The sequence below is a fragment of the Kryptolebias marmoratus genome, linkage group LG6 (genome assembly GCF_001649575.2).
Source record: "Kryptolebias marmoratus isolate JLee-2015 linkage group LG6, ASM164957v2, whole genome shotgun sequence".
NCBI classification, from domain to species: domain Eukaryota; kingdom Metazoa; phylum Chordata; class Actinopteri; order Cyprinodontiformes; family Rivulidae; genus Kryptolebias; species Kryptolebias marmoratus.
The window spans coordinates 13,152,449-13,224,537 of NC_051435.1; the positions used below are offsets into that span (position 1 = coordinate 13,152,449).

General features: G+C 39.7%; 2 protein-coding genes across 2 annotated transcripts; both read right to left on the minus strand.

Moving 5' to 3' along the window:
* Positions 1–24,607: 24,607 nt before the first annotated feature.
* Positions 24,608–39,405, minus strand: LOC108239800 (protocadherin-17-like). Its single transcript, XM_017422748.3, has 4 exons — positions 35,566–39,405; positions 34,357–34,415; positions 34,076–34,245; positions 24,608–25,421 (listed from the first exon to the last, which is right to left on the minus strand). Exons 1-4 carry the CDS (start codon positions 38,032–38,034, stop codon positions 24,844–24,846), a joined length of 3,276 nt encoding a protein of 1,091 aa, XP_017278237.1. The 5' UTR covers positions 38,035–39,405; the 3' UTR covers positions 24,608–24,843.
* Positions 39,406–62,408: 23,003 nt separating this feature from the next.
* On the minus strand, positions 62,409–66,412 carry pcdh8 (protocadherin 8). Its single transcript, XM_017422640.3, has 4 exons — positions 63,983–66,412; positions 63,811–63,881; positions 63,495–63,628; positions 62,409–62,957 (listed from the first exon to the last, which is right to left on the minus strand). Exons 1-4 carry the CDS (start codon positions 66,347–66,349, stop codon positions 62,626–62,628), a joined length of 2,904 nt encoding a protein of 967 aa, XP_017278129.1. The 5' UTR covers positions 66,350–66,412; the 3' UTR covers positions 62,409–62,625.
* Positions 66,413–72,089: the final 5,677 nt, after the last annotated feature.

Below are 72,089 nucleotides of genomic sequence, written 5' to 3' on the forward strand. Positions count from 1 at the left end.
AAAAACAAAACGGTGAGCAACCCTTCTCTGTAGCTTTCTTTGTCAGTCATGATCACAGACATATGGAAACAATAAATGATAAACCTAATGATGGCTAAGTAATTATCAACAGGATTAAACCTGAACCTTGGACAAAGTCTGTGTGCTGTTACGTGAACGTCTTAAATCTTGATGCTCTGATTTGCACCTGTTGCTATAAAATATACCAGAAGCACCAATTTCCCCTTTTTGTGTGTCTGTCACACGATAGCGCCTCTCTGACTTAATTCCACCCAAAACAAGTCGTTTCATTTCGTTGTTCAGGAATCAAACGATAAATTAGCAGCTGGAAACAGTGTAACAGGAAGTATGGAATCATATGGTTGGGTTTTCCTGATAAGAAATATCCACAAAACGGCTTTGCAGGCGCAGGAAAAGGCTGCATTTGCAGGAAATCAAAAGGGCTGTGTGAGAGCACAGCTAGTTACTGTCTTGACAACTCCTGCTCGGGGCTGATGGGAGCAAGATAAAGTCTTGACATGCTCACAAAGGTCAATTGCTGTGTGGTGCCTGTATGTACCCAGATACAAGGAGGGCTTCCATCGCTCTTAATTAAATACAACATCCACCTTATCTTGGCTCCTTGTACTGACAAGAGTCTCATGTACACCAAGACAACTTTTCTTTTTTTTTTTTTTTTTGGATGACAGATCAAATGCTAATGAATAAACAAATAAGCCAAAATGTATTTTGCATGTTTGGAATAAACAACTCTGCCGCAGCTCACAGAGGACAGCAAAAAAAAAACCACAAGTTTGATCTGAGGCGGAGATCTCTGAGGGTTTTATCTTTGCGCTGATGACTCAAGAGTCGAAGGTAATTACCTTGGTCGGAGAGGTCACCGTGGCACAGAATGGAATAGTCAGAGGATTTGAACTTACTTACATTCATCCGAGCCAGCAGCAAGGACACCGGATGGAGAGATTGGGTTAAATCAATCACTAAAGGAGTGAGACAATACACAGAAGTGTTGCATTGTGCAATTACTGTCACCTCAAAGTGTGACAATCAAGATTTGACAGTTTTGCCCTTTTTTTTTTTCTTTTTTTTTTGCCTCGAGTAATTGTTTAAAAAAAAAATTAAATCCCGACTACCAGAGAGCTACTTTGATTGTCGAGTGTTGACACTTTGCCGGCTTTACCACCACAGAAAACAGGTTGTTGCCGAATTCCCCACAGAGAGGGAGACAAACGGCAGCTTGTAAAAGTGTGGCAGCGGGGGTACTTGAGCTTTATTTAGCTATGTGCCTTTAATTCACACGGGATTGGATGCGACATCGTTTGTTCCTAACCACAACATTAAAAAAGACGGAGGCCTCTATGATGTTGCCACGGTAACACACATTGTGCCTTTAATGACAGCCTCTGCTCACACATCTTTTGCATGATCATTTGCTGCCCTGATAGCATCCCACGTGCGCCACTGTGCGCTGATGCTGTGTGTTGATAAGTTACGGGGGGGCTGTGTGTGCTTTTAGTCGCTTTGCATCCATTTAGTCATTTGAAACATTATGTCGTTTATTTACACATAATAATTAGCTCTCTGTGTGTGTTTGCATGCGGGTTTTGTCTCAGTCTGACAATGAGTTGCTTTATGGGTAAGACCGAGTCTGCTTGTATCAACACGTGTTGCTGTTGCTCGGTATTACGCCCGCGTTCCGCACCAGTGAGGATAATTCAGCTGACCATCACCTCTCGTGCTCCCATGTGGATTTAGTTATAAAGCAGAAGGGAGGGGGGGAGAAGAGCCCTGGCTGAGACGACATAAACAGCATGAGTATTTCCATCAGGTTTATCAGACCATCCACCATCCAAATGGTTATGGAGTTGCTTTCATTTTCCAGCTCGTATTTGTATGGCCTCAGGCAACAACCCAGAGTAATACCTCATGGCAGGCAGGGCCCAGACAAATGTTCATCTCTGACGCATTTAATGTCTTTACTCAATTAAGGTGAGGCTGCATGTTTGCCTGATGTTATTCCAATTAACGGTCCAGATTTCTTGCTGTCATTCACAATCAATATTTCATCTAACATGAATAGGAACAGGAACATGCGCCGGCGTATTCATCATCTTTCCTGAATTATCTCTATAAGATGACAGTCTGTGCATGCTTAATTGCAAATTCAAAGGCTGAGAGGATAATAACTTGGGTCTGCGTGCACCAGCACATGTGTGAGGAGCTGCAGCCGGCAATACGAGTCTAGGTTTTCTGAAAATAGAGACAAATTTTCATTTTCAACTCATTATCACCCTATTAAGTCTTTTAGAAACTCTGCGCTGAGAACGCTTTTAAAAGCTCATTCTGTTAATCTCGGAGCTGAGCTCCGCAGACTTTATTTGTGGTTACCTTGAGGCGTCTGTATGCGTTTCTGTGGTTCCTTCAGAGTGGCGCTTTGAGGGTTCAATTGGGATACTTAGTTATGCGTTTGCAGGCAAAAAATTAAAAAAATTAAAGCATATTTTGGCCTCGAACACCTTTGCTCAAAGAAAAGATTTGCTTATTTGTTGAGCCCTTTAAAAAGGCTCACCCCATGCTTTTTTTTTTCTTCTTCTGTAAAACAATATTCTTTTGAGTTCATTTTAAAAAGGAGATTATTCCAGCTGTGGGCTACCTTGTAGGACCCTGAATACTTAAAAAGAGCATGTATTCACATGCTTGGGGATTGTTTGGGGGTCTAGTATTTTACAAAGACTTCAAAGGATAATGGGATAATTATTGCACTTACCACCAGGGGGAAGAAAAAGGGAGAGACATTCATATGGAGAGAGAGGGAAATTGAGAAAGGAGGGGGAGAAAGAGAGTAATGAGTGTTCAAAATAGACAATAAATCTAATAGCGTGCAAATTGAATGGAAATATGCTCTCACAGGAACATCAAATTTGTGATTATTATTATCAACTTTGATGCTGTGATCTTTTCTGGAGGTCTTTTATGGTTGATTTAATGAGAATTTAATATTATTAGACTTTGAAATTGCCATAAATCTTCCCCTTTTCTTTACAGTGCGGCGAGCTTCCGTCCAGGTTACACAAAAACAGCAGGTCTAAGTGTGGCTGATAGCAGCGCGCTCCCACTGATTAAATTGCAATCGATTCGCGCAAAATGTCAGGAAACGCAAGGGTCTAGTGCCATTTAATGTGTGTCAGATGAGAGCTGTAGGTAAGAGTTTGTGTTATCACTCATATGTCACACGATGCGGAGAATGACAGGCCGGTGCCAGGGGTTTAATTGGCGTTAACACTTATGGTGTAGAGGCGCGGGCTGAGTCTCCTAGGCAATGCCCGGCAGATGCGAGTCAAGAGAAGCAGTCAACAGGCTTTGAAGGGAAGCAGTTATATTTACTGACTGATTTTTTTTTTTCTTTTTCATTACAAAGCTTTACAACAGTCTGGAGAGTGATGGAGGGTATGAAGTTCAAGAGAAATAATAATAATAAAAAAAAAAAAGAAAAAAATAATAATTACTTGGGCACACACAAATCAAGATTAGCCAACACTGGAGCTATCCTAAGCAAAATAAAACCCTGAGCTGATAAAATCTGATTTTGTTGACTAATAAAACAGAGCCTATGATCAATACAGCTGCAAATAGCTTCTGCTGGGTAAGGCTTCACCAGAGCTGAATAAATATAATCATGCAAAACAGCCTCTCTAGTGGCTATTGGACATCTAGTACCTATTCATACACATGCCCATTGTTCTGCAAGAGCACAGAAAGGCTCTTGAGTTACATTAAAAATAACAACAAATGCATACACAAAAGCAAGAGCAAAGAGACAGAACAATTGACTTAAAATATCTTGGCTGACAAAAACAATAAATACTAATTAGGTCGGTAATTGACGAGGAGGAGACGGCCCGGCCCCTGGTCTGTGTGCTCAGTTTAAGGTTTCAAAGACAGAGGAGATTATTCTTTTGGATTACCTAAATGGCTTTGCCGGGAAAAAGCCATTAATCAAAGGCACCCTCTGGTCAGGAAATAGCTCCATAGAAAATATCTACAACCTTCTCATTTCGGCGCAGAGATTTCTGGCGAAGCTATAAAGCACGGTGTCATGAATGACTGGCCCCACTCCAACCCCATTAATGATGTGATGATTGAACTCTCATTCACAGAATAACCCGGGACACTCAAAATGTCAGATCGGGTTTGTCAACAAAGGTTGTCGGAGGGCCAAGGTCACCTGATGGAGACGTTTGTGATGTCGCTTGTTAACGTTTTGACTTTTAGCGGGGACAGAGCAGTCTATAACAGAGCCTATTTTTGGCAAATGGTTCACAGCACCAGCTGCACACTCAGCTGTACACTTTTAATTTTTTTTTTTTTTTTTGGGATAATGATTTTCAGAAAGCATAAAGTTGCCTAGGAAACAAAACCTGAGTGATCCTGCGTCAAACAGAATAACTTTGTGAAATGTACAGGCTGTGCTCAGGCACTTGATTTAAAACACGATATCGCCCACGCAGATGAAGAGTTCTTTCTCTTATATTTTTTATAGTCACATGAATAAGTTACCGCACCAGTCTGTCTTTCATTCATGTAAAACAGTTTCCTCTGGATGCTGTCCTCCTTTGAATTGACGGGGGGCAGGGGGGCTTCTCCAAGATTCCCCCATGAAGCGTGACAGATAAATACAGTGAAATTTAGTCGGCTAATTTATTCTGCTTTGTTTCCTTGTTTTTCTTCTTCTCCTCCACAGACTGGGACAAACTGCAAACATCCACAGTGAAGTGTGAGCTAATTCATCACGCACGGGGAAAAAAATAAAACAATAAAAAAAAACAGAAAGAGATGAGGGAACGTCTGATGGAAAAGACGCGTGAAGTAAACGCACAATGTGTGGGGAATGTTGCAGCTTTCGCTCAAACAGAAAGTTGCAAAGTTAAAATTCTTTGCACCTCGCGAAGCCGGAGTTTTAAAGCATGGCGGTGTGGGTGGATGAGAAGGTGAACTAAGTGTGGAGGGATTTTTTTTACTTTGTTATTTTGTTGTGCGTGTGTGTTTTGTTAGAAGCACAAAAAAGCGTGTGTGTCATCTTATTAGAAGAAAACCAATAATAAACACAAAATCACAAGGATTATAATTAGCTTTAAGCTATACCAGTTCCAGTTTTTAGACACTCAGTTTTGAATTAAGTGAGAATGAAATGTTTTTATGGCAGGTTATGACCACCAGAATAAACCATTAGCCCGTGCGTTATGCCGTTTCCTCAGTTTTTGCCTCAGAGGTTCGACTATAAAACTTTTACAGATCAGTGTTCTGTTGATGAGAGGAGTTGTTGCAAAATGCTGACAAAACACTTCCTGCTTTATTTAGTTTCTCTTTAAAATAATTACCTTGTTAAAAGGACGAGCTAATTAACGCGTAGTGGCAAACGAAGGACCAAATTTAGCTTAGAGATTCAGGCAGAAACAACAAACCCAGAGAGGCCACGAAAGAGCGGAGGAAAGTTTAAATGTTCTGAAGTGGGGTCCCGTGTGAAAGGTTGTAAACGATTAATATCTTACCTGTTTTAATGACCACAATTTGGAGACACTGAGTTGAATTCCCTTTTTTTTCTCCGAACTAATGCCGTTCAAAGCGCTAACAGGCAAAACAATAACTGTTCCTAACTTTCACACAGACCTGCACTTCAAACAGTTTGAACTTTTACTTTAAGACCAGCGGAAAAAAAGATTATTTATAAAAAAAAAAAANGGGGGAAATTCTGTGCTTCTTGCAAAATTGCCTGAAGATAAACTTCTTAAAGTGGCTGTCAGATGTTTTGAAGTCTGTTGTGAGACCTCGCATAGAAAATTCCTCCTGATGCTTCCTTTTTATTTTTTTTCTGCCTGTAAACCTACAATGTAACAACCAGAAACACCAGACAGCAAACAAAACGCGTAAAAAAAAACAAAAAATTAAACAGCGCTGTCTTTAAAGTTCACAACACAAGTAAATAATTTATTCCCTATAAGTTTTATCACATTTTAACCGCTTCTATTAGCATTCTGTCGGGTCTTTTTTTTCTTTTTTGCACAGTGTAATAAAAGTTGCTGACATGATTGAGCTGCCACAGACCTGGGGAACTGCATCTTTAGTGCAGGAAACAATAACAGAGGGACCAAGAGACAATTTATCAAAAAAAGCAAACAGACCAAGTACTGATGCTCTGGATGCAAACATCTCATCGATCTGGTGTCTTGAGTCCAGCAAATGAGACAAGGATGACAAGAAAACACTGGAACAAAAAATAAATAAATGAATAAAAATCATTGACTTGTCTCCAAATGAACCAAATCCATTTCCTTTCTGATCGAGTTTAGCAACTTTAAACATAATAGTCAAATTTATAAGAGCTAACGTTGACCCGACTGTGAACAGAACATGTCAAGTCTGCCATTTTCACAAAAACTGCGCTGGCTTCTCTGGTAGCTTGGAAGCTTCCCGTTCCGTCACTCACAGCACATTCAGATTAGCTCTAAAGCCCCAGCCTGCAAGGTGTTATGATTGTTTGTTTGTTTTCTCAAGCAGTTTGCCTTTGCCTTTTCTGAGACTGTAGGTGGGAACTCTGCAAATTTGAAAGAGAAATCATTTGCCGTAGAATTATGAGCAGATGTTGGAGATTTCGGAGCAGAAATATGGAAATGTCCATACAGCGAGTTGCTTTATGGGTAAGACCGAGCCTGCTTGTAGTGTAACAGTTTTACAGCGTTAATGGTGACACTGCATGGTTTTTGATGTGGACTAACATACTTATTTCACATTTCTTGAGTGATACTGTTGATGAGGAGTCTTACAAGTTGGCCGACATTATTTAGCACTTAAAAATTATAAACTATGGACGCAAACAGTGACATTACAACAATACAAAAGAAAAATGCTGCAAAAACCAAAACCACCATCGAGTAAGGAGAGCTGCAAACTTACGCCACAAAGCGGAAGAGCACCAGACCACTAGGGGGACTCAAGGTTGGACTCACCGGCGTCTTCCTGGCGTTTGATCCGGTGCTGGCAGATTTCTCCTCCTAAACACAGTGGTTCACTTCGGGACCATCAACAAATTACCGAACCAATGACACTTGAAAAATAAAAAAATAAATAACCTCCATGTCACATGAACTTCTGACCACGAGTTAATGTTGAAAAGTTTCACTAGACTGGACAAATAAGACACACCTAATTGTATTTAATTTTAAAGCATTGTATATATTTTTAATTAATATATAAAAAAGTAATGCTTTTTTACTCAATACCTTCCATGTCTTAAGACCAGTTGATGAAAATTTAATGTTGAATTGTCTCATTAGACTGGAGTAATACGAAAACTCCACCTAATGAAACAATTCAACATTAAGTTTTCATCATCTGGTCTAAAGACATGGAAGCTATTGGGAAAAAAGCATTATTTTTAAAATAAAAACATTAATTAAAAATATAAAATGCTTTGAAATCAGACAAAATTAGGTGTGTCTTATTTGCTCAGTCTATTGAAACTATTCAACATTAACTCTTGGCCAAAAGTTCACATGACATGGAGGTTATTTAATTTTTGTTTTTGAAGTGTCATTGGTTCGGTAATTTGTTTCCTTAAGCAAACCACAGCGTTCAAGAGGAGGGGGGCACACAGAGGTGGGCTGGCCAATATCTTACTTACAGCTCAGGTGCAGCTCGAGGCACATGGAACAAGAACATCATAATAATTCAACAGGAATAACTATAGAACATGAATTCTAGATGGTTTATAAAACAGAGTTTATAACTGCTGTGATATTTTGGAGATTGTTGTTTTAACAACAATCCACTTTGGTCTTGGCTCCACTCTGACTAGCTGTTAGCTCATCAATCTGGTCAGAGTCAAACTCTGTTTCTTCAAAATAAGGTTATCCAAAGAGCCATGTGCAACAGGTAAGACATCAAATGTTCTTACCTTTTCCACAGAATCCTACTTCAAAAGGATCTGAACAATCATTTTAAAGCAGCACTGCATTTCCTAATGTAGACATTTTGATGAATGCACATACTGCATGGAGTTGAAGCTTTGGTTGTTTAACTTGCAGGTAAAAATCCAACCCAGTGTACAAACCTGAGCTATAAACATAATGGAACAAGTATTAAGCGTGCCAACAAAGCTGGATAAAATTTCAGTTCAGGGTTTTCTTTCATCAAATACTTGCAACAATGGATTATTGTTTCCCTCATATGTCTTTTTCCCACTGTGACCCCTTATTGACACGCCTATAAAACGGCTGTCCCTCATACTGTATTCCCTTCAGGTTTTTTTTTTTATTTTATTATTTTTGAATGTGGGGTATTTTTGAACTGATTATCTGCAACCAACTCACACTTTCTCTGCTTCACATGTTCTTGACCTCATAAGTCTCTCCATCAAGGTCAAAGAAAAGTGGTTATGAAAGGGAGGGAGAGGGGGGGAGAGAAGCACTGTGCTTTATAGTATTTAGATCCTGCTGTAATCTCCTTTCTCAGGATGACGGAGGGAAAGGATCACACATGACGGAAGAGTCTTTAAAATGGATTGGAAAAAATATGACGAGAGCCCACGCAATCACTCCTCCCCGTGGTGCAAGAGCTAAATCCCCAAAAGGAAACTCCTCATAAACATTCAGGGTTTTTTTTTTTTTTTTTTTCCAGGGCACCTCAAACTGTGTTCGGATTCTCATTCATTGTACCTTCGGCGCATATCCTCTCGAGCGCCGTGGTAGCGTGTCGACCAATCGGCTAACCGGAAAACCAGCCTGCTGCCTTTTTTTTTGCCAACATGTAATTTCCATCCCTGTGATAGGCCTCCTAGTTTCATCGAATTTAGATGGGTTCTACACGAAATTAAATGTGTATTAATCTCATTCTGTTTCAGTTTAATCAGTAACATGACTTATTTGTTTGGAGCAGCAGGTGGGTTTACAGAATTGGTGGATTGTGGGATTTAAAAGTCATGCAGGCTGGTTGTGTTGCATATCCCTCTCTAAAGGGAGGAAAAAAAAAATAAGGAACTGAGGCAATGTAAATGCTCCCTCACCTCATCTAAGCCAGGATGAAACTCCATTTTAGCAGCCATTTTCATCCGTACATGCAGAGTTTTCAGGAAAGGCAGTGGTGAAAAGAACACATTTGCCTTCACGAATTGCATGAAATCCTGCCCAGGATTTGGTGTGATAAAGATTCGGGAGTTTGAGAAGCCGCACACATTTCGCACTGAAGCTTTGATAGATGCTTTTCATTAAAATCCCCCCCCCCCCTTTTTTATCAGCAGAAAAAGTGACCTTGAGGAGACGGTGGTTTAATTACCAAGGTTAAAATATCTGGAGCGATTAATATTATCGTCCCGTTTTTTTTTTTTTCCGGGTTAGTTGCAGTGTCCTTGTTGCAGACAGATCACAATGAGAATTAAAATGAGAGTGGATTGAAGAGGAGGAATTGCATCATAGTCTGCTGTGGAGTCTGAGCCAGTGAAAGCATGCTGGTGTAAAATGTGGATCTGACACTTTTTGTTGTTGTTGTTGTTGCGCTGTCTTTGGAATGTATTTATTTATTTATTTATTTTACTTTGTTAAGGCTTTAGGTAAACAATAGACAGACCTCACGAAATCTGACTTAAGATTTTTGACAGTGTCATTACACCACAAAAGAACTATTTACGAAACTTAATTGAGAGATGACTTATTTATTGACTCTGGTGGAAGATCGACCAGATGGAGGCGAAGAGGCAGAGCAGTTGGAATAGGAACTCGCTGCAGTCTCGGCTCTGGGGTCAATATTGCAAACAGTGTTTTGATTCGAATACAAACGGTTTTAATCCTGGAGCTCCCACTGAGCAAAACATTTACTTACTCAAATTTACTTCCAGTTATTGCCCGAAATGACAAAGTAGACCTTTTTTTTTCCCCCCACTCAGCTGGTAATAGAAGTTGTGAATGATTTATACCCCAGCATTTGGCATGCCTTGGCTGTCTGTCAGCTAGTTCTTTGATTGTGGTTTTATTGCTTTCGTTACGTCTTGCTGACACAAATTTAGCATTCAGGTCAATATTGAGACCAGCCTTAACTTTAATGAGCCTCGACACAGCACCGTACAGGCTCTGAGGTTTCTTTCTTTGATTAAGAGCCATTATCATAGTTGCACCATGAACACGAAGGTCACTGAATCTTTGTTAACGAACACTTGTTTTGTCCCCAGCTTTGGCTTGAAGTTAGCAACCCAGTATTGTGCAGCTTCTTTGCTCTTTAGAACCTTGCCACTCTGTGTTTTGCCGTGGACATTGCTCTGGATTTAAATTTAAAACGAGGCAGGTGATAATCTCATCGCCTTTGTCTGTGTTCATTTATACGTGTGTTAGCAAAATACCCCATGAACCACTGGACAAATTTTAATAAAGCTCACAGAAAGTCATCGGTGGATCTACATCTACAACGGATTCATTTTGGAGCCAACTTAGCAAACACAAAAGTGGCTATAAATCAATAAACTTTGCAGATATTGGAGGTAAAATTTGGTGCGATGGTAGCTGGGAGTCAGTCCCAGCACATACTTTGAGCATTAACAGATTGCAAAAGCTCTTAATACTTTAAACTTTAAAATCCAAGGCAATAAACAATATGCATTCATTTAGGGACAGCCAGTTTTAAATGTAACATTTTCTACGATGTTATAAGTTAATAGGTGAGCAAAGTGAGGGTTATAATAACTTTATTTCTTTCAGTAACCAGTGAGGTGCACAAGAATTGCACATCTCAATTTTCCAAATTCTCTAGACTTGTCGACAAAAACACACCGAAGACAGAAGAGTTTGATAGCCATAAAACAGGATTTTAGCACCAAGAAGAAAAGCTACAAGCTGAAAACTTGGCTCACAGCAGATGGATCAACTGAAGTGTAAAACACCTCTCTGGTCTTGGATCAGATCTTTTCTTCCACATTGGACTATTTTTCCAATTTCCTCAGGATATCCCTTTTAAGGACGTTCCTCCATTTGTCCATTCTTTTACAGATATATTACATACCATCCCAGTAGGTCTTAGATATGTATCTTCTTGGAATTCATCTTTTTGATGCAAAAAAAACCCCAACTATTTTATGCCTGACAAATTCTTCTGTTTTTAGCGGTTTCTCTGGATTCAACTAAAGAAAAAGGAACAAATTTGATGTCCTTGCAATAAGCTTCTAATTATAAAGTGCCAGTGATCTAATTAAAAATGGGCTTCTTGGTAAAATATTTGTTAGTTTTATGTGGACAGAAGTTCATTTGAAAAGACACAATCAAATAGCGTTAAATTTAAGGTGAAAATCCAAAACTGCACCTAAAAATTTTTACTTATCTACTATTTGGATTTTCCACTGATCAGTAATAACAGTAATACTGTTACAGACTTTAAGCCTGATTGTAGAACATGTTAAGACAGTTTTGGTACCATTAAGAGATGTAACTGCTCAGTTACTCAGTTACAGGCTGTATATGATAACATGATCTGCAAAAGTGCAGCACTGAACATCTTTTTAAGTTACAAGTAGTTCATTATTATACAAGCACAATGATAATAATAATAATAACAATAATAAGTTTTAGCAGCTTAAGAAACAAATAAAGAAAATCGGTTGAAATGGATAAAATGTTTAAATGCCCCCAAAATATACCTAAAACTAGAAGCACTCGGAGAACTCCATAACAATTAAAAAAATTGACCGGATTATTTTAATCAATTGTTTCTTGTGACAACCCCAACATTCCCTGAAAATTTCACCAAAATCTGTTCATTAGTTTTTAAGTAAACAGACAAACAAAGAACCTAATAAAACCATGCTACTGAACACACGACTTCCTTGGTAGAGGTAATAAAATAAGTCAAAATTAAAGATTAAAATGAGTTATTCTTATATTGTTCTTTGTCTAATGGTGCCTTCGACCTTTAAAAAGAAATATATCTGAGATAAAGTACCAGCTTTTGTATTCTTGTTGGCAGTTGTGTTCTTGTGGTAGACTAACACAGTAATCCTGTTTATTTCTGATTAACATATTCTAATTTCGTATTACTGCTCTGAAGATGATTCTCCTGTTGGCAGAATCAGAAGTCCGTGCACATTTACAGAATTTCAATTTATTTTAGCATTTTTAGAAAACATTAAAATGTTTTTTGCATTTTTTCTTGTATATTTGAATGAAGCTGACTTGTAAGTAGTTGTTGCTTGACCTCTATGTTGTTATAAATATATATATATATGTGGCAGAAACATTTTGTTACACATGTGCAGCAGAAACCATCAGATGTAATTTAAACTTGATTGGTTGGAATTAAATGTTTCTTACAGCTGCTTTACCGTCTGTTTGCTCTGTAATTCGTTTAACCTGCCTACGACCTTTACTTGAGCGAAACTAAACGTTTAATTCGAAGTTTGAGAATTTGTTTTAACGGTTCTTTTTTTTTTTACGGTCGGCTACACTTCCAACCAAAATTTCTCCAAAGATCCAAAAGCCTGCCAATAATCGGCTTTGACTAAAAAGTGGGCTGCTTTCTTACAGCAACTTCCCAAGCGTCTTTATTTATTTATTTGTTTGTTTTTTTTCCCCCTGCCTGCCCCTGGTTACAGTGCCACTTCACTGGCTGTGCTCACTGCTGTGTGTTACCAGTTGTCAGAATGTGAGCCGTTGATTGTGATTCTGGGAAAGTTTGTGCCATTATTTCACTGCAGCAAACACAGCAGTGCTTGTTTGACCAGAAGAAGATTCCTCTAGTTTTTTTTTTTTTTTTTTTTTTCACATTTTGTAATGATTTTTCTATAGTTTACAGTCTATCTGTTCAGCATCCTCCATAAAGGAGAGGGGCTGAAAATGTTTGCAATGCTCACATTGTTACATTTATTTTATTATTTGATTGGTTAAGTCATGGATACTAGATATGTTGCCTGTAAAGTGTTATCCTAATTAATCTTAATTAAACCCGCTTATTGCTAGAACCGACATTAAATTTAGTTTCTTATAATTGCTGTAAAGTTCAGTGAAGAACATTTGCTTTTAAACTTATACAAATATAAAAACAAGTAGATGTTTGTATTTTTAGTTTTATTGAAATAAAATAGCAAATACAAACACATTTTTATCCCCATCATATTTCATTACTAAAAAAAAAAAAATCTTTGCACCCTATTAATATGTAATTATTCAGTCTGCACTAGGAAATATAAATCACTTTCTAAATTTAATGTATATTCCCTATAAATGATATTTAAGTTCATATTTGACTCATATTTATGACTTTGTGAGGTTTTATATTTAATGATTTGGATAAATAGTTACAAAAATTAGTTATAAGTGGTTATAGTTAATATTTGAAAGTCAGCTTATAAGAAAATGGTAGAAATGTATGTAATCGGTTCAATATTAGCTCCTCACGCAGGCTTGCTACAGAAGACTGTCCTCGTCATGTTGGGACACAGACGAGGTAGTGATCAGGAAACAGGATTTAGACGGGAAATCTTACGGCGTTGCATGCAGTGAGATTCAAATCCATGCAAATGCTAAAAATGGATGATTTCCCAGAGGGCTGCACTAATCCACTCAAGTGCTGACACCTTGTCGTGTACTTCTTTAAACAAATCATATTTTTATCCTGGTCTAAGGTCACATTATTTACATGCGATTTTGCGGCTGCAGAATTATTTTTGTGAGACGTTACAGCCTGCTCGGGGCCACAGTTTGCCTTCGCCGTGCATTCGCCACGAAGCTATTGCACATCAATAAGTGCACGTGGAGCGGCAGCAGCATAGGACAACCATGTCACGTCTGTGGGCCGCCCGGTTTTGTATTGTTTTTTTTGATGAATGCCTTTTGTGAGCCTCCATTATCCAACAGCTGCCAGTGAAAATGAAAAGAACGACAACGTTCATCAATACATGCACACAAATTCAAGAGTCTGGTGCGTCACGAAATTACCCATAATCATGGACTCCACGAGGGTGTGAGCCCCTGCGATAACGCTGATCTTTGCTGTGTCTTTACCATGATAATAAACGTGGGCTACGTGTATTTCCACGGAGAATCTCAATGAAAGCGTGACAAATTTTGGCTATGTATGGAGCTGTGATGTGTGGCCGATGGAAAGGTTTGTATAGACGAATGCTGTCATTACCGTATTTAAAAGCTTAGCTGTCTGTGATATTTTACTTGACTTGTGCAGTGTTCTGGTTAACCTACTTTTCTCCTATTCAGAAGGGGGAGGGCGTTGCTGGCAGCTGCCTTTCATATGGTTTTATGCCAGAGAACTGAACTACCTCGAGGATAAACATCGTTAAGGTGGATATGGATAGTCTCTTACTTATAATGTCAATATTTTTGATTAGACAAACCAAAGCTACATGAAACAAATTCTAATAGGATGACTAACATTAAACAGGTTGGTGTGTTAAGACTAAATCTGCACCATCTAGCCCATGAGGAGCTGCAAGATCACATTGCTGATTGGTAACCAACAGGTAGCCCCCCAAAAATATCTTCCCTCTGGTCAAACAAGCCATGTTTATTGCTTTACATGCTGATGAAATGCAATAAGACTTACTTATTCGGAGCTTCAAAAGTAAACATCCTTCTTCAAAGAGACAGCTCGGGTTATTTTGAAGTGGGGTTCTGTAGAGTTGTTATAAGGAGTCAGTATCGAACCTGCAGCAAAATCTTCTCAGAGCCTTATGACTTTAGAGCAATGGTTCCCAAGGCTGGGGTCGGGACCCTGCTGAGTGTCACGAAACACCAAACGAGGGACCTCAAATAATCTCCAGTAAAACAAACTCAATGTAAAACTAACAACATATTTTCTGCTTTGCTTTTATTAGCTGTTGGAAAGACTCCTATGAGAAACTGTCTGCTTTATATTTCAAACTAATAAGGCTCTGAGCGATTTCTGTTGCTGATAACTCCACAAAGCACCCCTTTCTCTTCTCTTTAATCAATATAAACTAACAAAAAAAATTGTACAAAAAAGGCATTCTGCATGTGTAAGATAGCCAAAGGTAAACAAAATAGCAAATCCCTCAGGAAAGCAAAATTTTAATCAGGTGAAAAATTTAGATTTCAGTGCCTTTCTAAAGTAAAAAAATGTTTTGATAAGTACAATAAAAAAAAAGATTAATAATCTAATACCTGCAAGTCAGTTAACAAGTCATTCATTTTGCTTATCCTCATCAAAAGACATTGACTAACTTATCTGATTTACCACATAATTTACATACTTTTCTTATTAAAATTTCTTTAAAACATCTAATTGATTTGGGTGAAGTTTAACCAACGTCTAATGTGTAAATAAACGAGGTGTTCAGAAAAGCTTTTTGAAGTCTTTCAACAGGTATTTTTAGGTATGTTTGCTGCATTGCACCTCTAATGGGCAGAGCTTTGTCTGTAATTACACAAGGTCCCCAAACTCTGTGTACTAATAATCAGAGAGGTGTAAACTGACTGACTCCACAGATACAATAAAGCTAACTGGAGAGTGAGAAAGATGTCAGCTGAGCACTCATCTGCTTTATGTGCACCCACACAGTGCTCAGGCAAGGTTTAATCAGCTTCAAAAAGTGAAAACACCTGTGTGGGCTTATTATGGGTATCTAAGGGCTTTAATACTAATATAACTGATGCAAAATAGTAAACTTTTCAATGTAGCTTTGCACTATCCTCTTCACAAATTCCATTCCTTTGTTTTATGTGAGTTGACATCGAAAAAAAAAAACCCAAAAAACCAAGCACCACATAAAAAAGGAATACATTGGATGATAGTAAATGGACCTGGACCTGCTTTTATTTGTATCCAGGATTGGTTTTGTGAAGTATCCTGGTTATTTGTTGCATGTGTAAATATCGAACTCAAAGTCTGAAAGGTCACATGATGGTTTGAGAAACCTGGGTAATGAGAACACAGGACTGACACTCGGCTGCTGTGGCCCTGAGAGCATTTTATTCAGATGTCTTACTCTCAGATGAAGCAAAATTGCAGACAGAACCGTAAACACATGATCAGAAATAATCAAACGACCAAATACACAAGCGTGAGAAACCAGCGTGAAACAGCTGGACTAAGACTTAAAACCAGGACACTCTTGTAAGATTGCTCATTTTTGTGAAACACTTACAGCTTCACGGGCTTGAAAACAACTAACCAAAACAACTCATGGCCATTTATTTGCTTTATTCTCATGAGAGAAGGTTTTGATTTTAAATCTTTTTCGCTCTAACCTAGCTGGTTAAATGAAAGAAAAAAAAGGCACAAAAAACGCACAAAACCCAAATTGTTGACATGCAATTGAAACGTCTGCAATGAATACAGCCAGTGCCTTCTTTTTCCACACCTGAAAACCTTAGAAAATCGGAGCCCAGTACGAGATCAATGTCGTAGGTGTGAGGAAGGCTAAGGGACAGAACCGAGAGATTTATTGGACCAGTTATGCTGGAGATTTCACCCTTCCATCTGAAGCTTAGTTTCATTATTGTTGTTCTTTGTATTGATCAGGAAGAGTAAAATGAAACACACAACTGCATTTTTTAGAGACACGTGGTATTTACAGGTCATATGATTGGCACTACAATTGAAAAAATATTGATTCCAGTAATTGTGGTGGTGGTTTAAGGAAATGCCTCTGTGTTTACCTCTGGAAAAATATAAAACGAGTATAGAGAATAACAACAATTGTACTGGTGGCGGATGCAATTTTGTCAAAATGGGTGGATGAATGTAGAGCAGCATAAAGGTGACATGTTTTGTGTTATGTTTGTCTTGTAATGTTCACTTTTGAAGATATGGTTTATATAAAACAGAAAGGTGTTTTGGGGTAACACAAGTGCTTCTTTTGGTATTTTCCTCTTGATATACAGAATAAATGCAATAATCTGAATGCAATGCAGTTTTCTTTTTAGACATTAGTATCAACACACGTGATAATGGAGGGCAAACTTATAAAAACCTTAAAAAAAACCTCAAATTAACCCAAACTGAATCCACCTCCAGCCAAGGTGGCTGCATCATTAACTGCAGAGCTAACCTGCGTGGAATGTTAATGAGACTTCTGCTCTTTAACAGCTATAAAAGCAAACCGTGAAGCTTAACATTTCATGCGCTCCATCAAAGCTTTGTGGCGTGTACCTACCTTTACCGTTTCTTTAACAGCGTTAGGGAACTCAACGGTGTTCAGTGCCTGCTGTAGCTGAGACGCTCAAGGATGGTACACTTATGCCTGCATGACACTTAATCAGCCATCGTATTCAACATCTACTTTTTTTTTTGTCAGGCAGGCGGGTTTTTGCGCCACGCTAAACTGCGTATTGATTCAATAAACTGTCTATGGATTCTAAAAGGCTGGCCCTGTTTCCATATTCTGTCTGGCACTGTCTAGTACCTATTTTCTCTCTTTTTTCCATTCTATTTATGATGGCAGACAAAGCACTTAAAGGGTGAAGCTTTTTAGACTCAGGACTCTTGAGCATATGACAGAGCACATTAGTGTTTCCACTTTATGCAGATATTGGCCCACTTTGTCACTAAAAAGGCATGTAGAGGACTATTTTTGCCCAATTCAAAGCAAGGAAAGTGTGTCATGACCCAGTAACACATAGTGAAACCTGCGTGAAGTCCTGCCAGATCACTTCCTTAATCTATATCCTTTCTTTGTGTTAAACATTAATCACGATTGACAGATTGGTGTGCATTTGAAGTCCTCCCAGAGGAAAATGGCAGGAGTAACAAGCTCCTAACAAGCACTTAAAAAAAAAAAAGAGTCTGGAATATTCTGTCAAAAGGGGGTCAGTAACAGGGGTGTTTACTTCTCAAGGTGTGAATAAAAACTTAGACGCCGTATAGGAAGCAGAGGTGGGGGATGGAGTTGGAGGTGGGTGGATGTTTGGGAGGTGCAGAAAAATGACAACCTCCCTGTCAATTTAGTCTACTGTTTCTTAAGAGGAAAGCAGATTGTGAAAGTGCAGTTGCTTCAGCACATGCATATCATTACAGCCGTATGCCGACTCCAAATTAAGGACATCATTACTGAAGAGTGAAAGCTGGTGAGCACATTTGTTTCCATGTCACTTTGCTTGGTGGAAATCTAACAACACATTAATCAATTTGGCTTACTGTTTGGCTTTTTCTCTGTGTGTTTTCATTAAGGTTGAATAATCATCTCCCTTGCCCAGTTTTAGTTGAGCCAGTAAAACACAGTCCCTTTTCAAGCCTCCATCAGTGCTCGAGGATGTGGCGTATCAAAAATCAGATACCACTGAAGTTATATTTCAATGTCACTTAGTGAGCGCTTCTTGCCAACTTTAGTGGTAAATTAAATAAGACTCAGTGATATTTAATGGGAAACGTTTGGGCGACTTGTGACCCAAACAGGAAGTGAGTAGGTAGGTATCTCGTAAAAAATATTGTTTTGTCAATAAAACTATTGTTTTTAAATAACATAAACAATGGAATATTAAGAGGCACAACTTGCTTCTTTTCTTTTTCCCAGGAGAGACACCCCCCCCCCCCCCCCCCCCCCCCCCCCTGTCCCTGTGAGATTTCCACTTTTATCCATAACTTTGGATTGAGTCTTATAATAATATCCTTAGAACAGATAAGTAGCCTACTTTAGCTAAAGGTAGTGTCTCACTGGCCTGCAACTGTTGGTGACTAGTTTGTTTGACTAGTTTCTGAACTAGTCTTTAATAGTTACAGCTCAGCTAAGCCGCTGGCTAACAGCAAGGCCTGCACTAAAACCAAAACCAAGCATCTCTACACTTTGTACTAATGAGAGACAGGCAGATTTTGTGAATTAGCTGGCTCTACAGGGACTGCTTGGCACATTTTGTCACAAAGTGTTATAAATCTCTGCTAATTCTATGTTCCATTTACTTCAGAAGTCGTAGATCAGTGAACAATGTCACACCCCACCTAACGATGTCCCAGTTGCAAATTAAAAAGCCAGAAGGATTTGTTAATTGTTGTGCTCAGTAACCTAGCTAACCTGCAGTACAAGTGAAGAACAGTGTACTCGTATTTCTCTGTATTTTGTGCATTCAAACACATTTTTTCCCCTAATAGAGATAGTGATTTATGAGAAAAAAATCAACAGAAGTGAAACAAACAAAAAACAGTTTCATATTATAGCAAATGCAGCTTTTTGTGTGCAAAGCAGCCATATTGGATTCTGAGGTCAGGAATATTTGGGGTATTACCGTACAGTTGATTTTTTTTCCAAAATGAGCAAGGCCTTCCTGTCACCCTGATTAAATAATCTAAACAGCTTCAGTTTTACATTTAACATATGCGAGTGTTGGTCTTAAAGAGCAGAGTGGATTTAGTTTTACTAATGCAAACAGGAGTAGTTTGACACTTTAATTGGCATATAGTTATAAATCACTCATTCCTACCCTGCAGTGTTTTGCTGACTTATACAAGACTAAAGATGTGTTCGTCCACTCATTTACTTTATGGTGCACTAATTTGTGAGTCAGCCATCAGCCACTTTATAGTTTTTTTTTTCAGTTTCGCTCAACATATAGTGCTCTAGAAACTGGGCACGTGGCACAATAAAAGCAGTGTAGCGATGTTGTACACTACATCAGTGGAAATAGACCGAAATGCACTGCAGCCTGAGCCGACACAGCAGGCTAATGCTAATGTCCGCAGCTCATTATTGTGATTTTCAGACTTGTTGGAAATGCCAATACTTATTTAGACATCTCTACGATGAAGTGACTCGTCTCCTCCTTTGTCTGAGCAGCATTGCTCGAGAAATTACAAGAAAAATTTGTCCTGGTCCTGTATTTAAAATGTCTGTTTAGCCTCATATAACACATGTTAAAGACACCTTATAATTCACACTGTAAAGCAAGCTGCATATCAAGAGTTTTATTGCTGCGACTCGTTTTTATTATTCGCACACATACTACAACTCTAAAGCAGTCGTACTGTACAGAAATAGTTTCTCGGTGATATAAATTCACAATTTTAATAAAATAGGCACAACACAAAAAGTGTAGCAAATATGCGTAAATAATCTTTATGTCAGTGGAGACAGATGATGGTAATTACATTTTCTCAGCCAAAACCAGCAAAATTATGTTGTCCATCATCTCACATTCAGGCGTGTGTTTCAGTATATCTTACTGGCATTTATACAACACCTGACTGTGAATACTCTGCACATAATTATGAGTTATGCTGTATTCAACTCGTGTTAAAATTGGTTTTTAAAAGGCTGTCCTCCATCCCCTATTTAATCAACTATAAAGTGACCACAATGTAGTGAGTGAGTAACTTTCTGTTGATAATTAAACATAAAACAGCTAGCTAGATTATGTTACCTACCATGGTTAGCTACAGTGGTGGGCGGTGCATTTCACACTTAGGCCTTCAGTGATATCCAACTTAGTCAATAAGTACCTTTCATTATGCCAGCATTTATAACACCAGGACTGGAGAGTAGTTAGAAACACACTTAAGCACTACTTGGCATTGCATCACCTCAGTTGTGAACAAAATGGGCTATTATCCAGCACATTTTAAAAACCAACAAACCAGCATCAGCAATTAAAACATATGTGGTATGCTACTGTCAAAACTAAAAATAAAATAGAATAAAATAAATAAAATGTTTGCACTCACCAAAACGGCTGTGTCCCCCAGAACACTTATTTCAACACAAAATCCATTCTGGAGCAGGTTAGCTAGCTCGGAGGTCGGCCGTCCTCCTCTAACAAGATGTAGCTTCTCTTGAAAAGTTCGTCTTGAAAACAGCCTTACCAGAAAATCAGCAACCAAATCAACGTGTTGCTCTCCTTCGGCCATTGTGGGTTAAAAAAGTTTTTAACGGTAACAGTCCCGGGTGTGACTCTGTTGATCTTCATAACACTGCCACGGCTCAAACTAGCAAGTATCCATATCCAATCACAGGACGCGTAAACGTCACGTTCAACGTGAGGCCAGCTAGGGGGCCTTACTGACACAACTCGTGATCTGATTGGCTATCGCAACTGTCTATCAACGGTATTTGCCCGTTCACTTACAGCGCACAGACGCCAGCACTGACGGTTCTGAAGGCCCAGGCAGATTTCATACAGCCTCTGGCAACATAAGATAGCTGAATTCTGATTAGATAAAAACTCTAACCTAAAAACAACAACACTGGAAGGAGCATAATATAACACGAAGAGAATATGAATACTTTTAGATATCTAGGTTAAGTAAAGTAAAAATTAAATTAACCTTTATCATAATTGTGATGATTCTTGGTTATGTTAGGCCAGCAGAGAAGGCCTTGCTGGCCCTGACGCCCCACCACTGGTTAGCTATAGCTAAGCAACCTGCTTACATAGCAGAGCCTAAATAATAAAAAATGTGACAGAACATAACCTAGTTGTGTAACCTCAGCTCAAACCAAAAGGTGCCAGTTCTACACTATAGTACCAATGAGATATAGATAGAGTTTGTGATTAGTTGGCCCTAGAGTAAATCATGGTTGGCAGATTTTGCCACTCCATGTTGTAACTCTCTGGTCTCTGTCACTGAGCTGAAAGAAGCTAAACGGCCTCAGTTTTACATTTAACATACGTGGAAGTGTTGAGAGTGTTATCATCAAAACTGTCTTCTGATAAGAAAGTAATTTCTTGAGGATATACTTTTAATCCACTCTTGAGAACACCTGCAAATTGCTTTCAGAAAAACCTTTTAGTGTCATCTCTGGATCGTGTCGTCTGAAAATATTTCCAGTCTTGGCGAAAAAAAATGGAGAAAGCTCCTATACGATCAAGTGTTTCTAGCACACGTACATTTCGTTCTTCGGAACGACTGCAGAATTAAATTTATGTTACCTAATGGCACGCAGGGTTAGTTAATTCGTCTTTTTCTACATGTAAAACAAACAATAAAAAAAAAAAAGAAATCTGAAATCAGCTTTTTAAATGTTGCCCTGAGGGTGTGCATGCTGTGTTCACTGACATCTCCCCAGTTAAAATGAAAACTACACTATATTATAAACATATTGTTTATGTTTTGTGTTCGGTGTTTATTTCCCCACCAACAGTTTTCAGCCAAGTGGAACCATCTCCCAAAGAATTTAGTGAAGGTGGAAGACAAGCTCTTAATCGTCTGTGTTATTGAATTATTGAATTAAAAGCTTAAGTACTCCGGGTGAGCATGTCAATTTTTCACAACTGAATGGTACAGTGCTCATTCCATTTTCATCTGAATAGATCATTTGTGTATGTAAAATGTAGAAGAATGGAGGTATTACACAGATCGGTTTCATTGTCTGTAATTCCTTTTTACTGTGACTGTAATCATTCTGAAAGACAAGTCATATTCATCCAACAGCTCATGCTAGTCCTTAATCTGCATTCAGATCCCCTCAACAACATTGCGCTTTTTTGTCAAGCAGCTGTACTGTATAGCACAGCACTAATTAAGTGGGGCTTGCTTCAAAGGACATTTTGCATAATTACGGCAGAAGTAGAAGTTTAACCTGTTTTATATCCCAAGTGATGTGACGGTAAATAGGAGGAGTAAGTGTTGCAGCAAATGGTTCAACCCCTTTCTACTTGACATTCTGCTCACCTGTCTTCATCCCCCCATGTTCTGAAACCCTGGGACTGATACAGATAAAATGATGTGATGTTTCTGTCTGTATTTCAATGGGATGCGATGCTGTGACCCACGCAATCTCCCTCTCAAAGAGTATTTCAACTTATGCAGATGAGCTCATCAGAGCTGCCTGCTGAGATGAGACATCTAGGTCTGGAATTGTGTCAATACCAGCACCAAAACAAATGCAAATCAAAATCCAAATTAATGTGTTTTCCCCGAGGAGAAACGGGAGTCGTACTTATAGTCAGCTCTCAGTAGATGACAGGATTCTGTTATCCGGAGCTCATGAAAAACAAGGCACTCTCAAACTGCTCACTGTGCCAGCGTACAAAAGTCAGTCTCTCCAGTCGGAGAAACTAAACTAAGTGAAATAGAAACAGGAGGCTTTTGTGAGATTGTTTCACAGATGCAAAATAGAAAACATCCCAGCCTTCCCTGTATCTCTCAGTTTAGCAATCTAGCTCTCCGGATAGATGTGTTTTCTTAAACATATCATATATACGAGCAGATGTAGAGTATATTTGCGGTTCCTAAATCATATTACTCCGGTCACAGCTGTGTTTATGTCCCTGCATGAATAATTGGCAGCCATGCTTGGAAAGCAGGTTCTGTTTGGATAAAAATGAGCAGTTTGGGCTGTTCTAATATGCCTGCAGACCATAACCTGTCTGTCACCACACCTACCTTATCTGCATTTGATTGAATGGTAAATAGTGCACAGTGCATACAAACAGCAAATTTGCGCTCTCACAAATCTAATGAGGCAGCATCCGAATGATGGACATTTTTAGACTCTCAGTAAAAAGTTGGTGTTTCAAAACCTGCAGAGGAGGCTTTTATTTTAATTCGTTCTCTCCTTTTCTTTTCTTTGCCTACACTTGCCACAACCTTTAATCCACTATTTGTTCAATTCTTTGCTGCAGCATTGACCTACTTTCCCCCACAGGGATCATTAAAATTTAATTTTATCTAATCAAAGGATTCATTGCAAAAGACCTTGCTTGTAACCTGTATGTGCAGCTGAAGTTAGACTCGAGTGTCACCATTTGTCAGACGCATTTATGTTTGAGCAAACCTTGTAGATCCTTTCTGACGGCAGTTGTGACGACAGCTGAATTTGAAAATAGCACAAGCGTATCCATTGAAGTGATGCACACTTTTAAGGAAAACACAGAGCAGAGGAACTCATCTTCAGTTGGTTGCACTAATCCACAGTGCCTGTTTTTATTTGACCGCCTTAAATATAAATAGCTGTGTAAAATGTCGATTGGTATTGTCTGTAGAAGTCGCTCTAAGATACTAATAAATAACATGTGCTGGTACACGGTGAACAGCTAAAGCTGGCACATTTGTAGAATCACTAGTGCTATCTGTCATCAACACTTAAAAGCACTTTTAAGACATAAATGCAATTCTCTCACATACAACATGACAGCTTCAGAAGTTGTCACCAGTCAAAAATAACTGCCTTCCAGGCGCACAGTGTATACAAATTTAATAAAGTACACAACAGGAACAGTAGCCCACATTACGTGTAAGCACAGCTTATTTTTCACATAAACTGCAGAGAGGACAACAATAAAATACAAATACATTCTTAAAAAATGTAGCTTTTTCTTCTTTTTTTTTTGTAGGAACTTTAAATGGTTTTATGAAAAGGGACATTCCCTGTTGCACCACCATTAACAGTTCATAAGACACTTCACTTTGAATGTAACGTCACTGATATGTATTTCGGTTCCTCGCGATATTCAAAGAAATGGTCCTTACACACTAAATGGAGACAGAGAGCTTCACTGTACAAAAGCAGACAGGACTAGTAGCGTAACAGTAGCAATTTGTTCAATAGCCTCACAAAATTGGAGTCTGAAATGTGTAAAATACAGACATCTAAATTGACAGGTACAGTACACCATGAAAACACTTGAAGTCAGGTAAGCACTGATCCCCTCCCCTGCCCCTCCCTCCCCTCCCGCCCAGAACCCTCACAGCAGTCAAGGACACATATTTCACCTAAACACAACAAGTCACGAACTAAAAACGAAAACGAAACAAACGAACAAAAAAGGAAAACATAGAAAGCAGATGGTTTTTGGTTATACAATGCGTGTTTGAACACCTCTGTGGGTCAAAATAAATCAACTCCTGGTCATCAATCGTGGGTATCATCGTCGGACGCACGGCAGGGGAGAGCGAGCGTGGCCGCCTCACCTGTCAGTTACCGGAGTCCCTCGGGTCGAGAGCACAATCCGACCCCCCGCACTCCTGACTGATGACAGAGCTGTGAATGAGACTACTTGACAGGGACTTGGGCCTGAGCTCGCAGGTCAGGTAGGAGGGCTCCTCCAGCTCGGTGTGCAGCGGGGAGCACTGGCCATCTGGAGGGCCGTAGGCACTGCTGTCTGACGCCCCGTCCCTCTCCTCTTTGGACTCTTGGTTGGCCAAGTCCAGGGGCGTGCTGCTCTTGGTGGGACTGCTAGATGCAGATGGACTCTCTTGTAGCGGTGGACTTAGCGCACGCTGCGATTTTAAGTAAGGTTTGACATTGGCCACAAGGATTGTACTGTCCCGCTGTTCTTTTCCGAACGTGGTGAGGGTTTTTCTGCTGTTGCAGCTGATGGTGCCATAAATCTCTGTCTCTACCATGGCATCCATTCCCACAGGGATGAAAAGGTTGGTGCGATTATCTGCGCTGTCTGCTTGGCTTCCTACCCGTAACTTTGGCATCCAGCATCTGTCAGAATGTCCCAGTGCACGACATTCATCGGTGCAGTGGACTGATTTGTCTTGCTCTGCAAAAACAGTTAAACATTTGTTATTGGAGCCTGCTGGGGTAAGTATAAACAACCCAGAGGAAAATAGAGATGACATTTTGAAGGATGAGCAGCAATATTAAAACACAGCAAACAAACACAAAATTCTTGTCATATTTTAAAGTCTCACCACAAACTGCAGCATCTTTGCCGATGTGTTTTTTTTTTCTTACGTCACTAGAAATTTCAAAATAAAATGGCACCCAGGCTTTAATTTAAAAATGTTTTCTTTATTATTTTTAGAATTATGTGTTTTATTCTCGAAGACACCACCTCTAATGTGATGCTACACAAAATTGTTCAATAGGGAAGTTAATTAGGCCCGTTTTTCTTTTTTTTTTTTAAATAAATAAAGCAAATGAATGATTTGTCCTACTTATGAAACATTTTCCCTCTGGTATTATCAACAACCTGCGTAGGTGTTCTCCTGGAAAATATCATCTGGTGCAGAGGAAGTGATGTTTTTCATTTACAATTCCATCAGATGTAGGTTGTGTTAAAAAGAAAGACTAATTTTAACTCGGCAAGATGATTTTTTTTGCCATTTATAACTAAAAACAGGTGAGTTGAGGTGGTATTAGTCAGAATGTTGTTTGTGCTCGTTAGACTAAGTTTGTGTCACTTTTAGGCATCATCTTCACTCAGCGATTCTCTTTTTTCTTTCCCCGTTTCTTTGAAAAGTTCCTTGCTTTTGTTTCTGTGCGTTTTTAGCTGTTTTTTCATCTCACCTGTGGCGTGTTAACCAGTCATTTCTCTGCCCGTATGCACAGCGTGTCTCACTTCAAATGCCGTACGCCGTGTGCATTCGGGATGTACTTACCTACGAGGTAGTGCAGTCGAAACTAAAAAAAATCTGTCAAAATTATCTCCGTGTTGCACATTTACCCCGTTGCACTCCTGCTGCACATGCTACAACAATTTATCATGCAGAAACACCAGCCGCAACACATCAAACATAAATGCCTCAAAAAACTCTGCCCCTTTGCCAGCTTGCTCATGTCAGTATCAGTTCTGAAGATGCATCCTCCTCCTATTGGCTGAACATTAGTGGGCGCTCCCTGCTCCTGTGTTATGTAGCCAAGATGATGTTCATCCAGGGTGACAGGCGTGCAGCCTTTCCCTCTCCACTTTTTGACAGATCTGAGTGACCACACAGGTACTCGTGGTGGGCTTCATACAACCATAAGGACAAAGACAGAGGTCTTTTACTGAATCAAATTTCCACACCGTCTTTGTGCAATTTTGTGTGATCTTCACGTTTTAGACGTTTCTCTAAGAAGGCTGTGGTCATCATGTCAGACATTTTCTGTTTTTTGTGTTTGTTTTAGCATTTTTGATGGTCTTGTTCCATTTGCTTTAATAAATCAGAATTGCTTCTATAAAGCACTGTTTGTGGCATGCTTTTTTGGAGCCGTTTGAACTGAAAATATAATCCATCCATCCATCCATCCATTGTACCCATTTATAGTGATGGGGTGGGGGTGGGGGTGGTGCTGGAGGCTATCCTAGCTGACATTTGGCGAGAGGCAGGGCATCCTGCACCCTGGGCAGGTAGCCAGATTAACGCTGGAATAAAAATATCCCATCAAAATTAGATTTTGGAATTATAATTTAAACCACATGTACTCATTAGCTTTGCCCCAACCATTTTCGTAATTATTTTAAAAGGAATTTGGTGCATAATCAAAAGCATTTCTTGGCTGTTTCTTTTTTTCCGTTTTAATTTTTCCTTCTTATTTTTTTTTACCCCCCTTTAATTTGTCTGTTATGATGGTGGGGACTTGTGGAGGCAGATTATAAAGCTTGTTGTTTTAAGAGCTCTGTGGGCTTCAGGTAGATTAATCAGATGAGCTTGTTTTAGCAAAAGAATTCAATAAATGTTTTTTAACTAAAACACACTATAAAAGAAATAAGAATGTTAAAACAGAATTAAAAAACTGCATATTTAGAAGGGAAATTTGCAAAAAATATGAACACATTGGGCCTAAAAATGGAATATAATATAAAGTATAAGGTTAACCAGATGAATACTATTTGTCACTTGAAAATAACTCTAAAACTTCACAGTGTTTCATGTAACTATTATATTGTAACCTTTACACCACCTTTAATTTCACATTACAGGGATATTCAGGCACAAATATCTTGATATTTATGCTCGTGCTGCTGCACTGTTTGCGCTTCCAAATACGTACAAAATGCTATATAAATAACCATGTGATGTAAAAATGACATCGGTGTAAAGGTTTATAAAAGAGCAGTCACATGAACCTTCATGATTTTTTTTTAGATTCAACTTTCTTTAAGATGGCAGCAATTTGCATTGGCCTTAGCCCTGCTCAGATTTGCTGTTAGCTTGTCAATCTAGTCAGATTTCAACTTTATTTCTGCAAACCGGGGTCATTCAAAGAGCTATGTACAACAGGTAAGAGATTAATTGGTCATAATCTTTTTAAACAACCCCATTTCAAAAGATCTAAACTATCACTTTAACACCATCATATTGGTAATTGAAGTGGTCCAATAATTATTCCACGACTATTGTAGCTTTATCTTTAATACTACAAACAACACTAACACCTTTATGTACATGCGTATTATTGTTTGTAGTAAAAAGGCAGAGAAAATGGCAAAGCTCTATCTTTGTGCCGTAACTCCCTCCTGCAGATTTCACACCACACCTAATCCTGGAGGCATAAAACAAGCTCACAGAGAACAACACATACAAAAAAAGCAATTTTCATGGCGTTATGATGTAGAGAGTGTCAATTCTTTTTCAGAGACCATTTTACTCAGCTATCAAAATTAATTTGACAATAATGCACCGAGGTGTTTTGCATGTAAGGGCATGAAGCAAAATGTCAAAAGTGTCTTGTAAGTTGGTGGGAAAAAAATAATAGTTTTCCTTCATTTGTTATACATGAAAATGAAACAGCAATTTCATCCTCCTGTTGTTCTTTCTACTGATTTACCTTTACTCTAATAAATGGGTTTTCTTTGCGCTGGTTTCCATGATAGCGGAACAGCTTGTTTCAAAATACACAAATAAAGTCCAACAGTGATCACTGAATTTATTAGAATTTGGTTTCAGTGCTGTATGTATTTTGTGTTTTTGCAATTTGTTTCCTGATAAAATATAAAAGAACTCATAAAACAACTCTGCTCCCCACAGGAACAAGATATCCGTCGTATACCGTGGCAGAAAAAGCACATTTCTTTACACCTAGCTACCCTTTAATCCCTTTCCCCTTCTCCCATACCATTTAAACACAGATAATCACAATATCTCATTCACAGCTTGATGCCACTTTGATCAACTTGTCTGTTTTGCTCGCATGCCATTTTGTGGCATCAAAATCCACAGGCAAGTGACTAGCTGAATGAGGCACTTGATCTTATTCTGGAATCTGGCTCTGATGAGGATAAGCCTTGGAAAAAAAAAGAAGAGAAATCTTCATATCATGTGTTTCTTTCGAGTGAAAGAGGCTACATAGACCCGTTGAAGACAACAGGACCTTTGTGATACACCAGCCTCCGCTAGTTTGGCGGGGGATACACAAAACACACATGCCATCTTGCTGCCACAGCTCCCAAGAGAGGTGGAAATGAGCACCAACATACCACACGAGCCTGTTTGCGAAGTACATGCCACAACTATCACATAGTGCTGCTCGAGTCTATTAACACCTACACAACTGCACCCACACATAACCACAGGGTACGATGAAACTGTTAATTATGCTAGACCGGACAGAGCTAAATTGTGTTGTTAATTTTACATCAGAACTGTTAATGATTTGGAATGGAGGACCAAAAACATTATTTTTCTGCAAACAAAAAGTCAGTTAGGTTACATTTGTTTCTTTTAAATACTCTGTGTCTTTAAACTGTTTGAAAAACAAAATTATTTGGATTAGCGGTTATTTGAGCTCCTAATTGTAGATGGAATTGTTTGGTTTTTTTTGCCTCTGAATGTAGGCTGCTATTCTTCACATGGATGTTTTCTTCATGAAAACCCTAATGTGTGGCAAATGAGACTTTTTTTTTTTTTTCTGGCTTACAACTGGGTGAACACGCAACTATTGCGTTTTATTTTACATAAACTGCACGTCAGTGTAAACCGTTCCTCAAAGCAGCCAGAATAAAGCAGTGCAATTTTACATTTTTAGTAAGAATGATACACTTAAGTGATTCTGATCCAAAAGAGTCTGGTATCTCATTTCATGATGTTTTGTGAGGAGCTGAAAAGCAGTGTTTCGTGTCAAATCACGATCTTTTCCTAAACCTAAGTAGTTTTGATGCCTTACCTGAACTGTGTCCACATTCACAAGGTATGCAACAAAACATCCTTCCTATAAATGAGGTAATGTTCCAACAGTGATGTTTACATAATTGAATATCACATATTACGCGTGTCCAAAGTGTAACCTAAGAGACGATTTTGGTCAATTTCATTCAGCCCGCAGCTTCTATCCTAACATATATTATTCAAGATCCACTAAAGTACTGATCATTTCATGTAAGTTTTAAGGTTAAAAATAATGTTAGAAGAAACTGTTGGCTCTTCGGGGATTTTTACATTATGAAATCAGACACTTTTTTGAAAAAAGTTTGGGCTCCCCTGAAAGCTATACATAATCCCATGTTACTTGTTAGAGAGCATGACTCACACCTACGTTTCATCCCTTGAGCAGAGCCATACATCCTACTTTCAAAACCAAAGTCTTCACTGTATCTTTCAAATCATGTACTATTACACCATTCGACCCCCCCNTATCTAAAAAGTTTGCCTTTTTAATTTTCTGCAGCACTCCTGTTTCGCACTGACTGAAACCTCGGTTATGCAAAGCAGTTGCCAACTTCTGTCTGTGTTGCAAAATACTGTATAAAGTCAAGTGCAATTAAGGTGTAAGCATGCCTACATAATGTGGCGAAAGGAATACTTCACGTCACTTAAAGCAACACTTCAGCTCTTCTGGGGTTCTGTGGAAATGTATAAACAATTAATACTGTTGTAGATAGCTCTTTGAATGCCCCCAGTGTGGAGAAATGGAGTTTAATTCTGACTGAATAGAGGAGCTGATGACTAGTCTGAGCGGGGCCAAGACCACCGTGGATTGCTTCCATCGTAGAACATCTATAATGTATTTATAAATGTTTAGATCACAGTCAAGTTTTGCAATACACTTTCTATGTTTCTATATATTTATTGCAAACAGCAGCAGCAGAACAAGCTCTCTATAGCGTTTCCAGTGTAGCCTGAGTCACTCCCAACTAGATTATCTTAATATTTCTGCAGGAATGATGATGCAATGATATAAACGTTGATCAAATAATGTTTGATCAAAAATTTTGGGATCAGAGTTGTTTTAAGACAGCATCAATGTACTTTGGACTTGGCTTTGCTCAGACCAGTCGTTATCTTGTCACTTCAGTCAGAATTAAACTCTATTCCTTCAAATTAAGGGTATTCCTTTTCTCTTAAATAGTCTTTTTTGTAATTTGCAGATAAACTGATAAAATGTTTTTACTTTTCTTACAGTATACCTGTTACAAATCTCAGCAAATCACAAATCTTTGTGTCAGTTGGCTAATTTACAGATTAATTTGAAGAGTATTATTGAAGTTCTCAAGGTTTCATTAATATTTAATTGGGTATCCTCACATCAGCACAATATAAGCTGTGGACAAAACATTTATTTTCTCTGGCTGAACTTGCATGTTTTCCAATGATTGTTTTGCGTTAATGTTTCTGTCTTGGTATACAGGTCAGGTGATGTTATAATTTCTTATTTATTATCCTTAATACAAACTTCTCTCACGGCATCTTTGCATTTAAAACGAGAGCTGGCTTAAACGACGATTGTGACCACAACACAGTTCTTATGGATTACACTGTGCCACGTGAATTTGTGTTTCTTCCTCTTTCTTCTACTAGAATGAAGAAAAGTATTTAAATAAAAAATAAAAAAAACCAAACAAACACAGAGACATAGGGCAAGAACAATAGGCAAGGAGAAACAAGCAGATGCTGAATTAATTTCCATGGTACCTTTCTGCTGAAGAGCAAACAGATGACGCTGATGCAAAGGGAAGTATACGCTCAGAAGGTAAAGCAACAACGGGGTGAGGTATTTTTGGCATTTGTAGTAGTGTGTTTCAGAACGTAAGATAAAGTAATCGCAGGGCTCCATCAGCATTTATATTTTAAATTGAATTCATAATGCAGCAACAGTTTATGTAAGGCCCTTCATTTAGCATTCTCATTTAAAATGTTTGAATATTTAACATGTTATAACTGTACTGTATATAATATTGGCCAAAAATGCTAGCTTCTGTTGGAAAAGTACTGTTATTTGCTAGTTTGCGTGATTAAAACTATGAATTACTTGATCAAAACGATTAGGTTAATACACGTGCCTCCACTTGTGGTGCTCACAACTTGCATAAATCTGTAATTTTTGTCTGCCTGAATGGATATTCTCACCTTTACGGTTACAAACCCAAGTGAGAGTGTTTGCATCTGTTCTGTCTGTCATTAGCATTCTGTCTTTTTTTTCACACTTCATCCCTGATGTTTTCTTTTTTTTTTACTTCTTTTTTATATTACTTCTAAACTGACTGTGTAATGCGATGACTTTGCGCTGACACCCAACCAAATCTTGACAAAGTGACAAATAGCCGTGATCTTACGGGCAACTGTAAAATAGAAAAACAACATGTTTGCAAAAACAAAGAAACTGGTTGCCCATTATAAATAGAATCAGAGAAAGCCTAGCAACATACCCGCCGTGCATCTGGTGTCTGTGAGAGTGAATAAATATTCAGAGTGCATGATAGTGGAAGCTGCACAGGTGCATATATTACCTGTATCAAAGCAGCCTGGAGACTAGAGGGATGGTAAAGGTAAAGACATAAAAGCAATACTACTTAACCTGCAAGCTTTTGTGTTGGTGCATTTGGAACAAAAAAATTCGGTGGCGTCTCCATTTTGGGTAATAGCGTTATCTTGTCTAAATCTGCAAAATAGTGGCTTTGTTGTTCAATAGATGTACCTGTATTTGTATGTGAGTGTGTGTAGGGGCGTGTGTGTGTGTGAGTAAGAGACTGAAGAAGTGTGTGGGTAGGCGGGTGAGGTTTTTTGTGTGATCGATTCTAAGGCAAAATGCATAATGTGGATCTTCCATCTTGCAGTCTGCAGACACTGACACCGTTTATTGTACAACTGACCAACCCCATCAGTGAGAAGCCAATTTATTCTTACCATTAGGTTTTTATAACTACATTTCTCCCTTACAAACAGAAAGGACATTAGCAAAACATTCTGATATTAAAAGCGTTGCCCCACTTGATTGGATTTCTCTTATCTTACAAAACCAGGTCTATAAATTAACTGGGATTGCAGTCAGGCAAGTGTCACTGCTGCATGAGTGGATATTTGGTTTCATATGAACAAAGCATCTCTTTCAATATCTCTCCATGTGACTGGCCTAAGAACTTTGGGTGAATCAGATTCTGGAGGGAAAAAAAAGTAGCGAAGTGATTGAATTTACACCTCCCACAGAGTCAAGTTTGGTCTGCCATAATTCCTCTTAGCGCACACACAACCACACACTCACACGTATATAAAAGTGAGATAGATAGAGAGGGATTGGCGCATCCTTCTGCCAGCCTCGAGAGTGTTTCCATCTCTACCCTCCTGAGCATGCTGCAAACAAACAGTTCAGAGCAATGTAAATGGTGTGGAAAGTGCTGCATAGGGACATGATGACCACAGCCATTCTCTTCCGAGGTGCAGACGAGGAAATGAAAAACATCGCCACTTCACTCCGGTCCCCGCATTATCTTTTATCTTACCAGTGAGAGTTGCTTTCATGTTTTCAGTTTATATCCACAATAGCTAAATATATCAGTCTCTCTCAGGTCAGCCGGGTGGCAACAGATTGACAGTCGTCTGTGATTATGCTTCTGGCGGCGCGGATCGTTTCAGATTTGTGAAATAAAATGTAACGTTTCTATTTTCAGGTGTAAAGCAAGCTCCCCTCACAAAAAAAAAAAACAGTGCAACCACAGCAAAACCAATAACTGAGAAAAATCTTTCCAAGTAAAAGGTGAAAACAGTCTGTCATGTTACACCAGAAATATCTGTCATTTTGCACTGCAAGTGTCTATCATGCTTCCTTGTTTCTGTCGTGCTTCTTTCTTTCTTTTTTTTGAGTCATGTATGCAGCAAATCTAAGTTCAAATATTGACATGATCAAAAAAGTCACACATTGAAGAACACTTTGCGTGCATATAAGTCCGTTTGATGGTTAAATCAGTCGGAGGATGGTTGAATTTTTTATGTTTGGTCTTTTATCCTTAAACTACCATCTACCTTTCACTCTGTGTGCCTTCATGATATCTTTGAAACTCAGCTCAGGCTGCCTGCAACGTAAAGCGGAACAAAATACCTCGCTGCAGCTACAGCTTCTAATAATAATGATGGAAGACGTCTGCGAAGCGGCTATACCCAGAAGCTGGTAGACCTCAACTTAAACACCCGCAAAAACTGTAGGCACATTTTCACAGCATTAAGTACAAACAATGTCTGCCACGAGAGTCAGTTAGGCATCTTGAAGATGTCCACTCACCCTTCTCAAAAGGCTGGCCATTAACTGCTGCCGCTTTCATCTTGAGGGCCTCCCTGGCAGATGTGTCGCAGTGTGAGCCTTTATTAGTATCCTGGTCACTATCAGCCTGGTCACTATCACCATGGCCACTGTCTCTCAGGCTTGCTCGTTCTGCATCCTTAAATGTTGAGCTGCAGCAGGATGGAAGGAAAGACAAATAAAACGTAACTTAATGTTACTTCTGAGTGAGAATCTCCCCCTTTGATAGCCAGACTCAGGAAGTGTTTGGATGCTGCTCTTACCTTTGAACAAATGGCTGCCTGCTGCCAGAATAATTGGGCTCTGAGGAGAAATTTTCTGTCTAGAAATGAAAAGGGGAAAACAACAATATGCAGTGACCATTTTTGAACAACAAACCTAAATAACATGAGATCAGACAGGGAAGGGAAATGTCCTTGTGTGGCTTTCGGACATTTTAACGTGTTTGTGATGACACCCGAATGATATCTGTAAACAACCACGGGCGTCTGCCAGCGAGGACGGAACTACAACAGCAAATCTCCATTGTGACCATATGTGTTCGCCTTGGCAAGGAAAAGACTTAGCATTAGCCTCTGTCATTAGATCCTTTTTCCCTCTATCTTGAAAGTAATGTGTTTGTGCTGATCACACCCACATACCCTAGTGACTGGTGACAGTGCCAGGCCTTGTCATCTGTGTTATCATCTCCAAATGAGACAGTACTGGATATTTACATCATTTGCATCAGATAATTCTGCTGTGCAAAACAGCACTACAAGCCCATGCTGTCAAATTAGCATGTTAGCTGGCTCGAGCATCCAACCCTGCCATCTCTACAAGGCAAGGCTGGAACCTATTAATGGCCCCATCGTGCCAACTTTGGACGCGGATGGGTGAATCTGGCCCATATTTCTGGTGGGGACCGAAAAAATACGATTGTAAGGTTATGCTGTGTGCATCTAGCTGTCTGGTGCACATTGGTTCAGTAATGTGATCGGACAAGCTGCTCAAACACCTGTCCAATCCCACATTTCAGGCAAGGTTTTGTTTTCGCTCTACGGCAGTGAATCTGGCAGGGTCGCAGCAGCCTTGTTCAAGACTCACACTGTTTGCATGTCTAACTGAGTGGACTCTCAGATTATGAAAACCAACTGTGCCATTCTGCGAGAACAAAAACTTACAATGGAGCAGTTTGAAAGTGATTCTCAAATGCAGACAGAGAAAAAGAGACTTTTTTTTTTTTTTTAGGACATAGCAATTTAAAGCACATAATTACAGTTCAACAGGAGGTTGTCATATCATGCTTTACATGCAGAGACTATACCATAGTTTCAAAATGTGAAGAACAAAAATGAGAATAATCAGTTCACAGTGCCAGTTTCTCTTTTTCAGTCACTTTTTTTTCTCTTTTGACAGATTTGTAAGGCAAAGCAGTATGTGCAGATAAGTGAGAATGAAGGACAGATAATATAGTGGAGCATCCTTCTTACCTGTATCACTGACATCCTATTCGCTGGAGTGTCTGAGCTGAGCCCTGCGAAGCTGGAGTGGCACCCTGACCTAGGCACAGTCAGGCTGTTCGAGGTGGTTTTTAGGTACATGACCTCTGACCTGGGCAGCGTGAGCGGCAGAGGGCTCTGGTAGTCAAAACATATTGGTGAGGTGATCAGTGACGGGCTGCTCACCACATTCATCCGGCTCGCAGAATCTCTTTCCTCCATCTCACTCTGCACCAGCATGATGTCACTCTTGTTGATCCTTTTCTTTTTTCCCTTTCCCACTGGAGGATTGGAGTACTCAGCCATGCGGCAGTTATAATTCCCAGTCTCCTTATCTTGATGCTTGGACTTGACAGCGATGGCGGTCATGACGGCTAAGAGCATGACAGAGATAATGCAGAGGGTAACTATGAGGGGCAGGGACACATCCCAGTGCTGCTGTTCCCCACTCGCGCTGGAACCCCCTCCTGCTGCTGCTTCCGTGTTCGCCTTAATGATCAGCTTAGCCACAGCAGATAAGGGGGGCTTGCCATGGTCAGTTACCTTTACCACCAGCTCAACCACTGGGGCAATCTCCTCCCAAAGAGCATGGGCAATTCTGACCTCTCCTCCCACCGGATCCATCTCAAACAGGTGGTCGTCATTCCCCTCTGTGATCTCGTAGGTTAAATGTCCACTTTCTCCGTGGTCATGGTCCACTGCTTTCACTGTAGCGACTATGTAACCAATACCCACATTTCTAGGCACTGGAATTTCAGCTGTATCATTTTGCAGAAGAGGTAAAATGATAACTGGAAGATTGTCATTGACATCAAAAATGTTGACCCTGACACTAGAGGTGCTCTCCATGTGGGGAGAGCCTCCGTCTTTAGCCTGAACTTTGAACTCAAAGGATTTTGTTTGCTCATAATTGAAAGAGCGTGAGGCATAAATGGCCCCGTTGGTGGGATTTACAGACACATAAGTGTACACTGACACGTCTCCTATGTGGGATGGCAGTATGGAGTATGACACTGTTCCATTTCGACCCACATCTGGATCGTGGGCCAAAACGGAGCCCAGGTACTCCCCTGGGATGTTGTTCTCAGGCACCTGTAACGCATACAGTGTCTTTGTAAAGCGTGGGGCATTGTCATTCTCATCTAAAATTTTCACAGTAAAAGACCTTGTGTTGTTCAGAGAAGGGATCCCATTATCTCTTGCGACGATTGTTACGTTGTATTCGTCTTTTGCCTCCCTGTCCAAGGGTCTGTCTGTGAGCAGAGTGTAAAAATTATCATTGTTTTCTTGCAGTCTGAAGGGGACATTTCCCAGCACCCGGCACTGAAGCTGACCGTTACGTCCTGAGTCTTTATCCGTCACTCTGACCAGAGCTATGACTGACTCTGGAGGAGCTGCCTCACTGATGGCCCCCTGCCGGACAGAGACAAAACTTATTATTGGCAAGTTGTCGTTCTTGTCGAGCACTTTGACTGTAATTTTACAGTGGCCTGGTATCGGATTGGGCCCCAGATCTTTTGCCTGCACATCAAACTCGATGATTGGATTCTCCTCAAAGTCTATTTCTCCCTGGACCTTGATGACGCCAGTATTTGGATCTATGGAGAACAAATCTTGTATTCGCTCAGATGCGTATCCAGTAAAGGAATAGACCACTTGCCCGTTGCTTCCCTCATCTTGGTCGGTGGCATTCAGGTCTATAAGCACTTTTCCAGGGGGTGAATTCTCAGGAATCTCTAGCACATAGGAGGATTTTTCAAAAACCGGGCTATTGTCATTCGAATCAGTCACTCTGACGTTGATCTGCATTGAGCCTGATCTTGGATACTCCCCACCATCGATTGCAGTGAGAAGCAGAGTGTGATGGCTCTGATCCTCTCTATCCAGAGGTCTCTGAACCACCAGCTCTGGGTAAATAGTCCCGTCACCCCTCACTTTTAAATCCAACGAGAAGGTATTGTAATCATCTCTTGTCACCTGATACGTTTTTATCCCATTTTCCCCAGAATCGGAGTCATGTGCAATAGTCAGAGGGAAGCGTGTCCCAGCAGCTGCGTTTTCTGAAATATCAATATTCACATGATCTGAGGGAAAACTGGGCGAGTTGTCGTTTATGTCCTGTATGTCAATCTTGATCATGCAAATCTCCTTGTCGTTGGCAAACACCTCCATGGAGAGCTGGCACTTTGGGTTGCGCCTGCACAACGTCTCCCTGTCAATCCTTTGTTTGGTGAAAATTAGTCCACTCTCAGGGTCAACATCCACCAGATGCGGTGCAGAATTCTCCAGCACTCTGAAGTTCGATTTCTTCCCTCTCTCCATCGTCCCATAGCCGGCGTCTTTCGCGATATTGCCTATAACAGTTCCAGGTCCTTGCTCCTCAGGGACGGAATAATTCAGATTTTTCAATGTCAGGGCTTTTACCCAGAGAAGAAAGAAAATGGGTACAGAGAGACGCATCCCTTCAACTAGATATGCAGCAGTGGTAGAAAAGAGAAAGGGGGGAAAAAAATCCTCTTGACTTTCAACCTGTTGATTATGGCAAAGCTAGAGAACTAAACCCACAGCAGGCATGTGGTTTACTCTGATCTCACACTAATTAGGTATTAAACTGATTCATGAACCTCTTCTCGTTTTAATTGGTATCCTAACCTCTTTTTTTTCATGCCGTGCGGCAGGTAAACAAAGATGACCGCTAGACGACACCTGATGTATGAATAAAATATCAAATTCAGCATCCTACACAAGGAATGCTTTGTTGTTTTGTGTGTTTTCAAATAACGGAGGGACTTAATGAATAATCCATGACTATAAAGTATTCATATTCCCAGCCGCATCCAAGGTTAAAGCGTTTTGAGTCTGGTTGTGAAGGTTACAGACCGCACGGCTTACAAAAAGCGCATTGCCCTCATATGCGACATCTACACCTAGGCTACAGCAAACACTGACACGGCCATTCAAAATGCAGCATTGCCCCCCCCCCTCCCTCCTGATTGTTACCATTCACAACACATGGACTTTTCTCCCCCCCTCCCTGTGCGGCACACTGTTGCATCCGTCCGTGCTGCACAGCCAGCCCCTCTCCATGCCGCAACACAAAAAGAAAGTGGGATAAAAAGCGGGGAGGATACTACCGAGCTTGATCCTCTCCTGTCCAACCTTTTGTGTTCCCGTCATTCAAGAGCATCCGCCGACTTTTGCCCGATGATTGTCCTATAATCAGCCCAGTAATCCCATAATAATCCAGTCCAATTGGACCCCTCGCGTCCTCCAGTCGCACCGGCTCTCCTCCTCCTCCTTCGCCCGCAAGACGCCGCGAGGAGCAAAGAAAAAGAGAAGATTTGATCAGAATTAATCGCTCCTTCTTCTTCTTCTTCTTCTTCTTCTTCTCCTCCACCTCCTCCTCCTCTTCCTCCTGCGCTCAGTCACAGTTCTCTCCGCGTCAACTGTTGAAACCCGCTCTCCTCTCTCCCCCTGCGAGCCGAGCTGACCGGAAACCTCTCGAAGCCTTTACAACACACTCCTGTGTGCTTCCGAGCGCATTTAACATACTTTCTGATCGTCCTCCAGGCGGATGAGTGAAGAGTGACAGATCTTGCCTTGAGGGGGAAGTGGGAGGAGGAGGAGGGGGGGTTCCAATAGGGGTCTGGCTGGCAAGATCGCAGGAAGAAGAAGGGCTGTTCTAGTGCTACGTGATTCATTTACTGATGTGTGTGCGCGCAGCAGCAGCATCAGCATCAGAGGTGGGGGGGTTGGATGTTGCTCCCAATACGTGTCGATGTGAAGTAGGGATTATAGATAGATTGATGAAATGTGTCTGGCGTGCAGGAAGGAAAAAAAAAAAAAAAAGAAAAAACCAAAAGAAACAAAAAGCAGCAAGACAAGTGGTCATTTTTTTAAGGGGAGGGGGAGAAGCGGAACAGATGGTGGTGTGGAAAATGTATAAAAGCTGACAAAATGTTTGGAGAACTGAGAGGGCTGTGTTCTAGGTGTCATTGAAGCTCCTTAGGTATTCATTACAAAGATTCCCTTTAATTATTAAAAACAACAGACTCACACCTGTCTGTTCTGCTGGCCTCCCTTGTTGTCATCACTGGTTTGGAGGAAACTCAATCACAGGAGATGAAAAGGAGAGAGGACAGACTGTGGATGTTTTGCAGGATAATCTCTGTAAAGGACATGCTTATTCCTCTGAAAGAAACAGGGCTTATTTCACAGCTCAAATATCACAGCTGTTGGTATAACCTGCCGTATGCAGCGATCACATTCGCATCCAATAGCAGATCCACATCAATCTCATATCTCAGGAAAAAAAAAAAAAAGATGGACTGACATTTAGTTCACTCAGCATTTCAACAATATGACATTTGCATTTTTATTCTCACTTGACCAGATCTCTGTGACGCGAGATGCGGGGACCCTATATTCTGAGCGGAAGTTGTGTCAACACGAGGGCAAGACGACTGTGGCCCACTTCCTCCTTTAATTCCACGTTACCCTGGATCGAAATCAACCTTGAGTTGCTCCAGAGTTCATTTTCATTGTCTGAAACATGGCTGCTTTCCTCCTCTGGGGAGCATCAACTTTGGCTGGCCGGGGTGCAGCCTGCATAAATTGGCCATTTCTGCAGGTAAGAGATAAGGACAACAAAGGGAAACTAATTATCATTCAGTCTATGTTAAAACCTCAGGAAATAGCTGCTATTGACGATTGTGTCTGCATTGTCACAGTCGTACCATTTAATATGATCTGAACTCAAAATGAGTGGGGGGTTTAAGTCCATAATAAATAGGCCTCCTTCTAATGTGAGGCTCTGGCTGCTTTGTTCTTCTAAAACCAGACAACTTTGTCTTGGATAACTTCCTCTAATGAGACCACAGCGCCTGACCTGCTGTGAAATGCAATTTTTGCAGCTTTTTCGGGGGGCTGTAAATAAACAAACGGATGCATCAGGTGGTTCATGACGAATTGATTTTTACTTGAAAGCACATTATTCTGTCGCCGTAAAACCATACCTGTTGTTAATTCCAGGTGGAGATGACAAACAGCGGCCATGCTCCATTTAAGCACACTTGTAATATCTTAGCATCTCTCTCGTGTGATTCACTTACCACTCTGTGCGAGTGTGATTAAAGGTGAGATTAAATTGTTTATCATTCTGTTTTTGCTCCCCGTCGCTGGTTGCACTTCAAGCCTGCACACAGGAATACTGATGGTGGGGAGTGGGAAGGATGATCAAGACGAGCCACTGAATCTCGCTGCAGAGCAAACGAGGGCCAAACCAAGTTCTGCTTGGAACAAATCTCTCCGCAAAACATTTTGTAAACATATCAATTACTCAAATGAAAGAGAATCCACAGAGACAGAAACACAGAACACCTTCAGAACTGTGAAACACTGGGTGAACAAATGATTAAAATGCAACGACAAATCCATATATTCAGCCTGGATCTCGATGCTGTAGTATCTATCTCGTAGTAATCTTTATTCTTATCTTGTAATAATGATTCACATTTCTGTATAACCCCTGTGTCATGACTCCTCTGCAGAGTACAAGTCTTAAAGGGACAGTTCATTAAATTTAGCTTGCGAAACCCCCTTTTTCCTATCCTTGTAACAAGCCATGCAGAAAAATTTAATTTTACGTGTCAAGGTTTTGAGAAGTCCACTCCTGAAACTTCTGTTCTTTTTTGGGGAGAAACAGAGATCTGTGAATTCTTTCGGAGTGGCCAGTTTTTTTTTTCTTTCTTTTTTAGATGTGTTTTTGTCGTTGTTCGTAATATTCTAATGCTTTGAGAGCTTAAAACGAAATTCACTTCACTGATGTTCTGTCAGGGTGACTGCTGAGATCTAAACTAAAGCAGCGAGAGCTTGCATTATTTGGAAGAAAGTGTCAGAAAGATCATTTTCCTCTGTTTAACGAGTGTTTGGAGGTGTGCACTTTGTTCTTTTTAGAGGATAAGTATCTATATATTTTCGTACCGCCAACAAATCGAAACAAAAGGAACAGAACATGCTATGAACTGATCCTGCAAACAAGTGTTTCCTTAAATACATCAGAAAGCTGTTTTTCTCAGTAAACGAATTGCTCTTTTTGTTTGCCTCTTCACATGAATAAGAGATTACTGGCAGTAAAGCGTAAAACAAACTCCAGCAAGAGCTGAATCCCGAGTCTAATCTATGACAACCTTTTAGAAAGTTAAGGGAAAAAAAAAACTACAGTTTCATTTAACATTGATAGCCACAATTCACTTTGATATATTTTGTGTCAAAGAAAGTGCCTTCAGAGCCTGAAAATACCCATGCAACAGTTTCATAAGTCTTAGTGAATGATGTGTAGGTAAGTGAATAAATTAGGTACTCTGTCAGAGCACATTTACCAGACACACTCAACAAAAACTACCCAATTGCACCTTTAGGGATACAAACGCTTGTAACTGGGGTGGTACCCTCAAAGGTACTGTTCTTGTACCCTTGACAGTGGGTACTTATCATCAGATGCAGAGGAAATCCAGTCGTCTGACAGGAACCTGGAATTTGAAGCCAGAACAGGCTCGGCTTCCCTGTCGGCTGGTTCCAGCACAAGTTTTAAGTCCCGAATGTTTGTAGACGGTCCCTTTCCAGCTTTTTCTTTCCCCGTCCAAGCTGAAAATGAAACAAAGCACAACACCTGCTGCACGTAGACACCAACGTCACCTGCGTGTACAGTTTACTAAACTGAGGAAATGGATTCTTTCTATCTCAGTTTTACTTTTTACCCATAAACCCTGGGTGGCTTTGCACAAATAGGACATTACCCTTGTTTAAAAAAAACATCTCAGCTGTTTGTTTTTCTGGATATGAGTCTTGTAGATTCCCATAGTATGTTCAAATATTAGTAATTTGAAATATATTTAGCTGTAATCCGTTCTTTCATGCTTAAAAGAAAGGTCATGCAATGCCATGTTGTGTGTGGGCGAGCAGGCATTACTTAAAGCCCCACACACTTAGTGCACAGCCTTTGGATTCAAAAATACAACATGGCAGCAGGAGCTTGTGGCTTCACTTCCCAACAACAGAAGAAGAAAGCAGTCAATGTCTATTATTATCTTAAATGACCAATGGTACTTATTGCTTTCCTTGTAGCCTGCACATTTTAGAGATCAGTATTGTGTGGTGGAAGCCATGCACCCTAGAATACCAAATTACAAAAAGGAACCCTTAAAAAGGTACAAAAATGCTTTAACAAGTATTGACCATTTTTTTATACAAAGTTCTTAGTTTACAAACATCTGACAGAGGTCTTGTTAATTCAGCATAGTATTATTTAGGTGTCTTAGATATATTAGGTGCCAAGTTTTCTCTGAATGGGATTTGACCCCCTGATTTTCTCATCCTGGCCTAAGAACGCCTTGGAATCCTCCTGGAAAAGCTGGAAGTGGTGGCTGTGGAAACAGATATCTGGGCCTCCCTGCTCAACCTGCTGCCCCCATGACCTGACACCAGAACAAGCAGCAGATAACGGATGGATGGATGGATCTTCTTATCCAAAGGCAAGTAACAGTACCGCTGATCTAAGCTGCTGTAATACAACTATCCACCCAAAGATTCATTTTATTTTACCCACTTCTCCTTTCCAGGTCACGGGAAACTGGTGTCTATCTCCAGCAGTCACTGTGCAAGAGACAGGGGACACCCTGGACAGGTTGTAAGTCCATCACAGGAAGCGAACCAGCAACCTTCTTGCTGGGAGATGAGAGCTCCAACCACTGCTCCGCCGTGCCGCCCATAACACAAACATATATGTTTTAATTTAAACATCGGCTACAAATTAATGTCAGAATAATAAATAGAACGGTTTATAAAAATTCTGTTTCAAGATGATATAATTAGACTTTCTGCGAAAGATTATTTCCACAAAGCCTTGAAATAAGTAATTTGACTTTGTTTTGACCTGCTACATACTTAACTCGCAAACATTTCCTTTTTATGTTTGCGTAAAATGTAATTTGGGAGGTTTTACATTGGCTTGAAAGCATATTTGCTTTTGTAAATTATAGTATACAAAAGCAGCTTCATGAGAGACTCAGTTGACACTGTTGCACTGGGTGGCATGTTGCTTCATTAGGATGAACATGAGAGCTGTTGTTTATTTTTAGTCAATCCCACATCCACCACCCTGCTGTTAGAATTCACTGGCATACCAAATGTGCATTAATCTGCAGCTGAAAATAGACCCCAAGAAATGCCCTATTTACCAACAAGTCCTCCAACCCCGCAGCCAAATAGGTCGTTTGCTCTGACCTTCTGATACAACCCAAAAAAGCAAACGAGTCGCAGAGGATATAGGCCACGAACGGAGACGATGAGCGTTAACTGTTTCACTGGCAGCCTCCTCGTATAGGTCGAAGCATTTTTAGGGTTAGAATTTCTAATTTGCCAAAATCTTGATCTTGATTGTGGTTTGTGTGACGCTAACTTCTTCATTAAAATAACAGAGCCTTCAGTAATGTTTTTACAGTAACCCACACACGCATTTAAAAATAGGGAATGACAATAATGAAAAGGAGCAGGAGCCTCGCAAGATTTGCAAAATCCCAATCACAGGGAATTTTGTTTATTTATTATTTTTAAATTTGAATGTAGAATCATAATCTCTAAATGGCTTCATCTTTGGCAAAGGTGGAGAATGTATTACATAAATTAAAGAGAAATGCAACTAGGTTCAGTGCAGCGAATGCAATTTAAAGTGATAATTCAGACCTTTTGACGAAAGGCTCTGTGGAAAGGTTAGGAACAATTACTGTCTTACCTGTTGTAGATGGTGTAGCTTTTGAGTAACTTCAACTCGGACCTTTGTTCATATTCAGCTTTTACACAAATACAGAATTCTTCGGTTATTTGCAAGCCTAAATAGTTGCAGCAAATACCTGTAGCACTTCCTGTACAGCCTGTGGTACTTCCTGCAAAAATATAATCAAATATTTCTGCTGTAATAAGCAGGCAATATGAGACTGACAGTGATGTAAAGGTTTCTGGGATAGCATTTAAATGAATCTCCGACATTTTTGAGATTGGAGTTGTATACACTACAGTCTTAGCCCTGCTTGGACTGACTGTTAGCTTGTCTCTCTAGTCAGGAATAAACCTTTTCTTCAAACTGAGGTTGTTCAAAGAGCTATCTACGGCTGGTAGGCTATTAATTATTCACAACATTTCCACAAAACTCCACTTCAAAAGGTTTGAACTCTCCTTTTAGACAAATAGATGATAATGATAAAAATTACATGACACCATACTTTGAACATTAGAAAAAGAAAAAAAAAACTAGAGAACGTCTTAAAGAAAGGTAGCAATTTATCAAATCCGCTGTCAGACAAATCACGATGTTGAAGTTCCCTTTTTAATGTTACGTTTATTATTGCGTTTTAAAGATTTGATCTCCCAGCACACTCTTTGTCTGCAGTCTTCAGCAAAGTTAACACTATCTGCCTCTTTCCTCAATGATCTAACCTTTATAGGTTAGCAGATACATTAGTGCCTGAAACACACATGGTTTTGCATTTATTTTACCCATTTTGAAAATATCTAGTTAGAATTTACTGCACATTCGGAGTCAAATGAAGTCAATAGTGGGTTCTTAATAAGTAATTATAGCCTATAATATACCAGAGGTAAAGAGTCTACTGAAACATGGGAAAACTTTGTCAATATTGTCAATATAAAGATGTTTTTGCTTCTCTCTCTTAGCGTCAGCAGGAGTTTGATTTGCCTGCTGGCATCACTGATATTAGTTCAGCGATCTGATTTATTGGGCGAATATTGTTGTGATGCACAAATAGTTCATCCAGTCCTCTGTTGTGTCTCTTTTGAACTCGTCTGCCCTTTTTTTTCAGATGTTTCCGCACAGAGTCCCCCATACGATCATCTTTTCGAAAGTCATTTATATAAGAAAGACGATTTCTTTGATAAGACTGGAAAAAGAAAATCAGCAAGTATCTCTCCAGTTAATATCTAGCGTTCAGCACAGCTATGGTTTAAACTCTGCTGTGCTTGTTGTTTCAGGGTTAAAGAGCAGATTCCATGGCTGGTTGAGTCTTTTTATTCATTTATATAACCTTCCCTTAACCTGGAATTACTCCTAAACCTAAACCTTTTGACCACTTAATGCTTGGCCAGACGTTGAAACTACTTCCAGTATATTAGCCTTTTCCCCAGGCTGCATGGTTTTCTTATTTCACCTGCAGGTTTGCTCCCTGTACGAAGGCACATTTTACCCAAACAGTTTTAAAGGCTCTTTGAGGTTTATAAGAACTTGGAAGCTTCCCAAAAGACAATGTACATTTATGGACTTTTTCTCTGTTTGTAGCTGCAGTGTTGTTAGGAACCCTGAGGTGAAGTAAAATCCAGCTGGCAGGTGGTGAATCACATATTGTGTTTATAATTACTGGGCTTTAATGTCAGTCTATTTTTTGTGATTTGTTTAAGTTTTTAGAAACTAGCAAAAAAACGTGTTCGTTCAACAATTGCAGTAATTTCTTACTTTCTTATTTTATCCATTGCAAACTTATTTCATATGATGTTTTGTGTCTGTGCATATGTGCATGTGCATGCCGCTGGGCAAACTTTCATCGGATGAACATCTTCGACTGATCAACCCGATTCAAGATGACCGCCACAGCTAATCAACCTCAGCAAACACAAAAATTGCTTTTTATTCAACTTTACAGATACTGAGCTACAGTTTGGTGTGGTAGTAGTTGAAAGTCATTCACAACACATACTTCGAGTGCTAACAGATCGCGTGAGATCTAAAAATATCGTTATTTGTTTTAAGATTTGAGCATTATAACTCCATTATTTTTCAATATAAAAACCTTAGATTAAACCTCTGGCATGAAAGGTGGCAGGCGATGTGCATTTTTTCAAGAAATGCTGGTTCTTTAATTATATATCATGATTTACTCTGAAGCTTGTACATCCCCACGTCAGTCTGGGTAGTTGCTGCATCGTCTGATCTTGCTCTGAATTGAGAAAACAAGAAGCTTTCATAAATTTGCTTTGATTAGTCCTTTTGATTTGTCTTAAAATGTTTCATTTTGTACTGACTTTGTGTGTAAGTGAGCTGTTAAATCATTCAACAGCTTCACCTTTTAACATTCTTAATGACTATTTTTATATTGGTTGGATTTGTCTTATTTTCATCAGTGTAGTTTTCAATGCAGCTAGCATGTTCTCAAATTCAAATCACGCTCGACTGCCAGATGTAGAATATTACTCTTCCACTTCCTTCTTTTTTTCCCCCTCCCCTAATGTTAGGTTGTCTGCTTTGTCACCTGTTGAATAAATGCAAATGTTCAAAAAAAAGTGTCTAACTTCATTGTTTTCTGCATTAAATACAAGTAAAGAGTGAACACATTCCTTTATTTTTATTGTTCTACACACCGGCACAACCAGATATTAACCTTTCACCACCGGTCATAAGTCAGCCATCTGACAGTTGTTTACGTGAGTCTCCTAAATCCACCCAAATAGCCGAGCTGCTAGCTTCCCTGTCTGTGTGTGCAACAAAAACAGCCTAACACATCTCACAAGCCTTGTTATCATGGTACATGTCGAATAAATTATTTTTGTTACAGACCAGATGTGGATTTGCATATAAATGCAAATCCTCAAGGGTCAAAATGCCAGCTCTCCAACATTTCGATTCTGAGTCAGAAACTCAAGAGCCAGGCCTCCCTCTGCAGAGTGTCGGAGGTTAAAGGGTTTAGGGTTTTTTTTGTTTGTTTTTTTTTTTTTTTTTTGGTGTTGGGTTTTTAGAGAAACTCCTCTGTGATTCCAAAGTTTAAACAAACGGTGTGCAGAAATTCTCCAAATATACATGCTGAAATTTGAACACATTTTGGAATTTTTTACAACATTCTTTGTTTTTGTTGGTGGTAAAAATAATCGTTAGGACCTTTTGAAGTGGGATTATATGGGGAGATTATGAAAATTAAATATCCTGTTGTGCATAGCTGTGAGCAAGAAATGAAGATTAATTCTGACCAGACTGACACCTTCACATCACATGATTAATAATGTAGAATTCAATACTTATTTGTAAGCACAAACAGTGGCAGCCTGGAGCACTTCCAACTGGATTCTCATATTTTTGCAGGAATAACTATGCAACACAAAATTGATGGTGATGTAAAGGTTTAAAAAAACAGCATTTGAATGGACTGCTCTTAATATTTTCAGACTGAAGTTGGTAAAAGACAGCAGAATTCCACTTTGGTCTTGGCCCCGCTAGCTGTTAGCTCGTCAGTTCGGTTAAACTTAAACTCTATTTCTCAAAACAGTGGCTGTTCGAAGTGCTACCTACAACAGGTAAGATGTTTGTTTATGAACCGTTTACAGAATCCTACTTCAGATGACCTAAACTATCCCTGCGATATTAAATTTAAGGCAAGAAGCTACTAAGCTATACTAAAGTGATTATGGATGCAGAATGGGTTTATTTTGAAGATTTATGCAAATTTGTACTAAATCTCCCAAATTGCCTGCTCATCAATCAGTCAAATTTAAACACTCGGCACATTAAGACTAAACAGGCATTTTTGAAAAGAATTCACATTTAGTTCTAACATTTCAGGCTGAAATCATGAATAAAATTATAAGAAATAAGAAAACAGCCATATAACCTCAGGTGGGTTGACTGACAGTTCCTGCGTTCCTGCATTTGCAAGCTGGAGCTCGAACATTTAATTTTGTTCACGGGTCTGAGTCGTATGGATGTTTCTGAAATGGTCCTGCTTGCTGTTGAACGAGTCAAAATGTCAGTCAGTCAAAGATATTGAACAGGTATTATTAGGCTTTATTTGGTTGAGTTTTTTTTTTCTTCTTTTTTTCACTGCATAGATCTTGTCAGAGTACTTAACACAATACAGTCTATTTCAGCCCATTCAGTCATTCCTTTCTACTTCTAGATAATAATAAAAATTTAAATGAGAGATGGTAATTTACTGCATATTTTACGAGTGACTAAACAGTCATACATTATGAATATACCAGCAAATCTATACTATCGAACATTTAATCAAGAACATTTTGTTAAGGATCCTGGAACTGTATAACAAATTAGAGCTGTAATTGTAAATAGCCTGAGCTGCAAAGACTACAGTATTGCAAGAATAAGGAAGAATTACTCTCCCAGTAAGGATGCATCGATTATTCATCCCATTAATGACCTCGTGTCCTGACTTGTTAAACCCGAACGCTCCAAAACGTACCACGCAACTAAAGAGACTGCAGGACAAGTTCACAGCACATCCTCAAAGTTAATATATTTTCTGATCAAACAAAGCGCTGTATTGACTTTATTTTGTGTATTTTTCTTAGTGAGTGTTTGTGGAATTTTGATTCAGGCTTTCAACAAGACTTGGCAGCTCAACTGAAGGCATTGTTTCGCTCAGAGAAGTGTACAATGACGAAAAACGTGTTCAAAAGTTTTCAATTTGGCAAAAAATAAAATGAAGAGTCTACATTTCAGAAATAAAAAAAGAGTCTACATTTCAGAAATTCATAAACACAATCAAAAAGTGAAGACTGCCCTGAAGTTAGATGTTTGAGCACAGGTTTACAAAGTTCACATTTTATAGCACAGGTTGGAAATTTGAGTCAAGATATCAACAATCCACTTTGGTCTCAGCTCCACTCAGACTAGCTGTTAGCTCGTCAATCTGGTCAGAATTAAACTCTGTTTCTCCAAACTGAGGTCATTCATACAGCTATCTACAACAGGTAAGATATTAGCTGCTTGTAACCTTTCCACAGAACCCCACTTCAGATATATCTGAACTATTCCGTTCAATGTTTTGTCCTGGATTCTTGTCATTTCATCAATAAAAGAACACATTCATCGACCTCTAAGATAGAGAGATAAAATCATTAAAAACGAGGACAAGAATCACAGATCATCAGTAAACAATATAAAAATCATTTGGCCTGTAAGAGTCGATTTAAAAGAAATTGATTCCACTTACAGTAAAATTACAATAATTGCCTGATTGAGTCCACAACACCATCTCTGCAGTTTCCTGTAGAAGCCACTGGTTTCACCTCCCAAGAAGGAAGTCCACGATCACGACACAGAGCCATCACTTGAGAGAATGCAATCTGATGAATCTGACGATTCAGGGCATGCAATAACTCCCAGAGCTGTGCTGTAAAATGTTCAATACAATATCACACAACATGGCATGATACAATGTGAGAAAACATGATACCAGATGCTTTATTGTCCACTTGTGGAAATTGTTTTGGACTTAGTACAGTCCCAATAGTTGCATTCACAAAAAAGCCCCAATAAAATAAAACCATTGAAACAATTATATTATACAAATATAATCCACCAGTTGGACTTTTATGTTTATGCACACCCGAACACAAAAGTTCATTTGAAGCATAAATATAATTTAATAAAACCCACTTCTTATTCATTTGAATATTTCACTTTATATAAAAAAAAAAACTTTACTGGTATGAATTCACTGAGCAGAAATAGGTATGAAATTAGATTATTTAATTTTATTTTTGTGAATAGACTCAGATTTATGCATATAACTTTTCATTAGGAGGTTTCTTTTGTACTCCAGCTTTTTTCTGTTTTGCTTAATGAAGTGAGAGAGAGAAAGTTTCCCTGAGACGCTGCGAGAGCTTCTATTTTTATTACAAACAGTTTCCAGAGCCATACCATAAAGACATTTCTTTTCCTGTCTGAACATAACTCAGCAAGTTTGAAAAATGTAAATATTTAATAGGAGACAAAGCGTTAAAAAAAATATTGCATCAGGCAGGACCCAAAATCAGGTTTTCTGGTGCAGGTGACTTATGAATATAATATCAGTGCAGCGTACACTTTAACATTTCTGAGCATATTCTCTATCAGTTTGGGACAGTTTCACCTAACATGGTTAGATTGTACTTTTTATCCTGTTTATACATTTATTTATGAGACAAAACACACCCGAAATTATAGAATGAATGCCAAATTAGATTGCTGAGAAACAAAACAACTGTCTGGCTGCAAATTATTTGTATCTTTGTATGGACAGAGCTGCTTTAATACACTGTTAATGTTTTATACTGTGCTGTTATTTTATTTGTGGTAATTTACTGTGCTGGTATACTTTTTTATGTAATGGTCCGTTGCCATTTAGCTGTTTTTTTACTGTAATTTCTACAGAGGTTTTTCACTGTGTGGTCACCGTTGCCTCACAACAAGAAGATCCATGTTTCTAATCTTAGCTGTGGTCTTTCTGTGTGGAGTTGTTCAGCTGGTTGATCAGTGCGTTTTCTATAAGTACTTCCTCAAACCGTGCACGCTAGCTTACATGACTATTCCAAACTGATCTTAGGTAGGAGTGTGTGTTTGTATGATTGTGTTTTGTGACTTGTGTGTCTCTGACTTGGCCCTGTGAAGGACTCGTTGGAGAGGCGACCTGCCCGCCTCTCCTCCACTGGCTGCTGGGATAAGCTCCAGCCACCCCGCGACCCTGAACACGACAAAGCCAGGCCAGGAAAATGGATGGATTGGATGGATATGCGGCGTAATTTGCAATTCAGTCCACATAACAAACGAGCCATAGTCGAGTCTTAGAAAGAACTGCAAACATGATAATATCAGCTTAGAAGTCAAAACTACAAAAGGGGAAAAAAGTATCTGCAGTGGATCTAGAGGATTTGACAAAGTGCCATGAACTTAATAAAAGTTATACTTTCTTCTTTCAGAAAACCCACATTATGAAAGTTTGGCGAGTAGGCATGAAATGACCTTTTTATCTGAACTTTGAGCTGATCTAGACAAATGCAAATCGTCATGCATAGTTATCGCCTTCTTGGCTTCGGATCAGCACTTGATGCACAGTCTTGAGAGCAAAGTCATTTCCCAGCTATTCCAGTAATTATTTTTAAGATCTTTAGCTCTCCTTTGGAAGAGAAAAATTCAAAATAATCTTTGGAAAGACATAAAAAAAGGAAAACATGAATACTTCCATTTATTCGACACTCTTTTCTTCAACTCGGTGAAAAGTGATTTTTGATTCCTTTTACAAAGTATTATCAAGACAAATATGAGACGCGTGCCACTTTGTTTTCGAGCTCGCTGTCGACATTTTGCCGAGATGAATCTGGGCTGTGCCAGCTGCCTCGTCTCACTCTTTGCTCGAGTGTCCCACATACAGTGTAAGAGAATTGCTGGTTACTGTGCTCTTAGGACTGGCAGAGAAGCAGCAGGTTAGAAAAAAACACCTCCCGGGAGAAATGATTCAAGCTATTGGAGAACCAGAGAGGCGAATAAAGTGAATGCGATTGCAAAGGGGAAATAATGGAGGTCATGGTGTTTGATGTTCCTATAGTGGTCAAAAAAAAAAAACTTGGAAGTGATGGGTGTCAATCGTACCTCAGTGGCAGTGAATCTTAATGAAGATGTGTTCGCTTGTTTTTGTTGTGAAGGCACTTTTAATGAACAGCGTTAGCATCAAGCATTGCATCCCATAGCTCCTGAGAGAATCAGTGATTTATTCCTTTTCCTACGTTGCTTCGGCACAATGTGCTATTGTCTGAGAGGAGTAAGATTATTTGAAAAGTGATGGGTGTTGTTTGTTGTCGCTCCATTTTTTTTTTTTTTGTTCTGTTCTTCACTTGTGTTTTTGTTGTGACAAGCGAGCACCAAGGTCAAACCGGAGTTTATCCTCTGATATCACCTGCCAGTCCAGACAAGAGAAATGCTCACTGAAGGTGACAGCACTTTGGTGTCTGTATACTCGACGTGCCACTACAGCTTTCATTTCCTGCGAGCTAAAATTTACAACTTATGCTTTGACAGGGAGGAGTAAACAGCTCTAATGTGACCCCCGGGCTGTGATCTTCCGGTAAACAAAAGTAAACCCACCTCAGCCCGTGTGATCTTTGAAAATTCAAAGGAAAACAATAAACAAACCCGACGTTCCTTTGGTTGTTCTTCTTAAATGCGAGCCCGAAGCCTTTTTAAAAATCCCTTGAGCTCACAAACAAATCTACAGTAGATTTATTTTAAGATTTATGATGTTGACAGTGACCATATTTCTATTGCGGAAATAGCTTGGGAGGATTTTTTTTCGGCAATGGCGTATTATCTCAGGCCTAAAAAGTTATTTAGTATGCACTGGATCAATCAACCATCCTCCAAAAGTCATTTAAATTAACTTCTTAGGCAGATATCTATCCAGCAAAGTGGCCCACAGAAGCAAGGGACTATCAGAAAATTAAAAAGGACACTATTTTCATGAAAATGAAATGGAATGAAAATGAACAAGCCTCATAAACATGTCAAGACGTTCCTTGACATGCTGCATTTTCTTGTCTGTTTCTTTTAATAAATTTAAACAAAGCATTTTGTTTTTCTTCCTCTCCCACATTTTTCGTTTTTTGGTGGTTGTGTGTTTGCGTGTGACTCATGGAGACAGTCATCAACAAACATGACAGCTAAATTCATTTTTTAGCAAAACACTGACCGGATTATTAATACTTAATAGGAGCCGAGTTAAAAAAAGAAGCCCCATACCTCCCATCCCTCCTTATTTTTTTTTTAAATTAAGAGGAGTCCCAAGTGAATTTTTGATTCTCACTAAACAAAAATAAGCTAATCTCTGTGCAGTGCATGCCTAATTGCAGATGAAGCATCAAATTAAAATGTCAGGGGCTGGTTGGAGGAGCGGCGGATGCAGAGTCACAGTGTTTAAATTTATGTTTGAGATCATACCATTTTCAAGGAAGGTGTAATTTGTGCAGCAGCATTACCAGAGCAACACCGTGTTATTAGTTTCGACAATTTTCAGTCATGTTAATGCCAGGAAAGGAAGGGAGGAAGGAAGGAAGACTGCATGCCACCTAGTGGGATGTGAATAACCCATATATCTCAGCACCAATTAGTATTAGGCTGTACTGTAAAGTGACAGGAAACTAATTCATAAATACTGTAGCGACATGAAAGAGGAGGGAAGCCATGCACAGAAGAAAAATAAACTGTCAGTCCAATACAGATAGGAGCACATCAACGGAGCCTTTCCAATTACGTCAAGGTTAACTATGGAACGCTAATAACTTGAGGGAGCTGAAGAAACAAAAACATTGTTAGCTAATAACATGAGCGAGTCATTTAGACTGATTGATGCAACATATTACTCTGCCCTCCCTCGCTCTCAGCCTCCTTCTATATTTCTCTCCTCCTAATTTGCTCCATATAGCAGAGAAACAGCATAAAAAAGCTGCTCTTCCTTTGGCAGCTGTCTCCATGGCGGCCCACACTGACACAATAAGACGCTCTCCCTGCTCAGCTGTAAACCACAATCAACTGGTGGAACAACTGGCACAGATTTATCATCATCAGCTCAGGACCAGAGCCCTTATGTGTGAGCCAGCTCTCTGCAGATAGAGAACTGCAGGCGGCGAGTGCCATTACGGTTTAAGACTGAGGTCAACTACTCCGGCGCCGAGGTGGAAAAGCAGCGGTCGGTTCATGCATTCATTTATTGAGCGTTAAGCTAATTTAAAGGAATAGTTCTGTTTTTTTTTTTAAAGCAGTGTTTTGTGAAAAGGTTAGACACAATTAACATCTTACCAGTTTTAGATAGCTCTTCGAATGGCCTCGTTTTAGAGAGTATTTAATTATCACCCACCGCCAAAGGCAAGGGGGCGATAATGTTTTTGCCTGTGCTTGTGCCTGTTTACTGTACTCTCCTGGTTTATCTCATCATTGTCTCATCATTCCCCGGTCTCTTATTGTTATGCTTCTCCACATACCCCTAGACTGCCCAGGGGAATGTAACAATTTGGGGGCTCGTCCGGGATACCACTCGTGAACCATTGGGTAGATTTTAATGAAAGTCTCAGAAAGTCATCACTGGATGTACATCTACATCTTTCAAGATGGCTGCCACAGTTGTGCAAATTTGTCAGACACAACAATAACTTTAACTCAGCCAGTCTTATAGAAATTGAGCTAAAATTTGGTGTGGTAGTAGTTGAGACTCATCACAAACACATGCTCTTGAGCACTATCACATTTAAATCTCTTTTTAAAACCTTGGCATTAACTATTGGTCAACTCTGTCTGTATGCTAGCAAAATATTATCATGTGGGGTGGAGATGACAGAGACAAATCCAGAGCACAGACTCATTTTAAAAAGAAACTAATTTATTAAACTAAAGAACAAACAAAACAAAAAACTGACGTGGCGGCAAACAAATAAAACATAAACTAAATCAAAACCTAACTGAGAACAGAAATACTACAGGCACAGGAAACAAGGACAGAAATAAACAACAACAATCAATGGACCAGCAGAGTAATGAAGAAAGTGACCGGGTTTTAAACACTGAGGATAATGAGGTGAGTGGGAACAGGTGACATGATTACAGAACTTGGACAGGTGTAGGTGGGCGTGGCAAGGAGACCGAGAGAGATAGACTGAGGAGGAGAAAGTGAACATGAAACAAGAGATAAGAACAGAAACCAAAACACAGAAAAAACCCAAATCCCCACAAATATGTCATGAACTACTGGATGAATTTTAATGAAATTTTCCAAAAACGACTGTACCATTTACAGCTGATTAAATTTTGGAGTCAACCTAATTCAAGATGGCCTCTACAGCCAACTGACCTTAGAAAGCACACACAGGTTTATAACTCATCCAATTTTACAGATATTTTACAGAGCTAAAATTGATATGGAACTAGCTGAGCATAATCACAAACACATAGCTACTCTGAGCACTTCACATTGTGATCTTTGTGCTTAAAACTGATGTCATTCCTGTCTGTTTGTTAGCAAAATATCTCACAAACAACTGGATGGATCTCAGAGAAACGCTCAGAAAGTAATCATCGGATGTACGATTCACTTCAATTTAAGATGGCCACCCCATTGTCTCTAAGTCAATAAATTTTACAGATATTGAGCAGTTTTGTGTGGTATTAGATGATAGTCTCCCCAATGTTATTCTTTGACTGCAAACACATCTCATGAGATTTCACAATATCAGGTAACATAAAAATGTTCACAACTTCCCCATCAAACCTCATTTGCAACAGATTAAACCGCAACAGATTACACATTCAGTTTATCAACAATGGTTTATTGTTATCACAGATATTACGTTCTCTCTGTGGTCATGTAATCATATTCGTTGTAAGTTGAATAATAACATGTTTGTGATCTGTTTGGTATAAATATGCTCACTGGGAATCTTTATTAGGTTTCACCACTGCTTTTCATTAGGTTATGGATCTGATTTAAAGTTAAGGAAAAGGCTGAGTTTATTTCCATCTTTTGTGTTGGTTTTGTTCTCCGGTCTGTTCAAGATAAAGATGAAACAGCTGTATGCTGAATTCATGACACTGGATTACTCGCAGATGTGCTTCAGCTGAAAATGAACACTCCACGATCTGATTGCTGAAGCCTCTTGAAAAGTACTCATCTTTTGTTTGTTCATCAGACTCGAACGTAGAATGTCCTCGGCTCTCCAGATGATGCCACGTCGAGCATGGAAATTCAAATCACTGCACACCTCCCGTCCTTCCCAACAAATCACACAAACAGGACAATGGTACTGTTGGGTGAACTTGTCACTAAAAGCCCAGAGCGTGCACTGGAGGATCACATCTAAAAAGGCAGTGAGAAGGTGAGACTACTGGCACATTATTTCCACTCTGCGTGAGCCTACTGTTGAACACGAGCTTCCTGTGAGACTCAGGGAACTCCATTAAAAACTGAGAGTTTGTAAAAGCACAGCAAGAGCTCATGAATAACCTCCTTTTGGAGCAAAAAAGGATTCTCTAGTTCCAGTGAACCAGCCACAACAGCACCACATTAAAAAAAAACTATTTATTTCTCTTATAGCATGCTTTTCACATGCTATGTCAGATTGCTGTATTTAAAACTGTTCTGCCAGTAGAAATGATGTTTGGACAGTCTATAATTTGTCAACGCTTCCATAGCTTGATGTTTCCCCCTAGTGGTGTAAGAATTAACACAGACTGCATGCAATGCAGGAGATTAATCAGGCCGCAGTGTTTTCCTGAATAATCATGGCAAGTCTGCAGGACACTCAACACAGAAAAGGATTCAGTTCCTCAGGAAATAATCATCCTTTTCGAGTCATTTTAATAAATATATTTTGTTTCTCTTCACAGAATAGTTGCAAAATTTATTCCACCTTTCCCTTTTTAATGATTTGATTTTCTCTGTAGTTGTGTCTCACCCTAGCACTTTGTAACTTCATTGTTAAAACAACAAAGTGTATCAGTGGATGAACATCTACAGCTGATTAAGTTTTGGAGTCAGTCTGATTCAAAATGGCTGCCCCAGCTCATCGACCTTAGCAAATACTAAAACTGCTAAAACGCAGTCTTTCTAAATATATTGAGGTAAAATTTATGGTGGTAGTAGCTGAGAATCATCCTCCACTCATACGTTCAGCGTCAACATATCACTCAAGATCTTTTTTTTTTAAAGTTTGAAGGTCAAGGTGTCATTCTGTTAAGAAATTATAGCAAGAAATGACGATTTGCCTGATCCTTTGCTTTACGTGCCCTTTATTTGGCTCCTCATTCCAACCAACATCCACCTTAGTCTTTAACATTTCCAGACAGTTTAAGCAGAAAATCTCTCCCGTGAGCCTTTTCTGCACAGTTGTTCTGTTCCACCACTAAAGACCAAGTCTGTTTCTTGAATATTTTCAAAGTACGCAGGAAGAATATTTCATATTTTCAGAGCAGCTTAGCGTATAAATATTGAAACGTTGCTTTAATGATTCAAGGAAGCGAAAAACAGTAGAGCAATTTGCCAGTTTGTGAATTTTTAGGAAGCAAAAACCAAAAGGCCATTTAAATTTTAGTTTGTTGCTGACAGCTGAATGAAATAACGGATGCATACATTTGTCTGTTTAATTCAGGCTAAGGCAGCCTGTTAGCTTAGCGACCTGTGGAAACAAGAGACGACCTCGGACAACAACGAAGACAGGTCGGTTAACTTCTCCTGTCTCAACTTCCCGGGCTAAGTTAAACAAAAAGAGCTGAGCAGGATTTATTTTCAGGCTAAACAAGCACGAGTGATGCTCCACTTCTGTTTGATTTTCTTTAATGTCTGAGCACGACTTTATATCGGTTCACTGAAGTAAAAGCCTCTTCTCGTTAATGATCAAGGTGAACACAACACAAACCCAGGCTCATGGCTCCTTTTATTACCATCATTATCGCCCGCCACCAAAGGCGAAAGGGTGATAATGTTTTTGCTCAAGTCTCTGTGTGTCTTTTTGCCTGTCTGTTAGCAAAATATCTCATAAACAACTGGACAGATTTGATAGAAACGCTCATAAAGTAATCATCAGATGTACATCTGCAACTTGTTAACTTTCAGGGTCAATCAAGATGGCTGCCACAGCTAAGTGACCTGAGCAAACACAAAACTGACTAGAAATCAGCCAGTTTTACTTATACTGAGCTGAAATTTGCTGTGGTAGTGGCTAACAGTCATTCACAGCACATAATGTGAGCTCTACACACAGAACATGATCTTTGCTTAAATCTTTGGCCTTAACTGTTGACGTCAGCTCTGTTTGTCTGTTAGCAAAATATCTCATGAACCACTGGGCAGATTTCATGAAACTTTCAGAGCATAATAATTTGATCCACATCTACAACTGATTAACTTTTGGAGGCATCAGCTAATCAAAGTTTACCAAAACAAAAACAAAAACAGGTCTAAGTCCAACAATTTTACAACTGTTGAGCTAATATTTGATGAGGTGGTAGCTGAGAGTCATCCTCATCACATACTCTGAGATCTAACACTTCTTTTGAGATCTCTCATAAGATTGTCCATAATGTCATTTGCAAGGTTTGACCAAAACAGCTTTAACGCCTTCCCTTCTCATCATAAGATGATTTTAAAACTCTGCCCTGAAAGGCGGTGAGTGATAGTCATTCTTTTAAGGAATGCTAGGTCTTTAAACGCTTGATGAAATGGCGAAGGACTCAAGTAAACTAAAATGATAAATGCTCATAGGTGACATGTTTTGTCTTGGCATACTGTATTTGCAAAGGCAAATTACAGCAGGATGACAAAATCATGCGATAACATCCTGTAATTAAGTGGAAATTGTTGCTTTTGCTCATGCTCACACTACGTCTGGTGTTTTCACTTGCAGACATCGCTGAGAGATTAAACTCGGGTCTGTTAAAACTCACGAGTGACGCAGCTGACATCTTAATGGTAAATGAACATAAACAAAGCCTCGGCTTCAAGACAAAACTGTCAAGTGAAAAACAAATGGTGTTATTTGGCCACACCAGCCCCACAATTCAAAGCATCCAAAAGTCAATATTCGCACTTGGCAGCTCAGACAAAGATGAAGACGAGGTGCGAGTTGTACAAAACATTGCATTGTGGCACGGGCCCGAAGCGCCACATGCCATCGATTCAGAAGGGCTTCATCTTTACACGCTGCAGAGAATTTGTTTCAAAGTCGAGATGCTAAAAGACCATGAAAACATAATCACAGTCGCCTAGTTAGCTATTTGTCAAGAATAAACTTAGCACCGCAGGTGCAGAGGAAAAATAAAAGGACATGAGCAGATCTGACTCATTTGTCAGAGGAATACTGTGGCGCTGAAGAGCAGCCCTGCATTTGTTTTCTATTAGCTTTCAGACGTAGAAAAGAGCCTCTTCTGGACATTAAAAAGGAGTCCATTTATGACTACACGAACGTGCTCTGTGTCTGCAAACACATTTTATTCCAAATTGTGCAAATGCATATACCTCGTGGCATAGATTGTCAGGTCAGTGCACAACTCATTTGACCTACAAGAAGAATATAAAGCAATGACAGAGGGAAGCATATTGTATTGATTGATAAATGCATTTTCTCTCTGTGTACAATTGGCTATCTGTCAGAGCCGTGAACATCACTAGAGGCACAAATATGACCTTCTTTCTCTCTGCTCGCGTTTTACTCTGCATGGCCTCGAATCCTCAAGTTAATATCTTGGCAATTTTCAAATGGCACCAACTTTGACGGATGGAAGCTTTAAATAAAAGAAGAAAAAAAAAAAGTGGTCAGGACAGCTTAGATTTGGAATTAGTTTTATTCATGAGGAACATTGTAATATGTGAGAACTCTGTTTAGTGCTTTACAGTTATGTAAAAAGGTGTCTAATCCACTCTATTCCAGCTTTTATCACAGCTATCAAAAGCTAAAAACGTGTGTATTTATGATCATGCAAATGAGCGCTGCTCTTAGTCCACATTTTGCGCAGATGAACCAAAAAAAGAATAAAAGGCTCAGTGTGCCATTAGATTCCACTGATGGCTTTTGTCTTTTGCCACAGTTCTGGAAACTAATAATTTTCTGTTCCTTACCTGGCTGTTAAACAATTTGTAACAGCCTTCTTTTCTTTGTCTCGTTCGTTCCCGCAAATCAAGCACTCATTTGAATCGACTTTCGCAATAACAAGGGCAGAAAACTGTGACAAACATGTGCGTGAACAGATGACTTTCAGCCGGCACGTAATGCTGTTAAAAAATGCATATTTCGTTGTTTCTGTTTCTGTTTGAAAAAGTCAAGAGCAAGTTTTGAAAATTTTGATAGAAGCAATATTAAAGCAAGCTCGCTCGTTTGAAGTTGTTGATGAAAAATCATGTTGGTCCCAAAGGATACAGTCCCTTGATTGAAAGATATATTTAATTGATATTTTTCTTGGCTAATTTATTTGAAAACTTACAGGGTTCCTTGAGACTGTGTGTCCTGAATTTGCCTTCATACTATCTGGGTCTATCTTAAAGGAATAGTTCAGACATTTGTAGGTGATGTTCTTCAAAATGGTTGTAAACAGTTACTATCTTACCTGATGTAGACAGCTCTTTGAACAATTTTAGTTTAAATCAATATAGTTTGATTTAGACTTCACTGATGAGCAAACAGCTAGCCTGAGTGAGTGCTGATTAAAATTATAAAACTAAAATTTCACAGAGGTGCTTGCAAAAGCCATTTTGTCAATCAATACATCACTGTTGGTTTTGCATTGCATGATTATTCCAGGAGGAAAATCATGATTTACAGCAGGAAGTACCATGGGTTGCACCAGAAGGGCTATTTGCACTTACAAAAAAAACAACAACAACAGAACCAACAGAGCAGTCTTTTTTCTTGTATGTTTTGAAAAATAAATCATTTACACATATGTAATTTCAGCTCTCAAAAATCAAAGCCACTCAGCATGTTTTAGAAAGCTGTAACTCTGCAGCATTTAGTTTGAAATGAGAAAGCTCCTTGGATCAGTAGCTACAGTAATTATCTTCAGAATCTATAAACAAGAAAAGAAAGTCCAGTTGCTTTAAAAACAAACAAACAAAAAGTATTATATTTGTTATGTTCTGCATAATTAAGAGTCTAAACCAACATATAACTGTGCAATTCCAAATTATTAGTGATGTATAAATGCATAAAACTGCATTTGCGTGTATTGCTATGAAATCTTTAAAACTAGAAATGTTGCATAAAGACAGCAATTCCCTTGGACTAGTTGATATTGTGTATTTTGTGATTATTTACAGTGATTTTTTAGGTTGTCCACAAGTGCAAATAGCTGCAGCAAGAAGCTGTAACATATCTAGTAGAAATATCTTAATATTTCTGCCAGAATAACAATGTATTCTGTAAACGATGATGATGTAAAGGTTTATAGAGCAGCATTTGCATGAAGTACTCTGAAATTTTGAGATTGGAGTTGTTTTAAGATTGCTGCAATCCACTTTAGTCTTAGATCTGCACAGAGTAGCTTATACCTTGCCTATCCAGTCCGAATTCAATTTCATTTCTTAAAACTGAAACATTCAAAAAGCCATCTACAACAGGTAAGATATTAACTGCTCGTAACATTTCAACGGGACACCACTTCAGAATAGTGGAACTAGCCTTTCAGAAAACAAAAAAGGAAACAGAAAAGTGATTCATTTTTTGTGTTTCCCAGTTTGTATGAACAACTAGTGTCCAGAGTTTAGCTTGTTGTTTACCAGCAGTGTTGGTTATGGATTTAAAACTCATCAGCGGCTTGTCGATAAATCATTCAGCACCACAAACAGTTTGCACTCGCCCTGCTTTTTCACGGCTGGATCAAACTTAGAAACATAAACCAGCTCTGAAAACGAAACACTTATGGTGAGCAGGTGTTTTATCATTCTGAGAGTGTTAAAAAAAAAAAAAAAAAGAATTACATGAAAAAAAATGTTTTTCTTCTTGACAATATATACAGTTTGTTTTCCATTTTCGAAGCAAGTGCCTGAATCCATAAAGGATTTTACATTTGCCCCACTGAGCCACCACTGACAGGCAGGAATTTGTCAGGAAACTTAATACTTGGCGCTGCGTTGTGCAGAGCGGGGAAAATTATTTTAAAGAGCAAAATGCTGATACGACAGCACCCAGGCATTTTTTTTTTTTACATTTTGTCAGAATATTAGTTTATACCTTATTTTCCATGTGAGCTCTGCTCTCATTTGCATGCAAGAAACTTATTTCAGCAACCTTGGATTCTTCAAAGCGAGTCTTCCAGGTAATGGAGGCGCGTCAGATTTCACATCTGATCGGCACCGACTGAAGTTTTGATCATGTAGATTCAAAGTGGAGGAGGAGTTCTACATGTTTACAAATGAAGGCTGGGGGGTTACCAGTGGCAGCGGATTTTTATTAAATCCTCAAAATGTAATATTCCCCTCTTTAAAATGAGTCCTTGTCACTGTTTTATTCATTTTAATCACAACATTATGTTTAGGGAAAGTGTGGAAAGGTTGTTCATTGTTTCAGTCAAGATTTTTATTAGAAAAACACAGCAGAATACAAAATATTAAAAAATCAAATAAAGCAACATGAATAATAAAAAAAATGACGCTATGTGATCATTATGTTCATAAGAAATTATGTACACACAAATAATGCAAACACCTACATATTTACATCTTCCATCTTAATGAGATTAGGGGTTTATTTTTAAAAGACGGTTGCAACTTCTAATTCTGTCGCCACAGTTTCAATATCGGGACTTTCTTTTTGGACCGCAGCCAGGCCGACAACAGCGTCATGCGGCTGCTGAGGGAAGTAGGAAGGAAGAGTCCCAGCTCTGGAAAACGTCTGCATGCTGCTTCTTGGCTTTGGCTGATTTGTGCCATAACTGCAGTCGTTCTTAATGCCGTGGGGGTTGGTGAAGTCGGGCACCGGGGAGAAGCCCATGGTGTACGCGCTGTCTCTGGAGGTTCGGAAGCTCCTTGGTGGGATCGCGCAGTAGCTGCCCTGACAATCCCTGGATAAGCTGTTAGCAGTGCCTAAAGAAATACATGAAACAGATGCAAAATTATTGGCTTGAAGGAATGCATAACACCCGCTGCCTTTCATGCCAAAGTTTTTAACTAAGATCACCTTTTATTGATGGAATTGCAGTCATTTTAGTCAACCTAGTAAATGACATTATGTGCAATATTGTGCAATATTATGATGCAGTGCTTAGAGTGTGTGTTGAGGATGACTCACAGCTACTACCACACCAAATTTTAGCTCAATATCCATAAAACTGACTGAGTTATAGTCATTTTTGTGTTGACTGTCTTGAACTGAGCAAACTCCAAAAGTTAATTAGTTGCAGATGTCCACCCAGTAATTACTTTCTCTAAGTTTTATTGAAATCTGCCAAGTAGCTAGTGAGATATTCAACTAACTCTACACAACTACAAACACAAGCACACACAGACAGACACAAGCAAAAGCAATACAAGAAGGGTGGGACCATTGATCATTCATGTCATCCAGATGAATTTTTCATGTTGGGAGCAGTTATTTGTCATGTGGCAGAATCGAAGACTCACTTTTTCGCCTGGGTTGGAACGTGCTAAAGTTCTTCTTGCCTCCGTCCCCGCTGGTATCAGAGTCGCTGTCATTGAAGTCGCTGTCTCCTTTCCCGCTGTCCTTTACGCTCAGCTGGTCGTTGCTGCTGATGCCACTGCAATCAACGCATACAGTGCGAGCCTGGTTATTGATGCTCATTGTTTTCACAAACCTTCTAACCTCATTCTGCAGGCGAGCAGTGAGTTGTGTGCGTGATGCGTGAGTGGTGTGCTTTCAGTTTACAGGGGTTAATAAAGCATATCCTGTGTGAGAAAAGACATTTCCTTCTTATCTTACCTCACTTGCAAGCAGTATCTGTCAGTTTGCCACACAGATGTTGGTTGGAAATGCTTGGAGGGCAGGAACATCTGAAAAAAAGAGCAAACACAGTGATAGTAGAAAGGTTAGTTTCCATTTCTGGCACAGAGATCAAGAGCATCATAAAAAAAAAAGATCTTAGCTGACTCACCTTTGTGTCAGAGTCCCTGCTTCTCTCTTCATACAGGCAGGAGTCATCCAGAGACAAAGACGTCCTCTCTTGGAAGAACCCCTGCTGGCCTGTGTAAATGTTTGGTTCTGCTGAGCTGAGCCTGGGCAGGGGCCTGCTGTCAAACAGGCCCTGGCACACGTCTCTCTTCCTGGTGCGGCTTCTCCCCCGACGGCCCCGCTTGCAGGTGACAACCACAGCCACTATTGCAATTAGCAGCAATGCGCAGCCTCCGCTGAGCACAATGATGATAATTAGCGAGCCATCAAAGCTGGAGCTTTCCTCCTCGCTCGACCGCAGCACAATGACGACCTGGTCTTCGGGGGGCTTCGTGTCGGAGACCACAAACCTGATCGTGGCACTGCTGGAGAGCGGGGACCGGCCGCTGTCGCTCACCGCGATTGTGATTTCCAGCACGTCTCCTATTTCAGCTGTCAACCACTGCTTCAAAGCAATCTCACCCGTGTTTTTGTTCAGGGTAAACAGCTTTGGGTCACCTTGCACGACGTGGTAGGAGAGCTCGCCGTTCACCCCATCATCTGCATCCTCCGCTGACACACAGAGAGCCAGGTAGCCCGAGGGTGCGTTGTAGGGCAGGGGAACATCAGCAGAGTTATTCAGGAGGACGGGGAAGGTGAAGTATGGATAGTTATCATTCTGGTCTACGACTCTAACACTGATTGTTGACGTGCTCGAAAGGGAGGGGGAGCCTCTGTCCTCTGCTTGGATGACCACCTCAATCTGCTGAAGTGTCTCATAATCAAAGGACCTCAGCGTGTACAAAGACCCTGAAACTGAGTCTACAGAAACATAAGTGGACACCGGGGATCCCCCTGGCACCTCTGAGTCCAGGAGTTTATAGGAGACTTTGGCATTCTTCCCTACATCTGGATCCCGTGCAACAACAGTGGTTATAAATGAACCTGGGATGTTATTTTCCAGAACTGAAACTTCATAGAAGGGCTTACTGAAGAGAGGGGGGTTGTCATTCTCATCTGTCACGCTGATGGTGTACTGCCTCAGAGTCTTAAAAGGGGGGGTTCCCAGATCCTTTGCCACCACAGTCAGGTTATACTCTTGGATCTTCTCTCTGTCCAACGTGCTGGTGGTGACGATCATGAACGTGTCCCCGTAGGCCTGCTGCAGGGCGAAGTGCTCGTGCCCGAGCAGGCTCACGCGCACGTACCCGTTGGAGCCCGAGTCTCTGTCCGAGGTGCTGATCAGAGCCACGAAGCTCTCGGCGGCCGCGGCCTCCGTGATGAAGGCGACCCCGTCGCTGCTGGAGGTCATGGGCTTAATGTTGACCTCGGGCGCGTTGTCGTTCACGTCCACGACGTCTATCGCGACGCTGCACGTGGACGGGACGGAGTTCTCCCCCAGGTCCGAGGCTCTGACGCGCAGCTCGTACGAGCGCCTCTTCTCAAAGTCCACGGGCGCCCTCAGCGTCACGTCGCCTGAGTGCGGGTCCACGTGGAAAACGCGGGCGGCTTCGGGTGACAAGCCGTCCGCGAACGCGTACGTCACCTCGCCGTTGACGCCCTGGTCCGGGTCGAAGGCGTGCACTCTGAGAACTCTGTGCCCCACCGGCGCGTCCTCGTTCAGCTCCACTTTCAGGGAGCTGTGCTCGAACGTCGGGCTGTTGTCGTTGAAGTCCAACACTTTAATGTTGACGGTCATGGAGCCGGACTTCGCGGGGACTCCTCCGTCGTAGGCGGTGACTTGCACCGTGTAGGAGTCCTCCACCTCCCTGTCCAGCTCCCTCACCAGCACCAGCTGCGCAAACTTCAGCCCGTCCTCCCCTTCGCGCACCTCCACGGCGAAGTGGCTGCTGGGGGAGATGTTGTAGCTCTGAATGTAGTTCTCACCCACGTCCAGGTCGAGAGCGATCTGCAGCGGGAACCTGGACTCCAGGGGCACGTTTTCCACGATCTCCAGGCTGGTCTCGTTGCGCGCAAAGCGAGGAGAGTGGTCGTTGATGTCCTTCACCTCGATCTCCACGTGGATGAGCTGAAACTTCTCCCTGGAGAGGGCCACGATGTCGAAAGCGACGAAGCAGCGGGGGAGGGACCTGGGGCACAGCTGCTCCCGGTCGATTCTCTCCGCCACGCTCAGGAGTCCGTCCCTCTCCCGCATGTGGATCACCGAGGAGTTGCTCTCCTGCATGAAGCGGAAGGATGTGTCCGGGTCGTCAGCCGGATCAATCTTTAAATCCTGTGACAAATTGCCTATTTCTGTCCCGGGTGCGTCCTCCTCATAGGTGAAATACCTTGTGGTTGTACCGTGAACTGTGAGGGAGAACGCAGCAAGCAGCAGGGACACTCCAGCTGACGCAAGCTGGCAACATCCCATGTTGAAAGTGTAGAAAACGCAGACCCAAACAGTTCTGAATGATGCAAACCGCGCGCCACTTGTGCCAAGTCAGATGGAAACACAACTCTGACTTATCAGAGGGGCTGACTATAAGTCCTGGTGTATGCAAATGATTCTGCCCAGTCCAACCAATGGCCTTCCAGTGGCGCGCACCAAAAGGTTTGGCACCGCGACTGCTGTTTTTGTGTGTGCGTGTGTGGAAATGGTTCATTAGATAAACTGGTTGTGCAGCTTTAATCGTGCTCCTCGAATTAATCTGCTCCAGGCAATTAATTAACTAGTTCAATTACTTATAATAGGAATACATTTCGCAAGAGGAAGTTGAGATCTACCTGTTAAAAAGCTTGAAAGGATTTATTGTCACCCCGGCAGGAGGTGGAAGCAGGCACATGCCAGTTTTAATAGAACTGCTGTAAAAGTTAACAATTAGGAGGATGACTGACACTCAGCTCAGAGCTTCAGTGAGATATTTAAATGCACTAACAACAAAACCACCCATATACACACCAGTATTGTAGAATGGAGTTAAAATGATAAAATCTAATTTAATTAGATGATTTTCAACAATAACTGCTCTTGGAGAAAGTTTGTATTCCTATAAGTGACGTTTATTTTTAAAGTTACTCATAGTTTGAACCAATAATTATGCTTTAGTTAACTTATATAGAAGATTCTAGTTTGGCTTGTGAAAAGTATTCATAAGTGTAAAACTGCCAGACAACTGTAGCAAAGTTTCTTAAAAATAAAAGTGGCTCAGAAAATTTGTGAAATGCAGGCACGATGAAGCATAAAATAATAATAAAAAAAATAATGCAAAATTAGCGCAAATACAGTATTTGTAGATGCTTCCACCATTTAGGCAAGGCAGTAAAAATGGGAAATAAAAAAAATGGTAACTTAAAATAGTGAATTTTCCCACAAAGAAGTAGAAGAGTTGTGTAAAATATAAAATAAAGAAAGTCTGGAATAATGTATGAACTACTTTTCTACCAAATATGTTTGACAGTAGTTCAAAGACAACAAAGGTTTTTTTTTTTCTTTTAAAAAGGTGCTCATTTTGGTTTTGATGCCAACAACAGGTTTACCAAAAGTTAACACAGGAGCAACAGGAGATTTTATGATCTGCGGCACATAATATCATTAAAAGATTTAGGGAATCCTCTACACTTAAAGAACAAAGCTGAAAACCCAGTAATGACTGACTGTAATCTTTAGGTCCCCAGGCAGAAAAGCATTAAATTCAGACAGTTCTGCAGTGAGACACCTCATCACTGGTAAAAAAAAAAAAAAAAAAGTATAATATCATGAAATACTGCATCCTTCTTGGAATCACATCTATTAAAGCAATAACTCAAGTCTTTTGAAGAAAGGTTCTGTGGAAAGAACATGAACAAGAAGTATCTTACCTGTTGCAGATCGTTCTGAATGAGCTCAGTTTGGAGAAACAGACTGATGAGCTAAGAGCTGTAGTCCGAGCAGGAATAGTTCCTTTAAAGGCACAATTCAGATCTTTTTCAGATGTTCTAGGGTGAAGTGGAAACATTTCAACAATTTCAAATTTATTTTTATTTTTTTGGGGGGATTAACAAAGCGGTTTCTGCTTGAGAGGAGGCAGCTCCTTTTGGTTTGAAATCAGCATTCAGTATACAAGGAGAGCCTTATTGCACATACGTTAGCAAAGATTGCTTTGTTAAATATTAAAAACCATTAATTCTCAACAATATATGCAGCTTTTGGAGTAACGCATGCTGCCATCTGAAGTCTCTTTTAGGTAGAACATTGTTTATTTCAGGAGGACTGCAAAGATCCACTGCAAATATTAAAAAAGAAACAATGAATGTACATAAAAAGTCTTTGTTCTAAATGAGTTTCTGCAGTCAGCACCCCCTGAAAGCATTTAGAACAATATGAACTAAAATATACAACAAAGGAGATTGCAAATCAGGAACACAATTCACTTTTAAACCTTCATCAATTAATATTTAAAGAAGAGGTGATGCAGCACAGCAATATCACCAACTCCTGCTGCTGGAATGAAATGTATTATAGAAAGATAAATATATTTTTAAAAACCTGTTTCAGTAATGATGTCTGATTTTTACTTTAAGGACGTGTAAATCATCGCATTCACACATCATTCCAACTCATTTTCTTTTGAAAGAAAAGTATACCCGTTCAAAACAATGATAAATATTTATTTCAACCAATTTTTATTATTTATATTCATGTAAACATGCTCCACAAATTATATGCACAAGGATAAATTATATCATGCATAAGTAATAAGCACAAATGTCGTTTTCTGTTGAGCAACCATCTCATTTCTTCAAACAGTGGAGGAGGATTTTTTTTTTCCAGTGCAGAGTGGTTGAGAAAACCCACAAAGCCAGACAAAAGTGATTTGATTAGTGTTGTGTTTTTAGACACCCACAATGTTAATTACACGTGGAATATGATTGTAGCTCGGTGTTAGAGGAGACAAAATCCTGCCTGTCTAATCAAGATCATCTGCGGTGTAATAAAAACCCAGTTGCACTTAATTTATCCCTTTGAACAGAGTTTGGTAACAGGAGCCTTGGATGGTAAAAGGGTAAAGACAAGGCTCACATCACAGACACTCACCAGAAACAGCTCCAGACTTTTGTCAAACATATGGCTGATTAGCTTGTGCTGATTAAAAGCTGTCTATGGCTCTTCAAAAGGCTCTTGACGCCTCACAAAAGTTTTGGGTTAAATCTGTCTGAGCTCCTCCCAAGAGGGCGCAAACAGGAAGGTGTAAAACACACACACACACACACAATGAAGACACCAGAGAGACCAAAAGATCAGTGTGAGACATGATAAGAAGCTCTGCAATGCCACATTTAAAGTGCAAGACAAGCTCAGTTTTGCTCATGCACTAGATGGAGTGACTGATTTCCTCTGTCAAATACTAAAAATCTGCCGTTGTTGGCAAGACTCATACGCAGAATTAGGGGGGAAAAAAACAATAACAAAACGCTCAAACACTGCAGCAGAGTAGGCCAATTTAGAACGTAAGCTACTGAAAGCTGCAGTATTTTCATATTGAACTTGTAACACGCTTCAGTGAGACGACATTACAGCTGAAGTGGCTGCTTAGTTTGTTCACAAATCCACAGGGGCACCAAGTCAACAAGTGGGTTTCCTATATGCTCCAGCCTTTTATACCACACTACATCATATCCAGTGGTATTTGGGGCTGTATTTTGCAGCAGACCAACACGAAATCCAACTTAAATCATCCGCCTCAGCAGGGCGACGGTGTGTTATCTCCTGTGTGTTCTCCATGTGCTTCTTTTTTTTTTCTGGTGCGAGTTAGGAATAAAAATGAGTTGTAATCTCTCCATCTAATGCTTATTTTTTAGCTATTTTCTTTTGTTTTCTAGCCGTGTTTTCTGTCTTTATTAAAAACAACCTCATGCTGAACATGGAACACAGAGCCAGCAGGGGATCAAACACAAGACACTGTTTTTTTTTTTTCCATCAGCAGACACACAAAGCCTTCAGCACAATAGTCCCATGCTGGCTGGGTGCTGAAATCTTAAGATTGTGTGGCAATGAGGAGTCAGAAGGTGATGCAGAATTATTAGCCAAATTAGTTGTTTGCCACTAAGAGGATTAAGCTTTAATCTTATCAAATGTCTCACACCTACCGCGATGTGTTGCAAACGTTTGAAGGTAACAGCTGGTGTTAAAAAATATCTTTGTTTGGAGCAAACAATTAAAAGAGCAGATGATACAGGTGGTTCTGATCTACACATTTCTGTTTTTGTGGCTGAGCCAAGCGCTTCAAAATGAAACCTCATTCACTCTTGTTCAAAATATTTCTCCAATCAATGTGTTGGTACAAGGTCAGCAGGGGTCTTGACACAAACAAAAGGAAGGCTACCACAGGAGTGATACTTGTTTGCCACCTAAGTCAGGTGATTAATGCAGATCACGGCCTGATTAAGGCATGTGCGGTGGCAGTAAGAGCCTTACAGCTGATTAATGGTTTCGGCCATCTGTTCTTGCACAGTGGGCATTTTAATTAATGTTAGGAATATTGCTAATCTTGCCTCGGTGGCCAACATTACAGTGATCGATACAATGTTCAGAAATCAATCGGATTTTATCCCCGGCATCCGTTTGAAAGCCATTTGGAAGCAGTGTGTGTCATCTGCTTTGAAAGGCACCAGGTAGGGAGGCTGCGAAGGCATTCAGAAACACTTGGAGCAGTAATCCTGGCATATGTCAGCGGGAACAAATGTCTCAAAAGCCTTTCTGTTGGATGACAGCTACCAGGTCACCCACTGCTTGAAAATTGTGCCAACGCTTTTTTTTTGCTTTGTTTTTTTTCTATTATTATTTTTTCCTGTTGTTTTGAGTTTCCTCTTTCTGAAAAAAAAAAAAATCATAAAATACTGAAAATTCAGTTTTATAGGCTTGTTTTTCACAGAAGTTAGTCTGAATTGCTTTTTCACTATCTAACTATGAGTCATCTGCATAGCAATAAAAAAGTATATCAAATCATTTTAACATATAGAGTCATATCATAGATAGTAACAAAAACTGATAATTTACTGGAGATACAAAAAAACAGGGTGCAGAAACTAAAGGACGGCAGCATAACGAACACTAATTAGTTTAGCCCATTATGCATTTATGGAAACAATGAAACTTGGAGATCTAATTTACGCCTCCATATTAACCAAGTGTGCCACGAAACCACAAATTGTCACTTTTTGTCTATGAAACTGCACATACTTATCAAAACAATCCTTTTTTTAGTTGTCATTTTTAAAAATGTCTTTATGAGCACTGTCTCTAGATATGCCTTCATCCACAGGAAAACATAAAAAATGACCCAAAACGCTGCAGTAAGTAGGCCAGGTCTGTATGTGATGCCACAAAAATACACCAAAAACAGGAAATAAAGCACATAAAGCTGAGCGTGAAATACAAACACCACGCCCTCATGTTGGAGGTTAGATTAGAGGTGGGGATGTGACATCACTGTTTTCAAAAAGTTGCTTTTCAACCTTTTTTTTCTTTGGACAAATGAACATTTTTGGGACCCTAAAATGCGCTTTTTGTGTGGAACTCAGGTTAAAATGATAACAAAAAAACATGTTCACAAAAAAACCCCAACATTTTTGTGTGGATGGTTACAAATTTAGATTCAATCAGATGATCAAAAATTAAATCAAGGGAACAAAATAAAACACAAAGAAACTTACAGTTTATATTTACTTTTCTAAGTATGGAGAAATGTGGCTCACAATTAGATGAATCCTTTAGAAATAATGGTTAACATTTAAATTGATTCAAGTGTGGATAACAAACAATTCAATGAGTGTGAGCGGGTCCCTTATTTTAAAAAAGAAAATGCAGGTGATTGATTTTTTTAAAATGTGTAATCTAATTTAAAATTCATATTTCATAAAGAAAGACTGAAACTTCAACAAATTATTAATGATATTGAATATTTATGAAATGCTTTTTAAAACTTTAAACAAAACAGATTTCATTAAAATTTAAACTTAAAATAGGCACATAAGCAAAGAAGATTTTAAAGGTAATATTTTAGACTCACAGAAACATTTAATTCTTGATCAAAGTGCATGACATGCTCATAAGGAAAACAGAAACCAGTATCAGTTATCACCCTCTACTCAACTTTGATCCCAACCTAAACGATTTTTAGTGACAAAAACTT

Coding starts and splice junctions, on each gene's coding strand:
- LOC108239800 (XM_017422748.3), bottom strand. CDS start 38,034: ATGCGTCTCTCTGTACCCATTTTCTTTCTTCTCTGGGTAAAAGCCCTG. Junction 34,416..35,565: donor ATAGGATGTCAGTGATACAG/GTAAGAAGGATG, acceptor TTTCATTTCTAG/ACAGAAAATTTCTCCTCAGA. Junction 25,422..34,075: donor TGGCCAGCCTTTTGAGAAGG/GTGAGTGGACAT, acceptor CTGTTTTTGCAG/AGCAAGACAAATCAGTCCAC.
- pcdh8 (XM_017422640.3), bottom strand. CDS start 66,349: ATGGGATGTTGCCAGCTTGCGTCAGCTGGAGTGTCCCTGCTGCTTGCT. Junction 63,882..63,982: donor GCAGGGACTCTGACACAAAG/GTGAGTCAGCTA, acceptor TCTTTTTTTCAG/ATGTTCCTGCCCTCCAAGCA. Junction 63,629..63,810: donor AGATACTGCTTGCAAGTGAG/GTAAGATAAGAA, acceptor CGTTGATTGCAG/TGGCATCAGCAGCAACGACC.